At 56.4% G+C, this 68,484-nt stretch overlaps 3 protein-coding genes and 2 non-coding genes across 6 annotated transcripts; 1 reads left to right on the top strand and 4 right to left on the bottom strand.

Annotated features, from left to right (window-relative positions):
• The first annotated feature begins 8,922 nt into the window (after positions 1-8,922).
• On the top strand, positions 8,923-13,041 carry B3GNT7 (UDP-GlcNAc:betaGal beta-1,3-N-acetylglucosaminyltransferase 7). Its single transcript, XM_010225051.2, has 2 exons — positions 8,923-8,959; positions 11,837-13,041. The coding sequence occupies exons 1-2, from the start codon at positions 8,949-8,951 to the stop codon at positions 13,035-13,037; spliced, it is 1,212 nt and encodes a 403-aa protein (XP_010223353.2). The 5' UTR covers positions 8,923-8,948; the 3' UTR covers positions 13,038-13,041.
• A 3,804-nt stretch (positions 13,042-16,845) lies between these two features.
• NUCLEOLIN (nucleolin multifunctional protein) lies at positions 16,846-24,352 on the bottom strand. Of its 2 annotated transcripts, none has more exons than XM_088525515.1 (15): positions 24,250-24,352; positions 23,630-23,737; positions 22,477-22,771; positions 22,000-22,146; positions 21,649-21,834; positions 21,309-21,392; positions 20,897-21,032; positions 20,466-20,602; positions 19,872-19,998; positions 19,514-19,647; positions 19,039-19,171; positions 18,789-18,940; positions 18,166-18,292; positions 17,495-17,721; positions 16,846-17,330 (listed from the first exon to the last, which is right to left on the bottom strand). In XM_088525515.1, the coding sequence occupies exons 1-15, from the start codon at positions 24,265-24,267 to the stop codon at positions 17,251-17,253; spliced, it is 2,091 nt and encodes a 696-aa protein (XP_088381641.1). In that variant the 5' UTR covers positions 24,268-24,352; the 3' UTR covers positions 16,846-17,250. The 2 variants fall into 2 exon arrangements, with proteins under 2 accessions (XP_088381641.1, XP_088381642.1); XM_088525516.1 differs by having other exon boundaries at positions 19,039-19,168.
• On the bottom strand, positions 18,577-18,653 carry LOC148594567 (small nucleolar RNA SNORD20). The gene has a single exon (XR_015913424.1). It is a non-coding gene; the product is annotated as a small nucleolar RNA SNORD20 (small nucleolar RNA).
• Positions 21,107-21,176, bottom strand: LOC148594566 (small nucleolar RNA SNORD82). The gene has a single exon (XR_015913423.1). It is a non-coding gene; the product is annotated as a small nucleolar RNA SNORD82 (small nucleolar RNA).
• A 13,856-nt stretch (positions 24,353-38,208) lies between the features above and the next one.
• On the bottom strand, positions 38,209-41,049 carry NMUR1 (neuromedin U receptor 1). The gene is made up of 2 exons (XM_010225057.2): positions 40,155-41,049; positions 38,209-38,612 (listed from the first exon to the last, which is right to left on the bottom strand). The coding sequence occupies exons 1-2, from the start codon at positions 41,047-41,049 to the stop codon at positions 38,209-38,211; spliced, it is 1,299 nt and encodes a 432-aa protein (XP_010223359.2).
• Positions 41,050-68,484: the final 27,435 nt, after the last annotated feature.

Below are 68,484 nucleotides of genomic sequence, written 5' to 3'. Positions count from 1 at the left end.
CAAATATTGCTTTGTTGTGGCACTTTCAATGCAGATACACACTGAAGAGACACTTCCAGCTATTGCCGAAACCTGGCAAACCCCTGGAGGGAAGGGTGGCCGTGATGAACATCTCAGCCCTTCGGACACCAAATTCCTCAGGCAGAGATATCCAGATTTCTCCTTTCTTGTCCCTTTTGTTGAACAAAGAAACCCATGTCCTGTGAAGGATCATCTTGTTTTTCCCTGCAAATAAAGTTGCCTGAGAGAAAGCAGAGAACTGAGGCTTATCAGTGAGTGATTACAGACCCCAACCGTGGAGGCTGAGTGGGGACTCCAAGCCAGCCTTTCTGCTGTTGTGGTTATTTAAAGACAGGTTTGTAGGTTTTCCCTTTTTCTTGCAGACCTGTTCACTAGCCCAGGGCAGGGTTTGATGCGGGGCTGTTTGTAGATTCCTGCAGCGCTGGTGCCTGTTGTGCGAGGATCGGCCCTATCCTCTGCTCTCACTGTGCTGGGGAAGAGTTAATGTGACTTTTGTTTTTCAGGTCACTTGGGAATTTTGGCAAAATGAAAAGAAATTCATAGAGAAAAATATAGACTTTCTAGAGATAGCAAATACTCAGCCTTGTGCATGGGTTTTCCCCCGGGTTTGCATCTTGCTTTTTTTTTGCATGGTTGTCCGCATGGCGACACAGTGGGAAAAGGTTTATCTTTGGTTTGTGCCCATTGGGGTGCATATACCAGGCTGGAGAGGCCGTGACAGCCACACGGCCTGTGTGTTGGGCTGCAGCAGATGTGGAAAGCCCTGTTATGGGGTACCCCAGAGCCCCGTCTCTCCTGCAGTGCCACACGTGGACTTTCCCCTACTCCAGCGCTTTGCCTTGGGAGTCCCAGGAAGACAGGTGGGATCCAGGCCTGGCTGTTTGGGAGCTCCTGGTGCCCTTGGGAGATCAGGGCTTGGTGCTGGGGCCAAGGAAGGTGCTTTCCTTCCGTCAGCATGTCCATGTCCCCCTCTCCACATGGGCTCTCCTTCCACCAAGCTCTTTTCCAGCAGCTCCTCAGACGTAGCACGGGCAGCACATTTCAGTGTCTCGAGGTGAAGGGAAGTGTGTATGGGAAGTACCCACCCCTCCGGCAGCCGGGAGAGGGAACAGAAGAGTCCGTTCTTAATCCCCCTTCTCTTGAACCCTGGACAGAGCCCTGCTGTCTGGAAGGATCAGAGAAATCCTGGTGAAGGTAGCAGAGAGGAAAAGGACCCTGGCAGGTTGTATGTCTTGGAGCCAAGAATTGTCCCGTTAGGAGCTTGTGATCCTTTTTCTTTTCAAATCCATATATTTGTTTGTTTTGGACTCCTGGACTTTGCTCAAAGGGCCCTGGGCTGGGAGCTGGTGCCAGGCGATTGACGGCCCCGCATCTCGCGCCGGCCCCGCGCGCACCAGGAAGGGCTTTGAGGGCCCTGCTGTAAAAGCCACTCTCTTTGCAAAGGCGCTGGTGTCTCCTCTTGGCCAGGCTCCTGCGGAGGGCAGGGGCGGCGGGGGGAGTTGTCCTCCTGCCTGGGAAGAGGCGTCGGGGAGGGCTCGGCGCGAGCCGCGCGCCGTAATTCCCCGGGGTGTCTTAGCTGCGAAGACTGGGGCAGTGTTCGGGGGCGAGCGCTCCTGAAAGGGCTCAGTGTGCGCTCGGCATGAGTCACCCGCGCTGGAGCGGCAGCCGCGGCGCGGGAACGGAGCCGCGGCGCACGAGGAGTCGGTGCCCGGGGAGGCGGCCGCGAAATGAATATCATTAGTGTCGAGTGGAAGCAGGAAGGCCCTAGGAATGAGACCGAGAAGCCGCGTTTGCAGAGGTGGAGGGTGTTGAGGGGTCCTGGCTTTGGAACCGCATGCGTGTGGAGGAAATCGGATGGGAACAAAGGGGCTGGGGGGCTCTGGATCTGCCTGTTGTTGAGGGGGGTTGTTTAACCTTCACTGCTCTGTGCGTGAAGCCTGGACGTGCTTGGGGAAGGGCTGGGAGAGCCCCCCGAGCACTGTGGGGTGCCCGGCCCGGGGAGCTGTTCGTGCCGGCCTTCGCCGCCCCGGGAAGCGGCTTGCAGGGATGATGCCGGCGAAGGCACTGCGGCACCGGCTGTTTTTCTTGGGCTCTAAGTCAGACTCTCTTTGGCCGCGCGCTTCCCGCTCTGGCTGATGCTCGTCCAGGCTGCCGGCGGCCCTGCCAGCCGCTTGTGCATCCCCAGCGTCACCCCGGGGACTCCACCTGCTGGGCCAGGCCCTGGAGGTAGCCTGTTCTCTCCTGGAGCTGGGGTCACTGCTGTTGGCACCTGCCCCTGGAGGGAGCTTGGCTTCTTGGTGACATCCCAGCTCGGACCTGTAGGTTTGGGCATTCATGAGATGAACAGTGGGATGGGTTTTCCGGCTAAGCCCAAGCACAAGCATGGGGAGATCTGGGTCAATCTGAAGCACAGTGTTGGGCTGGAAATGAAAAGTTGTTTGGAAACAGCAAATGCTCAGGTGGCATGTGCTACGGGCCTGTTAGCTCCCAGCAATGGCCTCAGTCCCCCTGCTCGGGGCATCGAGTTTGTGCTCCTGCTTCACTCCCTAATACCAGGAAGCAGGAGAGGCAGGAGCTGGCGGGAGTTTGCAGGGAGGGAGCAGAGGGTGACAGCAAGAGCCTTGGGAAGGGAGGAATCAAAGATGTTGACCCTAAGCTGCAAAACCCAACAAGGTTTCTTGGCTTGACCTCATGCAAGCAGCCCTGATCCCAGAGGTTCCTCCTGACGTGCCTGTGGCGGAGCTGGTTCCCATCTGTCTTCCAGAGGTGCCAGGCTCTCCTTCCCGGAGCGACGTGCGCTCATGAGAGAAGCCAGTGTGTGCACAGGCACCATCCCCGTGAGACAAGAGAAGAGGACCCTGGGTTTTTGCTTGTCACTGTTCTCAGGTCTGTGGCATCTGGAGGTTGGGGCAGGTAGGAGACAGGGAACACCAAAAAGGAAGTGTGGGTGGAAAGTACTCACATGATTATTAATAAGGAAATATGTCCCAAGGGAATTTGCATTTTTATGGAGTTTTAGCTGACTGAACTGCAAAGAGGTCAACCTTTGCTGAAGATCCATGCTAAGGCATTTCCTTCTAGCATGAATAGCCCCTGCCCAAAAGCCCAGGGTCGGAGCAGCTGAGCGAAGGGGGAGTGTGCTTCACCTCTCTGGAGCGCTGGGCAGCCCAGCCTGTTCCTCCAGACCTGCAGAATAATCTTATCAGCTTATCGGCTGACCTCCTGGGGCCAGTTCTGCCACCACACCTCTGTTTCATTGATCCCTGGGGACAAACCCCTCAGGCCTGGTGTTGGCACTGCAACCTGCTGCTGCTGCCAGAGTGGGTGGCTGCCCCCTTGTCCCCAGGTCCCTGTGGCCGATGTGTTTTCCATGCGCCTTTTTCCCACTTCATTCCTCACCTCTTCCTGGTGGTGGTGATCTTCTAGGCTTTGGTCCCATAGGAGCAACTTCTCACAGTGGAGGTGCCATGTTCCTGACCTGTCCCCACCAGAAGCAGCCTGAGGACAATATGGGAGCCATTAAGTAGGTGCTTTGGGCAGCACAATTTGGTGATAAAGTGGGTGGGCAGGATACACGTGAGCCACCAGCTTGTCCTTTCACCAAGGGACAAAATCTTCCCTCTCCGAGGTGGTGATTAAACCTGCCCTGGTGCCAGGAGCCTCCCTGGACCAACATGCCTCATTGCTAGAAGTGCTGGAGCTGAGTCAGTGCAGCAACAGCAGAAATTTTAGTATGAGAGGAGAGGAGCTGTAGCCATGGCCTGACTGAATCAGGGAAGGAGCTGGATCCATGCATTAACTCAGTGGCCATCTCAGCCCACAGCATGACTTCACTGTCGGGTGAACATCCCACCATGGAAACGAAACCTCAGGAATGTGCCTGGGTGTGCCGTGCTGCTGCTCTCCTCTCCCCAAGGCTCTCGCACGGCTAAAGCGCTCCCAGCCTTGCAAACTGCCACCGCCACCTCTTCCACGCGCCACCCCTGCCCGCCAGCTCCTGAGCTGGTCCGGGGAGCTGTTCCCAGGCAAGGCCATCCCGTGGGACAGGCCTGTCCCCTGCTCCACGTGCGGGGATGGAGGGAGGCCCGTGTGCGGTGAGCGCTGCCCTTCGCTCTCTGCTCCCAGGGAGCAGGAGCTCTGCTGTGGCTTTACCCCAGCCAGGGAGAAGGGGGATTTTAGCGGTGGAAAAATATCCTGCTCTAAATGCCCTTTTTATTTTACCACTTTTGCCTTGCCCATCTATAGGTGGCCTCTGTCATGGCAGATCCCCCAGCGTCTCTAGGAGAGCCCAGATTTTGGCACAAAGCATGAAGTGCTTGGAAGCAACAGGAATAGAGATGATCAATGGAGAATGATCCCCCTGGGGCGGATGTCCGGGGTGTCTGATGCGCCTTGTGCCTCCCGTTTGGCCACGTGCGGGCAGCGGGAGCGCTCTGCACGGCGAGGAGCCGGCGGCGCGCGGGGTCCCGCCGCACCGCGCAGTGCTGGGCCCGTGTGTTTTTCCATTCCCGCTGGAGAGGGGCCGTGCGGGCAGCCGGCCCGTGGTGCTCAGGTGACTCCTGAGCCGCCCTTTCCATCCAGCTCGGGAGCAAAGCTGCAAGCGCTCCCTGCCCCGCGGAAAACACGTCTCCTCTCCGCTCCTGGGCTCAGCCGCGGAGCAGCGGCGCTTCCAGGGCCCTGAGCACCATCGCGGTGCTGCTGGGCCCGGAGCTGCACACGGCCATTCCCAGCCATTCCCAGGCCCTCCAGCCCCGTGTCAGGTTTTGGCCCAAAAGCCCGGGTTTCACAGGCCGCCACTCTAGCCGGGCTCCGCGGCGTCGGGCTCACCCTGCACCGTGGGGAGGGGAAATGTTTTCCCTTTCCCCTCCCTTCCCTGCCCGCCAGCGTGAGTCCCATTTCCTCCGTGCGCTGCCGCCAAGCAGCTCTGGAACCACTGGAAAATGCATAAAAGCGCAGGGTAAGGCGTGCGGCGAGGGTTACTCGCAGTCACAGCTGTATCCAGCTGCTGGCTTTAAAGCTACAGCGCAGCCCCAGCTGGCTCCCTGGGACAGCCGGGTATCCCGGGGCAAAATCCCTGCCCTGGGGTGGGAACACCCAGGGCTCTGTCGCTGCTGAACAGTGACCCTGCATTGGGAAGGGGGGACCAAGGAAAAGCCAGCGCAGGATGTGTTCCCAAAAGGGAAACTGAGGCAGGGAGCAGCATCTGGCCCTGGTGTTGCCCCGCGATGTGTTGGCATGGGCGCGATGTGTTGAGCTGTCCCCAGCCTGGTGGCGCAGCCCGGGCAGCGACGTAAAAGGCGCTCGAGGAGCCAATGCGTCAAGAGAACGGGCAGCTCCTCCTGCTATCTCATCCAGGATGTTTGCGCAGGGCCCGAGTGTGCTTTATCCTGACAAGCGAGTCCCGGTCGGTTCAACAGGTGGGACCTGTGCACGGGTGCAACAGTCCCCGCCGTGCCCAGGAGCAGCCGTCGGGAAGCAGCCCCCGCTTCCTCGGGGCGCTCACCCGCGGCTCCCGGCCTTAACGGCGCACGTTTAATGAGGAAAAGCCGGAGTGGCTTCTTAAATGACATAACCGCTGGAAAATATTGTGCGTTGGCCAGAGGCAGAGCGTGGTGAGCACATCGCGCCGTTTCCTCGGTCCCCAGCCCGCGCTGCCAGCGGCTCCCTTGGCTGCGGGAGCTCGCGGGGTGCCAGCGCGGCGCTGCCAGGCCTGAGCTGCCTCCTGCTGCCTGGGGGTGCCCAGCAGCTCGATTAGACACCCACCGAGCCCAGCTCGGGGCCGCGGGATGGGGCATTTCTCCCTGGGATGCCCCATCCTGCTCCCGGTGTCTCTTCCCCACTGGGCACTGCAGCGCCAGACTGGGAAACAGCAGCCAAGGCTGAGCCCTCAGGGCTGCTCAGGGTGCTCGAAAGTGACAAGGGAGGCGCTCGAAGGTGACAAGGGAGGCGCAGGGCAATGAGGCGCCTGCTCACATGGGGCACCAGGCCCAGGAGCGGATCAGGGTGGCCAGGAGGTGCCGAGGGCGGCGCGGCTGGAGGCACTGCGGGAGCGGGTGAGACTTTCCTTCTGCACATGTATAATTTGTATGATTTTTCAGAGCTGAAAAAGTCAGTAAATAGCAAAACTTAACAAAGAAACTGGGTCAGTTTTTCCCAGGGAGACAAAACCCAAACCATTGGTGGGAAAGCACTGGCTGGGTCAACCTGCCATGAGCCTGCCCTCTGGGACTACATAACCCGTGTAAAAAAAGAAAACCTCCCAAAACTTACTTTGTTCTTTCTTTTTTAGCATCTAAATTCAGGCTCAATTTTCAGTTTAAAATATCTTCTTGAAACAAGAAAAGCGTGTTGTGGTTTGCTTTGACAGTGTCTAAATGGGCCATTTTGGCCCTGTCATGGTCCTTTCCCTTTCTTTTTGCCTCAAATGATGCCCAGTATCTGGGTCAGGCCCTTGCTCTGGGGGCTCTTGTGCCCCCAGGTTGCTCACCCCAGTGGCCATGCCCGGGTGCTGCCAGGAGGGCTGCCCAAATCCCTCTGGGATGGGGCAGCCTGGGAAGGGTCTGGATGCGGGCAGGGAGCGGGGGCACCCGCTGCACTCTGAGTGTCCCTGGGAAGGTTCGTGGGGCCTCCCCACGCCGGCTCCCGACGCAATGAACAATAACGCGCGAGCCCCGGCGTTTGGGTCCCTGCCAGCTCCCCCAGGGCTCAGCTGGTGCCTGAGGCGATGGCAAATGCCCTGGGAGCAGCAGTGCGGGAGAGGAGGGCACCTCTGTGGAGCATGAGCACCCGGAGAGGCTGCTGTGGTCGCCTTCCTGGCGTGTGTCACTTCAAATCAGAGAAGGATGGGCCTGAAAACTTCCTCATGTCCCAAACATTTGTATATGATGGTGCAGTGAATGTGGAAAATGCTGTGGAAAGCTCAGCCCTGAAAGCAGGATTTGCCAGCGGCAGAAGTGCCCAGGACAGCACTCGTTTCTGGCGTTACTCACCCCAACGCTGACACTGCCTGTGCTTTACCTCGGGTTTGCCCCAAGGGCCGCGCGCCTCCCGGTCGTCGCAGACACGGGCTGCAGCGCTCGGAGCCGCGGACGGGCCCCGAGGCATCCACCTCATCCCGCCCTGCCCTCCGCACCCTCCGTCACCGCCGAGCGCCGCGGCTCCTGCCGCAGCCCCGGGGCCCTCGCGCTCCGAGCGGGGCGCTCCGGAGTGGCTCCCAGCACCCAACTCCCCCTGGCACCGCACTGGGTTTGCACAGGGCCTGCGTGACACAATGCAGCTCCCCATGGTGGCCTTTGCTTTCTTGTTTGCTGGCCACCAGCGGAGCAGCTTGGCTGCCTGGAGGGTCCCCCGTGTAGCATGGGAGCCCCCGGGGAGGCAGGAGCGGGGGGGCCTGGCTTCAGAGAAGGGGTTATTTGAGCCGCAACCTGATGCACTAGGTCAGAAGCATCCGGGAAGCCCCGGCGTTCTGCGAGGTGGCCGCTTTCCTGTGCGGAAGCAGCTGTCACCGCCACCGCCGTCTGACAGCATCACTTGCAAAACTTCCTGCTCGTGGTGCCGTAGCAGTGTCCTCCCCTGCGGCAACCACCGCTTCGCTCCTTCGTGGAGCAGGTCTGTCCGGCCCGCTGCTCCGTGGCCAGCACCTTGCAGGGAGCTGAAGATTTGGGATGCGGAGAACCCCCATCCCTGCCCAGTGGCTCATTGAGGGTTTTGCTGGTCCCTTTGTGCCTGTTTGCAAAATGAAGGGCTTCTCTGGTGGTGCCTCCTGGCCAGCACAAACCTTAGCAGTGTGTCTGAATTCCCAGGCCCATTCGTGCCCGTCGTCCCCCTGCTCAGAGCAGGGACAGGATGAGGCCTCCTTGCACCCCAGGATCTGCTCAAGCTGCGAAACAGCGGGGAAGCACCTGGAGATATCGCTACTGAGCAGGAAAGGAAACATCCCAAAGGATTTCCCGTGAGCTCCCCAGCCCGGCTCCGTGGCTGATGGGAGCAGCCCGGGGTTGGGAAGGTGACAGAAGGGAGACGTCAGAAGCACCGGGACTGATCTCGCGGCTGGGCTGCACCCTGGGGCGTCCCTGCAGCCTGTCCCTGGTGTGGGACGGTGCCCGGGGAGCTGCCCTCCCTGCCCGGGTTGCTGCGGTGCTGGCAGGACCCTGCGGCCAGGGGGGTCCTGGTGCCCTGTGGGTCTGGGATGAGCTGGGGATCTGGGAGAGGTGGGGGAGTCCGTTGCTCCAAGGAAGTCAGCTCCTGCTGGGGCATCGGAGACAACAGCTGGATCGCAGTAGCCCAATGCATGGTGAAAACAGGATTTTTGCCCTTTTTTTTTTGGGGGGGGGGGAGGGGGTTTGGTCACTGTTAAATGACCTGCTCTGCAGGATGGTGGTGCAGAAAAGCCCAAGATTGCTCTTCCAGGAATCAGACTGCCAAGGCTGCTCTCCTGGTGAGCACCGGGATCCTCCTCCCCATAAAGGGGATCACTTTGCAGTTAGCTATGGCCATGGCCAACGCACCCCATGTTGTCCCCTCGTTTCAGAAGACCCCCCCCAGGGGCTGCCAGGTGGGACCCCCCAATCACCAGCTCCCAGGGGGTGTCCCAGCAGCAGGGGTTCCCCCAGTGGGAAGGGCTGGGTGACACCCCTAAACTCTGGTGCCCCCTTTCCCTGCAGCACTTGGAGGTCCCTTCACGCACCGGCGAGGCTGGGAGCAGGGGGTGGAGGGGAAGGCAAAGAGTTAAAGCTACCTGCTTGTGCCATCCCTCTTGACTCCACCTCGGAGAGAGAGGGGAGGGAAAAGGGAAAAAGAAAAAAAAAAAAAAAAGAGGAAAAGGAAGAGGGCAGAGTGAAGTGCACTGGTCGCGGGGCAGGACCATCGAGCGGCGCCGCACGTCCCGGCAGGCAGAGCAGCGCGGCCGGCCCGTCCCAGCTCCCAGCATGTTCCAGTGGTGAGTGTTGGCTGGGAAAGCGGCGCCAGCCCGAGTCCCACGTCCATCCCGCTCCGGGTCCGGCTTTGCCAGCAGCTTTAGCCCAGAACAGGGTCCCGCTGCCCTGCTGGCCGCGCGCCTGGGAGAGCCCCTCGCCCCTGCCCAGCATCCCAGGGCAGCGGTGCCTTTTGCTCCATGCCCAGCCCTGAAGCAGGGAGCCCCGGGGTGGGGATCCCCATCCCACCCGTCTCCCTCCTCCCTGGTGTCCAGGGGCACAGGCTGAGGAAAGGGGCTTTTGCAGGGAGCAGGGACGAGGAGGGGTCCGTAGCTCCGCGTCTGCCCGTGCCAACACCCGGGCGATGCTCCCGCAGCCGGAGCCCCCCGTGCCGGGGAGGCTGCTCCGTCACCCCCGGTGCAGGCTGTGTGGGGAGGGGGTCCCTGCCGCCCCAGGCACGGGGCTGTGCCCCGCTCCAGCCTCGTCGCGTTTCGGGCTGCTCGGGGGAGGTTTCTGTGCTTTCCCGCCGGCGTTTGCATCTCGGCACCATCCCCGCGCCCCGGCCTTGGCACGGCCACAGAAGGGGCTCTGTGTTCGCGCGGCTTCACGGCTGGTTCCAGCTGCGGGGCTGGGAAAAGCCGAGTCCACCGATAGTCCTGGCCAATCCAAACGGGTTCTGTGTCCATCTGAAGCTGGTGGGAGCCTCTCCGGGGACTGGGGCTGGAGAGTCTGTGTCTCCCGGGGCCACCCTGTCCACAGCATCGCCACCCGAAAGGGAAACTGTCTGCACTGGGGGATGTGTTTAACAGCCCTGGGCAGTGCCGGCGGTGGCACAACTGCCTCCCTGGGAGGTGTTTGAGCTTTTCCTGATGGAGAAAAGAGAGGAGGAGGTGGTAGGAGTGGGCTAGGACCCCATTTCCAAGTGGTCTCAGCACCAGCTGTGGTGATTCTGGCCATGAGGTGCCCAGAACGACCCGGCAGTCCGAAAGGAGACCTGCTGTTATCATGTTATTCCTGTAAACTCCCTGGCTGGACCCAGGCATCACCTGTGGTTGTGGCTCGGGGTCCCCATGTCCCCGGTGAGGTGGGGAGGAGAAGACCCAGCTCCTCTCCCCTTGGAGCTGGCACCTCCCCAGTGCACCCCGATACATCCAGGCTATCCCACCCCGGCTCCGGCCATCTCCACATGGAAAGCGGAGAGCCCCGGTCCCTGGGGTCTCCTCGGGCAGTGTCTCCTGCCTCAGCCGGAGCAGCAGCAGTGGCTGCTCCAGGGCGCTCGGCCCGGCCGGGCTCCGTGTGGCGGCCCAGGGACCGGGCGCAGCCCTGACGGGGTTAAAGGGAAGGGCGAGATCGGATTGGGACGGCTCCCTCATCAGTCTCAGCTGAGTGGCCGCATATAAAACCTGTCAGAGAATATCCAGCCGTTCGCCTTTAATTGCTTATTTCCATGCTAGCGAGCGTGGTTTTCCCACGTAAATTTGGGACTGCAAAATCTTTGTGCTTGAGAGGCTGCAGCGCCCGGAGCTCCTGCTCCCTCTAGCTCAGGGCTCCAGCACTTTGGACCGTCCCATCGCGGCTGAGTGCGACACTGTCCCTGTCCTCAGGGACAGCTCCAGGGTGTCCCGGATTGCAGGGCCCACCAACCAAGGCTCTTCTCCCCACTGTGAAGCCTTATTTAATTCAGCAGCCATGGGTCTCAGGAGCCATCGGTTCTATCCAGCTCTCATTTCTCAGAGCGCTGAGGGAGAGAGAAAAACAGTGGGACAAAAACAACCTTCCTGCCCAAAAACTCACACACGACTGGCTCCCGCTGGTGCTGCGGGGGATCTTCTGCCCCATCTCTTGGGGTTCTGCAGCTTAACCCAAAGAACCCGTCTTTGGGCAAACCCCAAAGCTGCAAGCTGGTGCCAGGCTGCATCCAGCTACCTAGGGCCATGTGAGTTTGAAGGCTATATAGAGAGAGAAAGAGAGGGTGGGTTTTTTTGGCTATTTGAAAGTTACTTGGGCTAAATTGTTCAGACTGCAGCCCTGCTTGTTGACTCTGTATTTTCTGCAGCCCCAGGAGGATGCAGGAAGCCCCATGTCCCCCTGCGCCGAGCTCCTGTGCTCAGGGAACGCGGGGGCATCCCAGGGCTGCGCTCAGCACGCGCAGCCCCAGCTGCTCCTGCTTTGCCCGACGTGGATTTGCATGGGGAGATGGCCCGAGGCGGCCGGCGGGAGGAAATTAGTGCGGATGCAGGAGCCAGGGAGGGAGCCAGCGCTTGGGGCCCAAGCGGGAGGCTGACAGGCAGAGCAGGCAGCTCCTCTGCTCTGTGGGGGCATCAGCAAGGTGAAAACCCACCTTGCTTTGAACTGTCTGGGAGGCAGCAGGTTGGGGGCACGAGGGCTCCTTGGAAGCAAATCCACGACGGTCACTAGAGCAGCTCAATGGGTCACCCAAACCCCCCAGAAACGCCAGGTCATGTGTGTGGGATGTGCAGCTCTCGACTCTCCCCCATTGACACTTCAAGTGCATCTCGAATGGCAGATTTTTTTTATTCTGACCCGCTATTTGGAAATGACCCACCGATGCCTGTTTTGTGCTGCTTCCGACTTCCTTTCTTGGTGCTGTCCTGCCTGCGAGGCCAGCCAGGGCCACAGGAAGCCTGTCCATCTCTCAGAGCTAATGTTTCAGCAGAGAAAATGATTCTTTTGTGTGTGTGTGTGTTTGTTTCAAACGGAATTTTTCACTGAAAACACATGGGAGTGTCCCACAGCATCATCCACAAAGCTGTGGTGGGATCAAAAGGTGACGAGACACAGACGAGGAGCATCCCACAATCCCGCCAGAAGATGCTTTTGCAGGCAAGCCTTTTGCAGCCCATGGTTTTCTCCTCCTTAATCCACTCGTGTTGTCTCTTTAGGAAGAAGACCATCTACAAAACAGTTTGCCTGTCCTTCTTGCTGGTGATCACGGTGACGGTGCTGCAAAGAGGAATGGCCCCCAGCCAGTTCATGCAGGGCCAGCAGCAGAAAGACCCACTCCCGCCCGAGCCCCTGAAAACTCAGAAGAGAGACAGCACGTTCTCCATCACCAGCTCTTTCTGGAAGAGCAAGAAGGAGAAAGCTCCCATGGAGGCGGAGGGGGTGGCAGAGAAGCACTCAAAATCCTGGGACATCACCACTACCAACTGCTCGGCCAACCAGAACTTCAGCAAGGTGGACTGGTTCAAAGGGCTGGAGCCCAACTTCCAGCAGTTCCTGCTCTATCGGCACTGCCGCTACTTCCCCATGCTGATCAACCACCCCGAAAAATGCAGCGGGGACGTCTACCTGCTGATAGTCGTCAAGTCCATCATCACGCAGCACGACCGCCGCGAGGCCATTCGGAGAACCTGGGGCCAGGAGAAGGAGGTGGAGGGTAAGAGGATCAGGACGCTCTTCTTGCTGGGCACAGCCTCCAAGGAGGAGGAGAGAGCCAACTATCAGAAACTGCTGGATTATGAGAACCACATCTACGGGGACATCTTGCAGTGGGATTTCCTGGACAGCTTCTTCAACCTCACCCTCAAAGAGGTCCATTTCCTCAAGTGGCTGAACATCTACTGCGACAATGTCCGCTACATCTTCAAAGGCGACGACGATGTGTTTGTGAGTCCCAGCAACATCCTGGAGTTCCTGGAGGACAAGAAAGAGGGAGAGGACCTCTTTGTGGGGGATGTTCTCTACAAGGCCAAGCCGATCCGGAAGAAGGAGAACAAGTACTACATCCCCAGCGCCCTCTACAACAAAAACAACTACCCTCCCTATGCAGGGGGTGGGGGCTTCATCATGGATGGTTCCTTAGCCAAGAGGCTGCACAAGACCTCGGAGACACTGGAGTTGTACCCCATCGATGACGTCTTCTTAGGGATGTGCTTGGAGGTCCTCAAGGTATCGCCCATTGGGCATGAGGGCTTCAAAACTTTTGGCATCGTGAAGAATAAGAACAGCAAGATGAACAAGGAGCCGTGTTTTTTCCGGAGTATGCTGGTGGTTCATAAACTGCTGCCTCCAGACTTGCTCCAAATGTGGGACTTGGTCCACAGTAACTTGACGTGCTCGAGAAAACTCAACATCCTTTAGCTCAGCTTCTCTGGAGAGCTGGGACTGAAGGGGGCCGGGATGGCCGAGCCCTGCTCTGGGAAGGGCTGAGCTCTTCAGGGGCGGCCGTCTCGAGGATGAGGAGGGCAGGGAGCCCGCGCTCGTGGGCAGGGGTTGTGATAGTTTGTGTTCCTGTACTGTAATGTGGTTTGCTCATCTCCAGCTGGGTTGGGGGTTGCTGAAAAAGAAGAAGGAAAAAAAAAATCTAGCACAAAATGAAAAGAGAGAGAGAGAGAGAGAAAGAGAATGAGAACGCGCACGCGCGTGTGTGTGTGTGCGTGTGCAGGGGGAGAGGTTTGGTCTCCAACTTGGGTACTACACTCACCAGAGCATGGAGGACAGCATGGGACGTGGGAGGGCTGCAGCACGGGTGTTTTTTGGAGATCCTCTGGCTACCTGGGAAAGCTGCTCCTCGAAGGGCTGAGTGGTTTACAAGCATGTGAGCTCCTGCTGCTCAAAAGTCATGGGGAATTTTAGCTGCTGCCCCAATTTCTCCTCCCAGTTTTAATGGTGTGGCACCAGCCCGGCCCCGCGGAAGGGGTTCGGGAAAGGGGCTCTGCTCGAGGCTGCGGTTGCCCTGGCACCAGCGCCCCTCGGGTCCAAGTTTGCAAACCAGAGCTATGCCGGTGGCACCCGGCCACGCAGGGAGGACCGTGCTCAGCCAAAATCCCCCAGGGATTTGTTCCTTCTCTCACAGGGAAGGGGAATAGGCGAGTCAGGCTAGCCCATCTCTGAAGCGTCGAGCAGGAACAGCTGCGGGTGTCCCGGGAGCATTGGTGCTTCTGTGGTGTGCAGAGCCGGGCCTGGGTCGTCTGCATCCAGTTTGCTCCTTTCCCAGTGGTTGTAACATTTGCTCCCTGAGGATGTGGCCAAGGACCAAGCTGGGGAACGGGAGATGCTGCCCTTTCCCCTCCTCAAAGGGACATGTGAGATGTCCCCTGGCCAGCTGTCCCTGACAGCAAAGTGCTCAAAACCAGCGTGGGCACTGGCGCCCTCGGGTGCTGGGCCTGCACCCCAAGGCCTCCCGCACACGGGGGACCTTCCCGGCCCTCTACCCGGACACGCGTGGAGACTGTGTGTGTGTGTGTGTGTGTGTGTGTGTGTGTGTGTGTGCGCCCTCCTGCTGCTCTCCCTCTCTCGCTCTCTCTGGTGCCAGGCATTGAAGGAAAAAAAAAAAAAATACTACCTCAAAGGTCCCCTGTGCAGTGCCTTTTTCTTTCTTTTTTTTTTCTTTCTTTTTTTCCTTTTCTTAATGTGTTTTGGAAACGTGCCAGTTTTCAGCTGCTCCGCGCCTACATGTTCCCCAGGTTGGAAAACAAACAAGGGCACAAAACGGCCAAAAAAAGGCCAGTCCAGTGCCAAGCCGCCCCACAGCTCCTTGGCTAGTGCCCCTGGCCACTCCAACGGGCTACGGATTCCAAGAGGAGGAAGAGAAGGAGCCTTTGGTGCCACCGGGCGCTGGGGGTGCTCTGATGGGCTGCAGCGGAGCCAGGCCCAGCCCGGCGGCCTTTTCGGCACCTTCCCAACCTTCCCTCTCGTTCAGGAGCGTGTTCCAAAACGAAGCCTCTGTCGTTGTTGTCAGGTACAGTAAATGCGGCTTCGTCCCGCTCCTGTCCACCGGGCGCACTCGGAGCTCCGCGGGAAGGCGCCGGGCTGCGCACGCAAACCTTTCCGTGCTGCTTTCCACCTGGCGGGACCTGGACAGAGAAACCTTGTAGATTTGGTGAATATCTTAGTTTCTAAATAAAGGTTAAAACAAAAACAAAGCAAATTAAAACAAAATAGAAGGGAGAAGAAAACTCAAACTCTCACCTCGGTTGTTGCTCAGGGAAACTGAGGCACAGGATGGGGAAACGTGATGCCCAAGACTGTCTTAGTGGTAAAGGCCGTGGGTGGCCTTGTAGCAGTGTCCCCCCCATCACACCGAGCCTTGGGAAATGAACCTGTCTGGGGTCCCAGAGATGCTGTCCTGGTATCTAGTCACCCCTGGATGTTTTTTTTGGTCTGGCAGCTCCATTCTGGATCGGGTGAATTTCGATGTCCCCAGCGTCCTGCAGAACCTTGGCCACATCAGCTCTGGGGGTCTCATGGGGTGAAGAGCCCTGCAGGAGCCCCCAGGTCCTGCCTCGAGCCTGGCATCGCTAACCTGGAGCAGAGGAGCAGCTTTCTGGGCTGCACGTCGGGAGCCTGGAGCGGGAGGCAGGGATGAGCCAGCAGCTCCTCCCTGGCCAGGCCTGTTGGAGCCGCCTGCCCCGAGGCTTTGTCAGCCACGCCAGGGTCACACCAGAGCCCCCGGCCAGCTTCTCTGAGCACCCCCAAACTCGCCACACGCAGCAGTGGCAGCACAGCAGCGTCACCGGGCGGGCACACGAAGCCCGTGTGGGCTCAGGGAGGCGGCAGGTAGGCAGCCCCGGCAGGACAGCACCGTGGGGATGGCACAGGGCGCAGGCGCAGCACCCAGCCCAGCAGTGAGGGACACGGCAGGCAACAAGGGAAGGTCCTTTCCCTTCCCTGCTGCGCTTGCCGTAAACCCACCTTGGAGCCTGGCACCCTCTGGAACAGCTGGACTCGCTGCCAGGACTCACATCCCGCAAATCTGGGGGCACATCCATTTGTTCTCCCCATCCCGGGGCTTTTAAGCAACCAAGCCTTGCGGAAGGGCTCGCGAGGCCGAGCCAAGCCCGCTCCATCTCCCGCCTCTCCCAGAGGCCCGGGAGCAGCATCCAGGCCGGCAGCAGCAGGGACACAGGCCGCGCGGCCGGGCAGCGGCTGCCACCTAGCGCCACGCCGCGCTCCGACCATTTGCCGGTGGCTGGGGCGCAGGCTCTAAAATGGCTGATGCCAAACGGTAGTTCCAAAGGCAGGAGCAGGGGCAGCTCATCTGGCAACATCAGCACTGTAAGGAATCTTCTCCCACCCCACCCCTGCCTCAATTTTGAGGCTCAGGATGAAAGGGAGAACCCGGCTGCGTGCTCCCCTTCACTCCTCCCCATCCCCGCACTAGAGTCCTGGGATGGAGCCATCACACACTCGTAAGGATCTCAGCAGACACTTAGGGTCATGGGCCGCTGCCTGGCAAGCAGTCCAGTGGGGCAGGAGTCAGGCCACACAAGGGCAGGAGGCTGCAGCTCGCTGGCATCAGCCCAGGTTTTTAATAGCACAGAAACTTGACCAAGAGGGTAGCTGCTAGAGCCGGATTTCCCACACGCTTTTCTGCACCCTTGCCTTAAGGTGCAAGGAAGGGCTTTGTAACAGCCACCCCAGCAGCAGCCCTGCCCCTTCCAGGGGAGCAGTCACAACTGTCCCCAAGAAGCCCCCAAGCCCTTAACTTCTTTGGCCCTGTCCCAGCCTAACTCTGGCCCCACAGGCCTGTGTCTGGCAGGCTAAGCTGCAGGGGGCGAGGGAGGTGAGGGGCAGTAGGGCTGGTGCTACAAATGAGCTAAAGCCTTTAGAGACGGTAGATAGAAGCCCCAGGAGCTTGGTGTAAGAACAGAATTTAGTTTTAAGGGGAAGAAGAAAAAAAAAAAAAGTTGCAGAGAGGTGTAATGGCAAGAGTAGAGCTGCACATTCTACTCACTCTTCCAAGAAACAGGGTACGTGAGACTAGTGGTAAGAGGCTAACACCCCTTCCTCCTCTTTCCCTGCCTCCTCAGGCACTACATCTAGCACCAGAAGGCTGGCTTGGTTAAGCTTGGCCTGAAGCCTGTGAAAGTGAAGACCTTGGAGAGTGAAGACTCCCAGCCGAAGGCTCCCAGCCCTCCTTTGGTTAGTGGCGCAGAAGTAACACGAACCAGTTTAGGTCCTTTAATCTGTCCAAGACAGGGTGCTGAAGCACAAATGATAAAACATTCTGCATTTTTACAGCAAAAAATGCTACAGAAGTTTATAGGAAAAAAATATTTTTGTACATGGGTAAAACATTATAAATTCAAGACAACTCACAGACAAGGGGTAAATTCCCACATATCTATCACTCATTTCTTTTAAAAAGTTCATTTGAATAAGCAAGCAGGCAAAAGGGCTTGCTATCTCTTCCTTGAAATGAAAATTGTTTCTTCCAAGTGGCTCACAGTACTGCTTCGCATCTTGGAATGTCCTCCGAAGGCTCCGCCAAGATAAAAGGAGAATAAAAACCCCCGGAGTCCTTTCAGATAGTCTCAGAGAGCAGAAGAAGGGGAAGGAAAGGGAGAAAAGTTTATTCAAACTTTATCTTCTTTCCTTGGGGTTTGTGATCTCCACCTCCTCCTCTGCCTCCTCGGAAGCCACCTCCTCTACCTAAAAAGAAAATCAGGTCGAGAAGCAAGTTACATGTTATTGCTAAACAGACAGGACTGCCCTTCAAACTCACTCTGGCACAGAACAGAATAGCACACCAAGTGTCCTGCAGGACACCGCCACATTCCTACCCATGGGAAGAGAAGGCTTCTGCATTTTCTTACCTCCAAATCCTCTGCCACCACCTCTGCCACCAAATCCACCTCTTCCTCCTCTGCCGCCTCTGCCGCCACGACCACCAAATCCACCTCCAAAGCCGCCGCCACGTTGAAATTCACCCTTGGGCTTGGCAAAATCAAGGATCACTTTGTTTCCATCTATCTCTCCATCCTCCATGGCTTCTTTAGCTGCTTTGGCATCTTCTGGGGAGCTGAAGTCCACAAATCCAAACCTACACAGCAAGGTAAGAGACAGTCAGCTTCCAAAGGATCCACAAGCCACAGGTTCACCTGCAAGTACTTGATAATAATCTCTTATGCAATCCTGCTGCAATCCTGCAATCATCACACCAGTGATCAGGAACATATTACTTGTTGAACAGCAATGGCGAAACACAACTGATGGAGCCACAGTGTGAGTTTGCCAATACTGAACAGTTTAATATTCTTCTCGTGCGAATCCATAGGCTGCCATGGATTTGTCGGCAGGAAGGAGCTCATAGAGAAGACAAGCACACGCAATCCACTAACAACTGAATCTATGTTTTAAGCTTGTTCTCTACTTCCATGCACCTTCCTGGTTTCAGAGAATCACCTGCATAAACATTAGAGACACCCTGAACTACAATTAAAGTGAATTAAATAACAGAAAGTTGCCCACAGGAGGTCTAACATACCCTTTAGATGATCCAGTGTCTCTGTCTGTGACTATTCTAGCACTTATAGAGCCTTCAAACGATTCTTTTAAGGTCTCTTCTGTTGTATCCTCAGAAAGGCCTCTGACAAACAATGTTTTGCTTTGTTCTGTGAAGAGAGAATCCATTTAGGGAAAGTCTGAGCAAATAATCTATTGATCACTTATTACCAATTTACATCACAGACTGTCAAAAGAACTTATGGTGCTGTTAAAGGGTTTGATTTATGTTTTAAAGGCAGCCCAGAACAGCTAATGCTCTGAAGAAAGTTTTTGAACTTTTGAGGGACTGCAATTAGAACCTTATATGAAAAACACCCTCACAGACCAACTCCAGACTGTCAAAATAATTCCCTTTTTTAAAAATAGATATTAAGAGGACAAAAAAAGTCTGCTGGATCAGCACTTGACTATCTAGAGGACTTTGCAAATAGTTTCATCAGCATTTCAGATAATCAATCATCATGTCCAGCACTAGCATTTTTAAAGCAACTCTTCCACTCCATAGGCATGCCAGCCCTGATTTCAAGCAGATTTAGGTTTGCATGGATTAAGCCCAAATCACGGCTGTCTCAAGACCAAGTGATCAACCGGGGAAACACTTACGATTAAAACCTCCTCTCGCATTCGTGTTCCCTTTCTGCCATGCTGGTGAACTGAACTCCAGTCTGATTGCTCTGCCTTCAATTTCTGTGTTATTACACGAGTTTAAAGCCTCTTTGGCATCTTCAGCTGTGGGAAATTCTACAAATGCATACCTATTTGAAGGGGAAGATTTCAGTTAGGCTGGGAGCACAGAAAAAAAAAATCAGAGCATCATGCCAACTGCAGGACATGGTACAGATGCAGAACATACCCTTTAGGCCTGCCCTGGTTGTTCTGTGGCATCCTGATGGCAGTGGCCTTTTTGAACAGTTCTTGAAGAGTCTCTTCTGAGGCAGAGTATGACAGGTTGTTTACAATTAAAGTCTTTGTCTCTCGATCTCCTCCTCCTAGGAAGGAAACACAGTATTAGAAGTGCAAGTCTAGAAAGGGACGGGTTTCTCTCTCACTGCAAAAGACCCTAGAGTAAATGTTGCCCTTCCCACCTCCCTTGGGCACAAAGAAGGCTAAACAGCACTGGTTTATTCACCTGGACTAGTTTTCCTCCTCCAATGGACGAAACATGCAGCACAAACATGAAAGGCATGAGCACAAAACAGGTGCTTCACTGTTGCCTTAGTTTTCCAGCAACGCTTCAAAAATAGTTCTATCCCTATCCAGCTTCTAAAACCAAGTGGAATTAAATCTTAAGCACCATCCACATCCTCGTTACAGATATAGAAAAATACCTTTCTGACTTTCTTGTTGGCTCTTTTCACCAGTGTAGTCAATAACCATGGCACGACCATCAACCTCTGTGCCTTGCTTCTCCTCCAAAGCTTTCTCTGCTTCAGCTTCTGTTTTGAATTCAACATAGGCCATCCTAGAGCACAGGAAAAACAAATAAATGTAATTCTGCCTGAAAAGAGGCACTTGCTTATGAACAGGTTTATGTGAAAGTGCTTTCCACTGGCATTGGCACATCACATTCAACTCGCACATCTAAGCCTGGAGGTGTCTCAGGACAGGTAAAGGAACAGGAGTTTATCAGAACACATTAAGTGTTTTAGAAACAAAAAATGGCCAACAATCCTCTCAGCTACATACCCTTTGCTGGCTCCCTCCTTGCTAAATACTAGCCGGACTTCTAGTGCGTTTTCAAACACGTTTTTCATCTCTTCTTCAGTTACACGGTAGGGCAGATTCTTCACAAAAAGTGTTCTAGCATCTCTCTCTACAAAGAAAAATAAGCACAAAGTTAGTTTCATACTACCATTTAGCCAAAATCTTCTCTCATATACTGCTGGTTTATTAATAAAAACAGAGCAAATTCATCACCAAGAGGCAGACACAGGGGAAATTTGCATTTCAGAACCTAAAAAGGCAATTATTATGACAAACAAATAGGCTGCCATTATTTCTCTTCCTCAAGAGCATCAAGCCAGAATGCAGTTCCTATAGCTGAGGACAGAACCACATTTCCTCATCACATTCCTAGTATGCGTTATTTCTTAAAATGATTTTTTCAGACATTCCAGTCAGAGCTGGCATATCTATATGTTAACATACATACAAACTGCTAAGAAACAGTTTATGTCAAAGAGCTCAAGTTGTAGCCATGCCCTAAGCTAAGTGTTAACCACTACTAATTATTACAGCTTCCTTCCCTATCACCTACAGGTATTCAGTGTTGTGTTGTACCTTTCTTATTTTCTTTAAGGCTTTCCTTGCTCTTTGCTTTTTCCAGTTTGATCTCCAAGCCCATGAGCTTCTTTCCATTCAGCTGAAGAGCTTTATCCAGATCTTCAGCAGATGAGAAGTCTACGTAGCCAAATCGTCTGAAAGAGGAATACATTTATTATCTGGTCTGAAAGGCCCTAGTATCAGAACACAAACTCAGAAGGGCCTGGTCAAATTAAACTGTTAATGAAATAAAGGCTAAATGCCCCAGAAAGGCAAAGCAATTGTACAGAATGCAATAGCTCTGTAGTTCAGTGGCAGCTTTACTTTTTTGGGATATACTGTCCGAAGTGGCTGGTGGACAGACAAACATTATATCCTATCAGTACTGCACATGTCCTGCACTGCTTCCAGAGGCACATGCAAGCATCCCAGCATTTTGAGGAACTTACTTAGAAGAACCAATTCTAACTTCTGTAACTTGGAGATTCTTCTTGCCAAAAAACTCCTTGATAGCAGTCCTCAGTTCTTCATACTCCTTGGTTGGTGTCAAATTTTTCATGAAGAGAGAGAAAGCTGAAGCAGACCCTTTAAATAAAGAAGTAGGTTTGAGACTCTTTATGGCAACTAGATCAACTGGAAAGCAACTGCAGACAGCTTTAGCACATCAGTTTCTGCTTAAAAGTAACATCATGCTTCAGTATTAAGTCCCTTAAAATCATCACTTGTGCTAGCAAAAACACACTGAACATCTTAAGCGTTTCACTTATGTCTCTTCTCACCCAGCAGCCCAGTATAAAATAGAGATGCCTTAAAAATATACAAATACTGTGGACATCATTTGATGACCCTACACCAACCTACCTTCTGTTTTCTTTTTCTTGGCCTCTGGTGCACTTTTATTGGCCATTTCTTTCTTCCTCTTTCCAGGTGCTTCCTTGACAGGTTCTGTGTTGGAGAAGAAATAAAAGACAACTGGATTCAAAGTGCAAAACAAGCAAACAAAAAAAAATCCCCAAACCACAGCTCTTCTATGGTGGATCAGCACACAAGTATCTTTATGTAGATACACAAAACTTTCCTGTGTCATTATGGCAACTACTCCTTATTTCCCACTTCAAAGACCAAAACTAGACAAAAATTACATTCAGGGATCCTTCCCATTATTATGAACAGCTATGCTCACCAAAACATTTAAACTCACTTTCATCCTCACTTTCCTCCTCATCCTCTTCATCTTCCTCATCCTCCTCTTCATCTTCCTCATCTTCATCATCATCATCTTCATCCTCATCTTCAGACTCTGCCTTGGCTTTAGCTGGAGTAGCCTTTGCTGGAGTAGCTTTCTTTACTGGAACAGGTGTTGTGTCCATGGCCTCATCTTCAGACTCTGAAATGAGTTCAGCATAAAACTTTGAGCATGTTCAAGATTAAGGCATTTTTAAAATCAGGCATCTCTGCATAAATTTACATGATCTCAAGAAAGTATTTTTATCTTTATAGTGCTTAAAAATTGCAGTTTTAGGAATTAGGCCAAGCTTTCTCTTATACATACCATCATCTTCCTCCTCCTCCTCCTCCTCTTCATCCTCCTCATCCTCAGATTCTTGCTTTGCTGGCACAGCTACAGGTTTTTTGGCTGGGACAGCTGCAGGCTTTTTGGCTGCAGGCTTCACTGGCAGTGCTGCCTCCTCCTCCTCATCTGCAAGACAGAGCAGCAAGTGTTCACCCAGAGCACTCAACCTCCAAACTCAGCCAAGCACTCTGCCAAAACCCAGCTAAACAGAAGTACAGAGAACAATAAGAAAACTAGAACATGCTTCACACCCTGAACGACCCTGCACCCCACGCTCCACCACGATCCAGGTGGAGTCCAAGAAACTCCCCAGCAAACCTCACTAACTCTTCACTTTTCCTTAACCAAACTCTCTCTCGAGCACGAAAACATGCTTGTTGTTAACTTATCCAGCCACCAGGCTGAACAAACTGGAGTCAGCTTTTAAAATGGACACACACTCTAGAAGTAGCTTACCAGACTCATCTTCCTCATCCTCATCATCCTCATCATCTTCCTCATCCTCATCATCATCTTCATCTTCTTCCTCACTCTCTTCCTTCTTGGCATTCTTTCCATTTTTTGCTCCTTTGGCTACAACAGCAGCCTTTTTAGGTGATGGAGCAACGGCCTTCTTAGCAGGAGTAGCCACAGCCTTCTTGGCTGGGGTGACTGCCTTTTTTGCAGGGGTAGCAGCCTTCTTGGCAGGGGTAGCCACAGCCTTCTTGGCTGGTGTAACTGCTGCTTTCTGTTGTTTCTTCTGAGGAACCATCTGAAAGACATCAAATCAGTGCAGAACCTTTAAAATGCAGCTCCTTTGAAGGGTTTTCAGACTTAAGAGTGACACTAAAGTGACATTATGTCTTGACAGTCAGTGAGAGCTATGCAGCCACACTCCTGATAATGTGGCACTATAGGGAATTCAGCAAAGAAATGGCTCTCCCCAAACACCCAGTAAATCACACACTTGCTTTCTCTGGACACCTGTACTTTTTCTTGTATATCTTTCCATCTATGTCTTGGTATTGCTACTCGAATGTTGCAGCCTTGCAAGTATATAGCAACTGTAATCTAGCAAGTACCCTTCCAAGAGACTTACTTGACTTACTTTGCTGCTTAATTGAAATCACTGTTAGCTTGGTAAAGCTCAAAAGCATCTTTGCCATGGCTTTGACAACTTCTGGAACCGCCAAGTATCTTTTAATTTCCTACTACTGAAATAACATCTGTAATTTTTTCTGGTAGCACATTAGAGCCTCAAGCTTTTAGTCTTATATATTACTTTTATGCAATTATATGTGTTAGAAAATTAGCACAATTTTTTAGTTATCACATAAAATGGATGAGGACCAGCAGAGCTGCTGAGGTCCTACCAAATGTGTTATCGCTCACTTGCTCATCAGTATGAGAAGGAGCTGTAAGACCCAAGCAGTCCTTTCAAGTCTAGAGGTACAGAGGGTAACCAGTTTAACCACTTTTCTTACTTTTCTCTTAGGAAGTCACAGTTATTCTTCAGCTCAAGTTAATGGATATACGAAATAGCCGGTACCGTTCCTAGCCCCATGTGCCTCCCCAAACCTGGCAATTCTGTCTCCCCTGTCCCGGCTCGGCTGCATCCCAGGCCCCTCACCTCTTCCCCGCTGCTTTCTTCCAGCTCGGAGGACTCTTCTTCCTCGCTCTCCTCCACCTTCTTGGGAGGAGGCGCCATTTTTTTCTGCTTCATCTGGTTTTTGGGAGTCTGGAAGAGACGGGGGGGGGGTCAGAGGCGGCGGTGCCCGCGACGGGGGCGGCTCTTTGCGGGGACCCCCCGAGCACGTGGCCGCGGGGCGCTCCCGGGCCGCGCTCCCACGTGCTCGCTCTCCCCAGGACACCACGTGGCCGCGCGCCGCCGCCGTAGCCCCGCCCTGCGCGCGCGCTCCCGCGCGGCCGCGCGCCCCGCTCCCCCCGCCCCCCCACCGAGCAGCGCGCGCGCCCCGGGCCCCCCCTAGAGCGGCGCGCGCCCGCGGCCTCGTGCGCGCGCGCGGCAACATGGAGGAAAAGGGGGGGGGGGCTTGAAACCGCTCCCTGCGGCGCGCCCCTCCTCCCGCCGCCATATTCGCGGGCGGCCTGGAAACCGCCGTGGGAGCGCGCGACAGCGGGAGCGCGCGGCGCGCGACCTGGCCTGCCCCCGTCCCCCATCCGATCCCCCCACCCCCCGCTCCTTCACCCCCCCGCCCTCCTCCTCGTCCCGGCGCCGCGCGCCGCCCTCACCTTGGCGAGCTTCACCATGATGGCGGCGGGGCCTGGCGACGCAAAGGGCGGCGGCCGGGGGTGCTTCCGGGAGAAAGGCCGCGTCCAGCGGGGGGGCGGGCGCAGCGCGAGGGGTCCCGGGTGGGAAGCGGGAGCGGCCGCGAGGCGCTGGCGACCGCGGCAGGCACCGAAACGAAAGAGCGAGCGCAGGCCCCTTCCGTCCGCTTGCCTAGCCCTCCGCCGAGCCCCGCCCCCGCCGCCCCCGCCTCGGCCAATCGCCGCGCGCGCGGGCCCACCCGGCCAATCGCCGTCCCCGCCCCTCGTGCTCCTCGGCCAATCGCTGGCGCTCAGCGATCAGCCAACGGGGGAGCGCGTTACAAGCGGAGGCTGCCGGGCGCGCGTGCGCCGCGGGAGGGGGCCGAGAGGAGCGCAGCCCGCCCGCCCGCGGGGCAGCGGCGCGACCAATGAGAGAGCGGCAGCTCGGCGCCTGCGCGCTGATTGGACGGCGGGGCTCGGCGGCGCGGGGGCGTGGCTGGGCCGCAGCCGAGCACGTGGCGAGCGGGCGGCCACGTGGTGCCACCGGCCCCGGCGCGGGGGGCGTCCGGGCGGGGGCGCGGGGTCGGGAGCGGAACCGGAACGGGGAGGAGGGTGGGCGGAGGGGCCCAAGGGCGGGGGATGTGGCGGGATCGGGGAGCCAGCGGGAGTCCCGGGGGGAGGTGGGGGGCAAGAGCCATGGGAGACTAAAGGGAGGGGCCTCATGGAAGGGGAGTTCCCAGAACCGGAGGGGTCCGGGAGCCGAGGCGGGTCCCTGGGGGCTGTAGCCAGAGCCCTTCAGGGCAGCCCAGTGCTGCTGATCGGCTCCAGGGTAAAACTTGGGCTTTGCTTTTTCTGTGGAGGACAAAAGCTTGCAGAGGGAGTGGGGGTTTTATACCATTCGCAGTTTCTGCTGCTCTTTCCCCTTCTCCCCTTGTGCCCCTTTTACCTCTCTCTTCCCTTGCTGACTTGCTCAGATCTCAGTGCGCCCCCAGGCTCTTACCTTCAGCTGCTAAACTCGAAAGTCTCTTGAGTTCAAAAGGCCCAGGAGCTTGCAGGCTTGCAGATACCAGCACTGCGCTTGACACAGCAAATGACCTGCAGCACAGTGGGAAAAGGCAGGACAGCGCGGCTGCTGGGAGCAGCACCGCTGCCTCATGGGGCCGAGGAAAGGCCCTGAGCTGTAGGAAAGTTGTGCTTCCTTAATGACTGGTGAAAGACAGATCCGCCCTCTTCCCACGGGATCATACCCCAGTGGCTCTGAACTTCATGGTGTTGCAGCCCTGTTTACCTGGCAGGGTCCTGGTTGTGCTGCTTTGCGTCCTGCCCGGCCCGGCCTTCCCTGCCCTGAGTAGCCGAGGGCTGAGCGCGTCTGCTGCTCCGCCTGACGGTGCCACAGCAAACAGGGACGGGCCTGGGCTCTCCTGCCTGTGACTGTGCCAGCGGTTTCACCCTCCCCAGCACCTGCTTGAGAGAAGGCCCTGATGTTGGGAACAAAAGAACCTTCAAGATTTAGATAATAATAATAAAAATAATAATAAAAAGCAGGCACCAGGTGGATGCGGGCTGGGAGGGGATGCCCCTGGGGTGCTCAATGCTACCTGCAAGCAAGGGAGAGCAGTTTAGCTGCCCCCTCAGCCACCTCCTGCCCCCTCCTCTGCTGGATGAAGAGAAGAGGTTCCCAGGAGGTAGAACCAGGGCCAAGGAAAAGCCCCTGTGCAGGAGCAGCGCCTGGCTCGGTGCAGCATGTCCCGCCACACGCTGCAGGAGCCAGTAACACAAACCCAGGGCTGCCTGCTGGGATGCAGGGTGTCTTGGTGCCACCCCCAGAGACACAGGCCCCGGGGGAATATTCACTGCGCTAAGCAGGAGCTGATTGCTCCCTCCTTACTGCATGTGCCCGTGGTGTAACGAGATCCCTTCTTATCACTGCTCTTCCAGCTGTGCTGCTAGAGCCGGGGCTGGCCCCACGTCCCTTCTGCAGAAGGGCTTTTCCTCATAGAAAAGGCAGCGGTTGATCGATTTTGGTAACCAGAGCACCAAAGGGAATCCAGGAAGAGCACAGGAGGGCTTTCCCAGGATACTTGGATTACGGCACAGCGGGCTTGGCCTCGGGAGCAGCAGGGCATCGCGCATGGCTGAGGGTGCACTGGGCCACTAGTGAGCAGGGCAGACACAGCACCCCGGAGCCAGGTCCTGCAGCCCTGAACTACCCGATGACCCCCCAGCCCGGCCCGAGGAACAGAAAACAGCCCTAAAAGGGGCGTCCAGAGGGGCTGGGCAAATGGGTGCAAACTGGGATACCAGGAAGGGATGGGTGCTGCTGTGCATTGGGTTAACCCTGCAGAGGGCAAGGTGGGTGCCCAGCCAGGACACCCCATAGGGACCCCAGTGGGGCAGTGTCCTCCCGTGTGCCCATCCACTCACGCCTGGCAGCGGCTGGACATTTCCGCTAGATGGTGACAAAAGGCTGTGTCTGCCTGCTTGGTTTCTGGGGGATGTCAGCACAAAAGGGCATCACCTCAGTCCTGCACTGGTGGCTGGAGGGACTGGAGAAGGGACAAGTCTGGGCCCTGACCACGACCAGGGCGAGAGGGGACAAGAGGGGACCAGGGTTGGGATGGCCTAAGCAAGGCCCATGCAATCGCTCCAGTGCTGCTCCCCTGCTTCCCCTCACTGTGGGATGAGGCTGTGAGTACCAAAAAAAAAAAAAAAAAAAGAAAAGAAAAAACACCTGATGACTCGCTCACAAATCTCCTGTGCATCGCCACGGGACCCTCTAGGATCCATTCACACAAATCCCCCCAGCACCATGCTGAGAATAAGGGTTTTGCTAATGCAGCATGAGTCCGATTCCTGCAGGACAGGCTGTTATAGCCCAGGTCCTTCCCTGGGCATCCCCTGCCCACAGCTCACGACAGAAGCTATGGGATGATTAGGCTGGAGGGAGCTTTGGAGCTTCCTCTTCTCTCCTGCAGCACAGAGAAAAGCCATGAGCTGGAAGCAGGGAAGGAGCTGGCACATACAAATGCTTTTATAATTTAAGAGGGAATCAACCTGTGGAAGAATTGCAGCAGCTGCTAAATGCTCTGATCCCAGCCCAGCGTTTCCGAGCCTTGTGTTCAGCTTCCAGCCTGGGGCCATAGGGAATGGGAGCCAGAGAAATCATGGGTCCCTGGGTGGGTTTGCATCTTGAGAGCAGCTCACATCAAGAAATTCAGATGAGCTCCCTTGTCACTTGCAGCAGCTCCCTGCAAAGGATGAACTGCACAAAACACGAAGCCCAAGTGTGGTTGGCCTGGAAAAGCCCATGCTTCTCACAGGCCACGTACCACTCCGTCCCACGCACACCTCCTGCCCCAGCGGAGCAGCTCCAAAGCAAAAACCCACGGCTGCTCTGCAGGCTGGATGCTGAAGATTTTGAGTTCACCCAGACTGCGACAGGGAGGTCATTTTAGAATAAAACCTCTGTGAACTGTTCGTCTCTCAGCAAAGCTGCCCTTGGGCAAAGGCTGACAGAGCAGTGCCCCGTGGCTTTGCCCCGATGACTCACGTTTTACCTGCTGGAACCTCCCACTGCTCACGGACGTTTGGCACTTGGCTGTCCTCACTTCCACACCAGCTCCCAGGCATGGGGCCAGCAGCAGGCAGACACTCCACTTGGAACGGGTCAGAGCAGCTCGGCCTCAAAGGAAGAGATATACGTACATACATGTTTCCTTCTCAGAGTAAAGACTCAAACTTGGTTGAGTCTCAGATTAGAAAGGCGGGAGTCTCCCTCCACTGCCTGTTTTATGGGGCATGTGCAGACACACGGATGCACGGACAACTCCCCAGTTTGATGAGCACCGGCCTCACCAGTTGGATCCTCCAGCACTTCCCTGCTGCAGGAAGCTGGCAGGTCCCAGGCAACAAACTGCTTTGGCAGCAGAGCCAGGTCCAATCCAGCCTAGATAACAACCTGAGGTTGGGACAGATTCCTTATCTCCGTGGGAAACGCTCCTCTGCTTTCCCTGGAAGCTGCCCAGCTGCACTGTCTTCGTAAAAATCACCCCAAAAGCCATGAGGTTTGCAGAAACCTGGGTGCTGAGCTGCTTTCCAAGTGTTTTTCCAAGCGTCATTTTCCAAGCGATGCAGAGGAAGGGACTGGGCAGTCCTGAGGACTTCAGGGCTTGCTCAGAAAGTACCCAGGTGGAAGCAGCTGGACCCAGAGCTGCTCTGGGCACCCCAGTGCCAGCTGTTTTGGGCAGTTTCATTTGTCAGCTCTTGGCATGGAAATTTTCCCAGTGGGGTGTGAATTAAAAGCTGCACTTTCAAACTTTATTTTCTTTTCTCTTCTGTTTTCAGCAGCTATTAAAAAAAGACCCCGAAAAACAGTTTTGCTCTGATCAGTGTTGTCAGACTTGAAGCCAGGTCCTCACCACCCCGGTGAGTCCCATTAAGCCAAGTAAGGGCATTACCACCACTCTTGCATCTCGAGGGAGGCTTTCCTTGGGAAAAGCCCTTTCCCTCCCATCCCTCACAAACTATCAGCTCATCTCAGGAGACCCAAATGACAGGGGAAGTTTAACGAAGGCTGAAAATTACCCTGCATCCTTCCTGCAGGTTTTTAATTGCAGAGCAAACAAAGCACCACATCGATTCACTCCGCTGGGTAATTAAATGCTTAATGCTATCAACTGTAAAGACATTACAGTTCAGCAGCCCAACACTAATGCACTAATAATCACTTATAACATGGCAAGGAAGGGGCATGAGCTGCTCCATGGGATCAGCACAGCTCCATGGAATGAGAGCTCGCAGCTAAAAGCTTTCGGATGGGAATTAGTGGCCTGGTGACCTGCAGGAGCTGAAGCTCCTGCCAGCTTGAGCCCAGGGCTGCAGGAGGGGGATGTCCAGGGAAACCCCCTGATTGTGAGGGTCAGGATGCAGCACTGGGAGAGCTGGGCTCTGAGTGCCCTCCTACCTGGGATGCGGCTAGCAATGTGGGTACAGACCTCAGGCAAGCAGTCGTTTTAAGATCGGGCACCAGAACGGCACGACCAGGCCTGTTTCACAGATGGGAAGTCTTCAGGATAATGCTGAAGCAGAGGAAAGAACCCAAAGGTTCAAGTCCTTGGCACAGGAGGACAGACCTACAGCCCCTTCCTGCTCTGAACCTAAAGCTGTCCAGGAGTCTTTGCTCTAGACAGGGTGTCCTTCGAGAGCACCACCTCCTCAAGGTGAAAAACTGCTGGGTTTGATCTCATATCTTCTTGAAAGAAGTTGCTCCAGTTCAGGAAGAAATGTTTGGCCTGAACACGAAGCCCATGGCAGACCAGGGGGCCAGTGGACATGAGCTTCACCAGCCAGTTGGTGCTGGGCACAGCAACCCCCTTACCTTAAATCAACTGCAGCTGCTCTGAGGAGAGAGTGGAGCAGCCCCCAAAAGCCTCCAAGATGCTGTTTCCATCCATGTCGAATCTGTCCAATAAAAGGCTCGTTAATATCGTTTGCACCTAGTTGCCACTTGGTCTTATCCAGGAGAGCAGGTTCACAAGCTCCCTAGGTACACCTAGGGGTCCAGCTGCTTCCAACACTTGGAAAGCAAATAAATAAGCTTGTCTGAGCTGGATAAATAACCTTCTGCCTCTGCATATTGCCTGATTTAGCTTCATGACATTATATGTCTCCCAAAGATTGGATTCATGGCTGGAAATCAAGTCACGTGTAAATAAATATATTTTATAGCATCTTTAAAAGAAAAAAGAAAAAGAAGAAAAGATTAGAAAGAGGTCCAAGGGAACGAGTCTTCCTCTGCACTTCCTGGGAGGCAGGAGAAGGTGCCTGCAGTTCTTTGGGAAGAAGCTTGGAGGCTGCTCCTGGCTCCAGCAGTCTGTCCAGCGATGTCCCTGTGCAGGGACAGGCTAGAGCAGCTGGCCAGTGCCCAGAGGGGGCAGATCGGGACAGGTCTTGAGGAGGGAGGACAGTTTCCTGCCCCATGCTGAGGTGGCCTCTGCCACCACATCCTCCTCTTTGAGCTCACAGCGGTGTCCAGTGTTTCTGCAAAAAAAAAAAAAAAAAAAAAAAAAAAATGCTCGGAAAATTGTTCCATCTTGTTTCCCAGCCTTGACACATCCCTGACTCACTTTCAATGCTGACGGCCTGGGTTTGGCTCCTGCTTCTGCTCCCTGCCCTCAAGCTCTCCCTCCCCCTTGGCAGCCTTTGCTTTCACCCAGGATTTAACTTTCTCCTCCAGATGCTCAGCAGGCGGGAGCTCGGCCCCAGATTAACTGGAGTTGGCACCTTTGCTGGGATCTTGCTAAAAAATAGAATAAAATTTTTAAAAGCCTTGCTAAAAGTTTTTTGAAGCACTTAAGAGCCAAGCATCTCCCCTGACGAGGCTTTTCAGGCACGGACGGTGCGCTGCTCGAGCTGGGTGTCTCCCACTCTGCTCCCATGCTTTGGGCCGGGAAGCGGCCAAAACATTCCCGTGTCCCAGGTGCACCGTGGAGCAGCGCTGCTCACTGCGCACCAGCATTCGGAGCGGGATGAGTCACCAGGCGCCCGGGTGCCGCTGCCGGGTTGAGCCCGGACTCGCCTGCCGCAGCCAGGCAGGACCGAACGCGCTGCCGGCGGAAGAGCAGGAGGTGGGAGCAGGACCGGGGTTCTCCCCGGAGCAGCCACCGGAGCCCTGTGGCTGCTCCATCCCCAGCAAAGCAAGGACAAGGAGCACCCCTTGGGAAAGAGCGGCTCCAGGAGCCATCGTGATGTTAGACCAGAAGCTTGAGTTGCATGAGAAGTGCAAGCAGAAGCAGAGACCTCACTGTGGCTGGTGTCCCAGCAAGGGAGCAGACAGAAGCTCGTGACTGACACGTCAGACGAACCTGAGCTCTGAGGAGCAGTGGTTTGCTGGAGAAACTGGCAGTTTCTGGTCTAAGGTTGCACTCATCACATCTCCTGGTTACCTCCGCACAGGAGCGACCAGCTAAGAAGGCACGAGTCCCCCTTCCAGGGGGAAAGGCCCTAGAACAGTTTGATTTCTGCACTGAGCCATCCCAAAGGAACACAAACAGATGATTTGCAGCCACATTATTAACATCTACTATATTTTATCTCTTCCCTCCCCCTCCCCAATATATTTAATTCATCCACCAGGACAAAACTGGCAGGAATATTCTCAGTGTGAAAGACCTGCACTCACGCATGGTCCTCCTTGGGCTAGGCATTGAAATAGTACTTGCTCTGAGCCAAGCAGTCCCTCTGGGGACACCCACATTCCTGGTGCCTCTCCCAGGTCCTTCTGCCCTCATGTTTCCCACTCTGCCAGATGGGCTGCTGCCTGCAAGCCAGGACCATCTTGGAAAGATAGAAACCCAACGCAGCTCAGCCAGCTTGAAGCATTTGCTTTTCCATCTGTGCAAGCCGGTTGTTTAAATCAGCCTCCTTGGAGAGTTCTGGAGCTGGGTTCTGGATTAGCTGGGACGACGGAAGAGCTGGAGGGAGACATGGATCTCCCTCCAAGCAGCCCAAGCACCGGGAAGAACAAATCACTCTTAAACAAGGAGGCCTGGAGGACTCAGACGCACAGGAGCAGAAAAGCAATGCAAGGACTACAGTGCCAGCAAGAGACGGCTCCCAGGGAAAGGCAGCCTGAGGCCAGGATTATTAAAAGGATCACAAAGAAAAGAGCTGCAGGACTCCCAGCTTTCAGTCTCACCTGCAGGAAGGATGTGGAGGGCTGAGTTCAGACCCCCTGCCTTACCCCTGCCTGCTTCCCTTGGTAACTGTAGCACTGCAGGGCCTCAGTTTCCCTGGGAGCAGGACTGGATGAGGATAGCTCAGCTGTGAGCACCAGAATGGTGCAAATTCTCCTGCTATCATAAACCCCAAGGGGCCTCTTCCATATCACTTATTAATGTGCTGGGAGGGCTTGATTAGTCTCCTAAATTTCAGTGATGCCCTTGTTGTTGACTTGATTTCTTGCTGGTGACTGCAACAGTGAATTAGACCCAGCTGTTCTGCACTGAGCATGAGAAATTAAAATGAATTAAAGTAACCTGAGTGTTGTAGGGCTTGACTTGCCTGGAGTGGGAGCAGGAGAGGAGGGTTTTGTCCCTGGGGACTACAGCAGTGTGAGCTGCAGGGGCGTCTCAGCCTTGGTCCCAGCACCGTGTTGATGTGAGATGATGGCTACCTGCTTAGCAAAGATAACAGAAAAGATCCACTCTGCCTCCAGATGATTTTCCAGCAGCTTTTGCCAATGTGGCGCATTAAATAGTTCAGAGCTGAGAAGACAAACTCTCCCCGGCTGCTGTGATAAACACAAAGAACAATAAAACCCTGGTAATTAAAGTCTGCCACTGTAATAATGTTACAACAGGGACAGCTGGGGTCTAGCCTTGAGCGTGGTTTCCAAGCCTCCGGTTTTGATCTGTTTTCATTTTGAGCTCGTTTTGGGGGGCATTAGCTCAGGTACCACGAAATGAAACCTTCTGCATTTGCGTTTGCTAGAGATGGTGCATGGCACTGCCCCCTTGGCCCCCGATTAGGGCTCCTGCCCTGAGCCTGTGCTGTGGGGCAGCGCTTTGCAAAGAGACCGTGTCCCTCCTGGCCACCCTCTGGAGCGGCCACTTGCACTCACCTCCCGCACAGGGACCCTGATTTGGAGTCCAGCACGTTTTGGGGACAGAGGGGCCAAGCCAGCCGCCCTGGGTCCCACCAGCACCCATAGCTGGTGGAGAAGGAGCCCTGCTTCTCGCAGCGCTCGATCACCCTGCCAGCGCTTAAGCCCTTTGGCGCTGCGCTAATTAAGTGTCACTTTCATTGCTTAATCGAAGTATCCCTGTGGACCAAAGGAAGTGCCATGCGGCTCCACTAATGCCACTGCTGTCATCTTCATTAACCAAACTTAAGTTTTCACGTCACAGCTGCAAAAGACACAGGGTAACCAGAGTGTCTGTTGCTTTTAACCCATCACGGTTGGGTCTTTCAACAGGTCATTTCTGCTGCGGTGTCCAGTGGCTTTGCCAGCCACTTGTCCCCTGGGGCCGTCCCTGCACATCGCTGCCATGCGGAGGGTGAAAGCCCCTGCCTGGGCAGCACCAGCCCCTCTCCCAGGGCTCATGACATCCATTGCTGGGCAAGGGGTCCTGGTCGCCTGCAACCCACCAGACTTGCTTGCAGGACCCCAAAGAATCAGGCCAGAAAAGACCTGGTGGGCTCGAGCTTCCTAAGTCACCCAACATGACTCAAAATGTTGAGTTCATTGGTGTCCCAGCATCAAATCCTAAATATATTTCTTACATCTGCCTGTTTCTCCTGTCTGCCCGCGTGCTGCCCGCCAGCAGAACCTAGAAGCACTAGGGAATTTCTTTTTTGCCTCTACTAATATCCTGGAGTGGGAGGAATGACTGCAATGTGGCTAAAAAAAACAGAACACAGCCTAAACCTTAGTGCAAATCTGGAATCGAGCACATTGCCGCGGTCTCAGTACATGTGCAATCGCCTGTGCAGGTGTGAAGTTTCAGCTCCGGAGGGCAAGGCAGCAGCTCGGGCACCCTGAACTGCCCCGAACCCGCTGGTGCTGTGCAAAGGAAGCAAAAAAAGAGCCTTTTCACTGGCCTTTGAGGACGGGCGGTGGAGATCCTGCTGGTCTCCTCTGGAGCCATCTATCACTGCTCTGAGTACACAAGGCAATCGCAGGGAAACTCAGTTTGGCTCCACGGAGGAGAAAAAAAAGAAAGAGGATGCCTGTAGCAAACAACCACAGTAAAAAAAAATCCTTACAAGGCTGGGGCGGCCTTGCAGATTGATTGCTTTTTAATCCCAATGCTAAGGTGATAAATCTTCTTATTGGAAGCTCCGTGGATACTGTATCATTCGCAGCATTTGGCAGCACAGGGAGGGAAGGCAGCGTCCTGAGCTGCTTGGAGGGAGGCTCTGGAGAGCGGGATGGGGAGCTGGACACACACGGACGGGCTGGCGGGGACAAGGGATGGGCATTTGCTGGGGTTGGCACCGGCGCTGAGCCCTGTGGTGCAGGGTGCAAGGTTTGGGTGCCTGGAAATGCCTCTTGGGTGCCGTGAGGCCGGGAGGAGGCCACCCCTTCGGGCGAGCTCGCTGATTTATGGTGCAATCTTGGATGGATTTATAGACCAGGATCTCCTCTGCTCTGCCTCTGCACTCTGTGCACTTGGCTCCTTCCCTGGCTTGCTCCCAGGTGGCCAGGGCAATGACAGGACATCGTCCCTGTCCCATGCACGAGACCCTGCATGCCCACGATGCTGGAGATGTCAGTCCTAGGCAAGTGTTTTTTCTCCCCATGACCTGCATCATCAGGAAGCTGTGAGAGGAGAAGGCAATGAGGCAGCCAAGAGTGCCAAGCTTTGACTTTTTTGTTTGTTTTCCTTTTTATTTTTTATTTTTTATTTTTTTTTCCTAAACCAACTGCTGGAAAAGAGGCAGAGGCATGAAAACAAAAGCCACCTCTTTTCCTGGCAAGGATAAGCATCTGGATTTCCTCTCCTGTGGGATCAGAGCACCCACAGTGCCCTGAGGCCCCCTGCAAGCGTGGGGGAATGAAGAGGGTCTCTCCCGTCTCTCCCCCTTGCAGCCCAGGCCACCTGGCTGCTCCACTCTGGGACTTTGGGGTATTACAGGGGGATCTGGGCTTTCCACCCATGCAGTTGGTCTCCGTGTGGGATGTGTCAGCCCCATCCTGGACGGGTCAGTGCCTTCCCTGGGATCTCTCGTCCTCCCCATCCCAAACTGCTTTGGTGCCCCTCTCCAGCTCAGCATTACTCCAAGATGGGGCACAGCAGCATTCACTCCTAAGCCTTCCCAAAGCCAGCGATAGCGTTTGGGAAGTGCAAAACTACCCAGTCTCTATGTTCTGTCCTGCCTGTCCTGCTCCTATCCCTGCCACAGCCTCTGAAACAGCAGCAGGTCAGTCTTTTGGTCCATAAAGTCCTGCCTGCCCCTGTTTACCATGAGCCAACAGATAATATTGCTGCAGCTTTTCCCTTTCCACGGGAGGTCTGTAAGCATTCATGCTCCCGGCACGCAGCCCAGGAGGCATCTCGGGGCCTGGGGCAGCTGGTTCAGCTCCAGACCTGTCCAGCAGCCTCTTGCCAGCTCTTTTCTGCGACCTGCAGGACTCCCGGCCTTGTTATCTTTCCCTCGAAGTCTGTCCCTCCCTGGAGGCCCTCGTGATTTGGCAGCGGGACAGAGGGACACCCGGGTTCAGATGATGCTGCCAGCGGTGGCTGGCGCCTCGCGGCTCCCTGGTGGCTGCTGGGCAGCTCTGTGGTCTCTGCTCTCCCGCAGACTGCAGGGCCGAGGCTGCTGATGTCCCCTGGGAGCGAATAACTCCGCATTTGCTGGAGGAACGCAGGGACGGGATGTTGCTTGCCCAGGGAGACTTGTCAGGGTCACAGCACATCAAGGAGAGAGAAAAATAGAGGTTCCCACAACTCTCTTAGGAGTATCTCAGGATAAGGGAGACAGCTAAGTGCAAAATACTCTGCAGTGCTCAGAGCTGTGTCCAAAGGATGCTTGAGCACGGGGAGAAAACACAGCAGGGAAATGTGGCCCTGGCTGGCGTCTTGCTGCTGCCCTTTGCCCACTCGGTGCTGCTCAGGGAGTTGCTATCCTGAGACCTTTGCAAACTCACTGCCCCCATGACCTGCTCTCCTGCAGGGAGAGAGCATGGAGAAATAACCTGCTTTGGGGTGCTTCCCAGACTGGGGATTACTCAATTCTATTTCCTGGGATTAATATGTAGGTGCCTCCCACCTTTTCCAAGCCTACTCCTGTCTGGTTCCCACAGCACACAGGTCTGCTGAGTCCCACCTCATTGAGGAGGTCACTGAAGCCATTGAAGAGTTCGAGGACACTTGAGACCCCTTTACACACACACAGCCTATGCTCAGGATGCCAGGGCCAAGGTCTGGATAGGGAGCTGGGGGATTCCAGAGCTCAGAGGAGCCGGCATCCTCTCCTCTCTGGCCTCAGCCTTGTGCTTGCACATCCCTGCTGCCCATGGGCAGACCTGGTTCACGGTGCTACAGCCCTACAACTTTACGGAGGCAGCTGTTGCTGCATAATAAAACAGTATCGACTGCCTATTAAAAAGCCATTCCCTTGAGGTTTGCAGCTGGGATGGTGTCTGTGCGAAATGAAATGGGGCAATTAGAGCCATCAAGGAGGCATCAGTCACCCTCACCATTGGCAGCCCCTAGGAGGAAGAGAGAGATATAGGTCTGAGAAAGCCCGGCCCCACATTGCTGCCAGGGCTCCGGCCCCTCACAGGGATGGTGAGCGATGGGAGGCGAGGAGAGAAGGAACCAGATCTGTATTGATGTGCTCTGCCGCGTTCACATCCTCTGGAGCGAGGCTGTAAGCGAGGGAAAGGCACCGCAGTGCAAAGAGGATGCGAAGGGAAGGACTTTGCCCATGGCAGATCCTGCTCTGGGAGCTGAGGTGCTCCAGGAGGAAGGGGAGCTCAAGGTGGGAGCGGGCTGTGCTCAGCAGGGCTCTCACCAACTCTATGCTTGGCCTTTCTTCTGCTTTTTCTGCTCAAGATCCCGTGAGAGCCCCTCTGACACATGCAAACTGCTACTTGAAGCCTCTCCAAGCTGGCCAGAGGGCAGCTGGGATGGGAAAAGTCACGTTTGATGACAGCTCAGGCTGCTCTGACAGCCCCTGGGGGGCATTTGGGAGCCGGAGCAGCCAGTGCTGCGGAAGGGCTGGGGAAGCAGCAGCATCGATCCCGGCAGCAGATCGATGGGCTCTGCCAGCTGAGGGAGCCCCCCCAGCCAGCCCACCCTCTGTGGCATTTTCGTGACATTTCCCAAGTCTGGGATTGATCGCGGTGCTCTGGAGGCGCTGGCCAGAGTGCAGACATGAGCCACCCTGCCCTGTGCAGCAGCCCAGGGCTGACACAAAGCACTGGGGCCTCCTGTTCAGCGCGTGGCACAGGGCATAGGAGCAGGGGTGTCACCAGCTCTCCCAGCTCGCCCCTTCCCTTGGGCCCTGACATTCCCCAGAAGATCATCCAGGTTCAGCGCTGCATGAGGAGGAGAGACGAATCCCTGGGGACACAATCAGAGCACAGCTCACAGGAAGGATTTTGATGTTTAATTCTCGAGTGCTGATGAGCTGTTGCACACCGGAGATGGAGGAGGCTCCCTGTTTCCTCACCGTGCTTGGTGAGGAAGAGGAGGGAGCCAGCACCACGCAGCGTCAGCCGCACCATGGTGTCCCCAGCCGCAGCTCCCGCGCTTGGCAGGGTGCGAGGGGCTGCAGGACGGGCTCTGCGGCACCGCCGAGCCGGGCGAAATGAGGCACAAACCAGCCCCGCCGCTGGACACCGAGAGGCAGGAGCGGCCTGTGCTTTGCAGCCAAGATCTGTGTTCCTCCTGTGCAGCAAGGCCAAAAGGACATGCAAGAAAATCACATCAGTGCAAGGGCCCAGGCAAAGTACTGAGGGCAGAAAGCACCCCAAAGTTTTTTTTTTTTTTTTTTTTTTTTTTTTCTCCTCCCTGCTTCATTGGGCGCGCACCTCTTCCAGCCCAGCAATCTGGGTGCAAGCACCCCTTTGGGTGCCATTCCAGGGTGACACCCTGCTCATGCTGCTGGGGCAGGGGATGCTGGGGTAGTTTGGGGACATTGCTGGCAAATCCCTGATGAGGGAGGCAGCCACCCAGTGTCCTGAGAGCTGCCCACCCTTCGCAGTGCCCAGAGCAGAAGATGCAACATAACCATCAAGGCAGAGCCAGCACCACCAGGCCAAGGAGACCAACCCAGCAGCTGTCATATCCCACTGAGATGGCATGGAGAGACAGGGGCTCTCCATAGCTCCCACTTGTCCCTGTCCTCCCTCTGCCTAGCCATGGTGGTGCCGACCAGGTGCAGATGCTGGTGATGGGCAAAGCCGGTCCTGGTCCCTCCGCGTCCTCCCAGCCTTCAGCAGAGGGATGCTTTATGGGCGCCAGCCTCACCCCGCTCCACCTCCTCCATCTCGAACTCCTCGGCGTCGGAGAGGGGCAGGCCGTTGGCGCCGGGGATGTGCTCGCACTCGGTGCTGCGCGTGGTGGCACGGGTGACGCTGGGCGAATATTTCCGGGAGCCGGGTGCGCGGTGGCCAGGGGGACACATCACCTCCTTGAACATCTCCCGGAAGCGGGTGGACATCAGGTTGTAGAGGATGGGGTTGGCTGCTGAGCTCAGGTAGAAGAAGACGCCCGAGATGATGTGGACGTACTGGAACATGAAGAGCATGTGGCTGGTCCAGTTGGAGATGAAGCTCCAGACGAGGCGGTCGGTGTGGAAGGGCGCCCAGCAGATCCCGAACACCACCACAAGCACAACTGTGGGGAGCCAAGGGACTGGGGTTATGGGGCTGCTCTCCCCCAGGGCTGGCCCTGCAGGCCCAAACACTGGTCCCACCCCTCCTCAGGACCCAGCACAGGGTTATGAGCTTCAGCCATGTCTCAGGCCTTGGCTTTTTGTCCAAGGGATTTGTGGGGAAGGTGTGGATAGACAGGAGGGTGCTGGGGAATACAGCTGTTCCTGGGATGAAGCAAGGACCCATGTTAGAGACCCATGTTAGCCCAAAGACACTAGCCCTGGTCCCCTCTCAAAGAGAAGATGCCCCAGGTGTTGTACTGCCCAGTCTCAGCCTTGGCCACAGCAATGGACACCCAAAAGGCATGGGAGAGAGGTAGGAAGAGTCAAGGGACCCCCGGCTGATGCCTCTTCCAGCTTGATGAGGTGCTGCCAAGGCCTGGGGCTGGCAGAGGGGCAATGATGTCTGGGTGGGATATCTCTATGCACCTCCTGCCAGTGCTGCTCCAGGCACTGCTCTGCCATGGCCTCGGCCAATGGTCAGGGCTGGCATTAGCAGGGGGAGCCCATGGGTGCAGAGCCCTGGGGCTGCCTGCATGGGGAGCGATGCCCTGTGTGGGCACAGGAACCAGCCCCAGAACCACTTGCCACTGATCAGGTAACCATCATCCTGGCCCAGGAATGGCTCCGAGGGATCGCTGATGAGACAGTCCACCTAGCAAGAACTATCTGAGCCCTCTCCTTGGGTTCCAGCACAGGGATGTGGGTGCATGTGTAGTCCAGGGGCTGGGGTCCCTTGTCATACCCATCCCGTTCCATGTCCCTTGGAGGAAAGGTCCCGCTTTGCCCCCCTCCTAGCCCTGGCACCAAGGGAGGCCAGAGGGAGGTTTATGCCTGTCTGAGACATGGCCGAGAAGCAGCCCTGGCCCCACCGAAGGCCGGTCTGGGCACCCCGCCACCGCTGTGCCGTCACGGGGGCTGGGAGCACGCGGAGGTCAGCGTGCCGAGGAAAAGCGAAGACCCAGGGGCAGCCAGCTCCCGCTGCTGGGAAAGGGGCCAGAGGCTGCTGGAGACCATGGAGTGAGGGATGAGCAAGGGAGCAGGGAGGTGAGGAGAGATGCTCCTTCCTAGCCTTGGGTCACTGCATAATGCCCAGAGTTGGTCATGGCAGCTGTAGGTCTGGGTAGGAATTGGCCCCCTTGCTGGGCCATGCACCTCATACACATCACAGCACATGCCAGGACTCTGGTGCGGCCGGGGAGAGGGGGGTAGGATCCCTCCCGCTCGCCCTGCGCCTTCCCTTTGCTCCCAGGCTCTCATCCAGCACGTTCCTGGAGGAGGAGATATCTGGCAGCTGGGGGAACTGTCACGAGCCAGCCCTATTGCTGGGCTGGAGCCATCAGACCTGCCTTTACTCCTACATCCTGCACACCAGCCCCATTCCCGCCCAGCAGGCCCATCTGCAGTAGCTCCAGACCGGCTGCACCTCAGGTCCCCCTCATCATCCTCCCAAGGCAGCTTTGGGAGACACCCGCCAGCTCTCCCATCCCCAGCCTGGGACTCACACAGCATCTTCGTGACCTGCCTCCTCTTGACTTTCTTCTGCCCCTCGCTGTTGCGATAGTTGCAACTGCCCTCCGACTTGGCTTGCAAGGTCTGGAGCATCCTTTCCTTCTTGAGCTGCAGGCCAATGAGCAGGTACAGGATGCTGATAGTCCCCATGGGCAAGAAGAAGAAGAGAATGGTGGTGATCTGGATGATGAGGTTGTAAATCAAGCGTGGCTTCACCAAGGTGCAGATCTCCGAATCGGGCACATGCCCCCGGCCCGGCACACAGAGAGGCTGCAGCCCATGGAGGCTGGTATTGGGGATGGAGCAGATGACCGACATGACCCAGATGGTGATGATGACCCTCTTGGCATGGTTCCTAGTCACTACATATTTGGCCTTGAGTGGATGAACCACAGCGATGTAGCGCTCCACGCTTAGGGCTGTGACATTGAGGATGGAGGCGAAGCAGACGGCCTCGAAGAGCAGCGTCTTGAAATAGCAGCCGCTGGCGCCCAGGAGGAAAGGGTAGTTGCTCCACATGTCGTAGAGCTCCAGCGGCATCCCCAGCAGCAGGACGAGCAGGTCGGACACAGCCAGGCTGAACAGGTAGTAGTTGGTGGGTGTCCTCATGAACCTGTGCCGGAGGATGACGATGCAGGTGAGGGTGTTGCCCATGGCCCCCACCACGAAGATCAGCAGGTAGATGGCACAGACGGGGACGAAGAAGCTGGAGCGCTGAGGCCCCAGGTACTTGTGTCGCAACTGCTCCTCGGTCAGGTTGGCATCCCTGGGGTCGAACAAGGCCCCCGGGTGAGTCCTGTTGCAGACATCGGGGCTGATGGGCTCCGTGGGGAAGTCTTGCTGGGACAGGGAGAACTCGGGGTTGGAGCAGTTGCTGTAGGGATTCATGGCTGCAGAGAGATGGGGCAGGGTGATGGGGGGCTTTCCTAGTCCCTCTGCTGCAACCGAGCCTTCTGCCCCTCTCCCCTTTGATGCAGGGCGCTCTCAACTGCCTTCTGGGCAGTGGGTCATCGCAAGGCTCCAGCCCAGCCTTTCTTTTAGGAGAGTCCCTCAAAGGCTCCCCAATGTTTCTCTCCAGGCTCCCAAGCTCCCAGCCTGGTCCTGCACCTCCTCCATGCACCTCTGCTATCCCACCCTGAAGAGGGGGAGACCTTGGTAGGACATCCCCCTCTCGAAGCAAGACAGGACACAGCCCAAAGCTTCAAGCTGTGCAGCACGATCGAGCCCTGCTCCAACACTGCCAGCCATACGGAGGGGCCAACAGGGCAGCTGTGAAACAGCAGTGGGGAAAATTGATGCTCCTCCCCGAGAAGGACTTGTTGGGAGGCTCCAGGCAAAGTCCTGTCACTCCAGTGCTCCCCTGCTGGATGGGGTCAGGATGGGAGGGAATGAGTGAGGGAGGCTCTGCTATGTTAGCAGGATAAATCCTGCCTCCGCTCTCCCCTTGGAGCTGGTCTGAGAAACCGCCTGCCCCATCCACTGTCTCCCCTTCATCCTCCAAGAGAGGAGCTGCTCCAAGGTGAGCGAGAAGAGTCTTGGGGGCTTCCTCTCCCACCCTTGGAGAAGCAGGCAAGGAAAAGGTGGTGCTGAGACCCTACCTCTGCCAGAGGCTGGCTCCTCGCTCCGAAAGCAGCGCTGCTGAAAAGGTGCTCCTCGGAGAGGGAGAGAGAGAGGAAATACATTAAAGTAATAAACTCCATTGACTCGTGGAGAGTCCCGGGGGAGGGCAGCGTCCGCCTTCCCATCAGCAGCCTTTACAACGCAGAGATTTGCCATTTACGTGGCCTCCGTGGTGAATAAACCATCGATCAGCCCCGCTGCTGTTCTGACAGCCGCTCCAGCTGCAGCTCCTCCTGCCCAAAACATGCGTTTTACCACTCGCAGCCCAACTCCAAGCTGGAGAAGCAGGTGGGCTCCCGCTCGCGGCTCCCATACACGGCAGCTTCCCCAGCCGTCTCTGCCGGCACATCCCCGGCACGTCCCGCACCGCACTCCCTGGCTCCATCCCTCCTCCCCGCGTCCTGGCGGCCAATGCAGTGAGTGCTGCTGCTCCTGCCCGGCCACGCTTGGGTCCCCTGGGCTTTCCTCCTTGGAAGAACTAAGGACGGAGGGTTGGTTGCAAGGCAGCGACTCACCTTGCTCTGCAAGGGCTGGGGTCCTCCAGCCCTCCCCAGCCTTCTCTAGGAGTTGGGGAGGAGACGGCGGAGGGGAGGCAGCCGGGGCCGCGGCTCCATCGCTGCGAGTGCTGGAGAGGGAGCCGGAGCCGGCAGGGAGGTGCCGAAGGGAACACACATGGGTGAGCAGGCAGAGCCGGGCTGGCAAGGGGGGCCGGGGGAGGAGGCTGGGTGCCGCGCTGCCGGTCCCCGTGACGCAAGAGGGCACTGCGAGCCCGCCGTGCCGTGCTCCCCATTCACACCTGTGCGCACCCCACGGCTCCGGATTCACACCCATGTGCACCCCACAGCTCCGGATTCACACCTGTGCACAGCTGTGCACCCCACGGCTCCGGATTCACACCCATGCACAACCCACAGCTCCGGATTCACACCCGTGCACAGCTGTGCACCCCGTGGCTCCGGATTCACACCCATGTGCACCCCACAGCTCCGGATTCACACCTGTGCACAGCTGCGGATTCACACCTGTGCACAGCTGCACACCCCGCAGCTCCGGATTCACACCCGTGCACAGCTGTGCACCCCGTGGCTCCGGATTCACACCCATGTGCACCCCACAGCTCCAGATTCACACCCGTGTGCACCCTACAGCTCTGGATTCACACCTGTGCACACCCCGCAGCTCCGGATTCACACCCGTGCACAACTGCGCACCCCGCAGTTCCGGATTCACACCCATGCGCACCCCATAGCTCCAGATTCACACCTGCAGCTCCATGTGGTTGCAGGACCGAGAGGGCTGTTGGCACCTGGCTCAGGTGATGCAGCAGCAACAGGCTGTGCCACCCCAGCAATGCTTCTCAGGTGCGCTGATCCTGGTGGATTTGGGCAGGATGGAGCTGAACTGAAGCAGAACTTGGTGGGATGGGACAAGACTCTTGGAGAAGGGGCAGGGAGAGCTGCATCCTTTATGGATGATAGATGCGGGCACAGCTGCCTCGCTCCTGTGCTCATACCCAGGCTCACCTCACTGCCCAGTGCAGCCTGGATGCAGGGATCTCCAGCCACGAGAGTCCTGCACCCCCAAACACCCTTGCAACATCAGGGCACTTGGTGGCACCTCTCACCCATCTCCTCTTGCCCCATGGGGAAACCGAGGCATGGAGCTCTCTCACCCATGGCAGGACATCAAGCTGAGCTCACCACTGGAGCAAGGGGCCAAGCGCAGCCCGCAATGAGTCCTCTCTTTCCAGGGAGGCTCTGACACCAGCACTGTGGGCAGCGAGGATGCTGTGAGGAGCAGTGATGCCTCGCACCCCTCCTGCAAAGGTGCCTGGCCCTTCAGAGCTCAGCCCTGCTGCCAAGAAAGCAAACAGAGCCCTTTTTAAGAGGAGTAAATATTTGCCTGAGGTTTCTGCAGCAGTTAAGTGGGGACACGGGTGACTGGCGGCAGCTTGGAGGGCAGAGCTGAGCGGGTCCAGGTGGGAGCAGCCGCAGTTTTTGGCTTGTTGGACGCTATGTCTGGGCTTGGCCTGGGAGTGACGTCTGGCAACGCAAACATTCTGGTCCCGATGCCACCAGGCACTGCCCAGCACTGGATAGGAGCCCCTGCACAGGAGCCACCATGTGTCCCAGCACATTTGAAGGGGGCAGAGGACCCCCCTTTTGCTGCTGCCTAGTGCAATAAAGCCCAGGGACAACAGCAGAGGACAGAGGTGGCACTTGTGTCAGTCCATGAGAGGGGTGCACACACCATGGGGGTCAATGCCTCAAAACTCTGGAGGCTTTTTCCCCTCTCCTGGTATCCACTAAAGAGCTTGAAAGGATTGAAAGCCCCTGGGTTGGGCTCTGTGGGCCATGGCCCTCCAGAGGGACCCTCAGTGCCCAGCTCTGTCGCAGCCCAGTGATGATTCTCAGGGGAGAAAGGCTGCACTGTGGCCAGCAGAGCTGTCCCTGCCATCAGTGGCACCACACACCGGTGCCAGCCTCTAAGGGCTACATGGCAGCATGCCCAGGTCAGGGCAGAGCATTGCGATTTAGCCTAAAGAAAGTTTGGAGCAGGCACGGTGGCCTGAAGCTGGTCCTGCCTGCACTTCTGGTGACAGATAAGGGACTGTAAACAGCAGGGAATTAGCAGAGCAAACTCAGAAATGCCCCGCGCCGCCCTGAGAAGTGGCTTTTCCTGAGAAATAGTCTCTCTCAGCAGAGAAGAGGAACTACTGAAGCTGAAAGAATAGGAGAGTAATTGGGTGTAAGGAACACATTACACAGGGAAAGAAAACAAGCTGGAAATAGCATCCGAGAGAGGTGCCACATACTTGCACAGGATTTAAAAGGTAAAGAAAACTCCCTCTCGAGCAGGAAAGAGGACGGGGAGTTATGGACAGTGCCGTGACAGCAGGGACACAGGGACCTTCTCTCACCCTCCTGTGCTCAGAAACACTCTAGTTTCCCAGCACCAAAACATTGATTTTTATGTTTCAGAGCCAACAATATGAGGCCAAACGGGATTTCTGCCACCCTGCAGAGAGCATCTCCGGCTGCCAGATCCCTGGGCAAGGACCGTGGTGCCTGCGGGGCCCTTGGAGCCCAGTGGTGCCTTTGGGATGCAGGAGGTGCTGCACTCCTGTGCCAGCAGAACCTGCTCTGCACAAGGGAATCCCTGCAGATCCCTGCCAGCCCTGTAACTGCTCCTCTATGTTGGGTGACACCTAAATGACAGGCCTGACCGCAGCTGTGACACCCAGCCTGAGTTGCTTTCTCAGAGGCCACAGTTTCTTCCAAATCTGAGCAGGCAGAGAGCAAGCAGGAAAGCATCCGCTCTGGACCCAGCCCACAGGCTGAACTGCCGTACTTGGCCAGCAGGATTTTCCTTGGCTGCAGAGCTCCATACTTTCTCTCCCCTCTCCATCCCTCACATGCCTCCGGTTTTCTGGCATCCCTGATGAGCAGACGTACATGCAGCATGGCAGCACACGCTCATGGCACGGCCCCCAGGTGCTTCCCCATCCTTTTCCTCTTGCCCTGCCAGGCGGTGCCAGCTTCACTGCAGGAATGGGCATCCATCCATGCCAGTGAAGCAACGCGGAGCACTCGTCTGCCAAAGGATGCAGCCCAGCAAACTCACTCTGCATGCCAGGGCTGCACACCCTGAAGGACAGCCCCGTGGGAGCCAACTGAGCTCTGCTCCTACATCCCCTGTCCTGCTGGGCACAAAGCCTCAAGATGGGTCAATGAGGGGATGTCTCTGGGGACAAGACTGTTTAGAGGCTGTCTGGGTTGAAGTAGTTCAGAGGAAATGCTACTGAGCTCTAGCTGAAATGACTTTCTTAATCATCTGGTTCCTCTCAGTCTCTTTTTCTAGCCAAACACAGCAAACGCAACACATGGCAAGTGCAGACGGAGCTGGCTTGGCTCACGGCTGAACCGTGGGACTGTCCCTCTCTCCAGGTCACCAGATCCTGCTGCTGGTGCTGACAAAACCCTCTGCCCGCTCACCCAGGGTCCAGCTCCCAGCCCCAGCTTTGCCAGGGAACCAGAACCATGAGAGCTCAACCTGCCCAACCCTGCTCACACCATGTCCCTTTTTCCTTCATCTGCTGTAACAGCCCCCTGTAACTGGAGGCAAAACGCCTGCTCCCACCTTACCCACCCTCAGGTCTCTCTGGGAAAGGATTGGCGGTTGCCCAGGAACTGCACATAACTTCCCAGGGACTTCACATCGCTTCCCATTTTGCTCCCCCAGCATCTATTTCTTGCTCTGTTGCTGCAAGGTGGGAATCTCTCCCGTTCTCCTCCCCCTACCCTTTCACGTACCCATCCCTGCGAGCCAGCCCCACGGAGCACGGGACAACGTGAGATTATTCCTCCTGGCGTCCTCATCCCTAGACATGCTTGTTGAGGCCAGCTTTGTCTGCAGCATCATCATCAGAAGAATTAAGATGCCAAAACAAAGGACAAACATTGGCTTTGAAGATGAGAGCTGCAGCCCTAATAACCACCCGCAGCCTCTGCCGGCTCTTTTCAAGGGTGCATCACTCAGGGAAATTGCAGGACAGATCCAGACAGCCTTTTATGGCCCTGTCTGCACCCCAGCCCACTCCCACTTCTTCCCTTGCCTGCACAGGGCTTTGCAGTTTAATTAACATGAGCTGCTCCTGAGCACTGGAAGGCTGAAACTGCAGTGCCAGAGAGGGAAACCGAGGCAAGGCTGGTGCCTCCAGTGCTCTGCATCACGAAGTCACCTCAAGTGGACACCCTAGGGCAAGTCCTCATCCCCACAGAAGCAGTGGGACCAGCAGCCTATCTGCAGGCTATTGCCACAGCAAACTGTCAGGCAAAACCTTCACTGCAGAGATGTCACTGGGTCTCACCAGACCACAACCAGAGGCTTGTGCCCCTTCTTGAGATGGAGTGTATCCTAGCAAAGAGCAGGGTCATTTAGTGCAGCAGCCTGTGGCCCTCTGCATCGTTTCCCAGCTCCCTTCTAACTCACTTTTGCCCTGCCACAACATGTGTTCAGTCAGTTTTGTTTTTCCTCCAACTTATGGATTCAGCAGGAGCAGCACATCAGGTGCAGGAAGGTCTGTGTCCAGGTATGACAACTCCTGCCCCTGGAAAGCTGCTATTTAGCAGCTTCCATAAAATATTCTGTTTGCCCCAGTGTCATCAGCAGGTGTTCAGACCAAAAAGCCACATATAGAGCTGCTCATCAGCTGCCCAGAGGAACCAGGCCCCAGCAATGCCCCAAAATCCCCCCGCTTTGCCTCTGCCTGGAGGAGCAAGAAGAGAGGGGAGAGCAGGGTCATCCCAGCCCTGCAGCCCTGCACAGCTGCCCACACAGAGCTACCCCAGCAGCTTCAGAGATAACTGGAGCTGCTGGGATGTGTTTATACAGCCAGATCATTTTAGATCTGGTGCCCAAAAAGCAGCTCTAGTGCATCGCTGGACAACAGCCACAAGGATGAAAGAAAACTGTGGCCAAGATGACTTAGGCTGACTGAATCAGTGCCCTCAGGGAAAATTATATGTGTATATAATCTCCTTTGCCTGAGTTTTCTCTGGTGATTTCCTCTAGGTGCTAAGGAGCCTCCTTCCCTCCTGGCAGAGCAGAGCCAAAGCAGGATGCAATTTGCACCTAGGAGTCTACAGGGGAATTTTGCAAGGGGAGATGTCCCTGCCCAGGGACAGCCTCACGGCACACCAGCAGCACCAGGCTCACAGGGCTCCCTGGGCAGTGTTTCCCCAGACCCTGCTACCACTCCAAGGTGTTTTCCAGGGTTACCCATATCCTATCCCATGAGCGCAGCAGGAGGGAATCTCCAAGAGCTGCCATCAGCAGGCAACACATCTCCACTTCTCACAGGAGCAGAAGCTCTTTCTAGATCTCCAAGGATTTTTTTTCCTGAGCCTGCCATAATTTGCCAGCACTCTTTCCAGGGCTCAAATGCCCAGCAAAGGAGACAGCCAGGAGCATCTCCATTGCTAATGGACACAGTTATCCTGGGAGGATGAAGGCAGTATGTCTAACCACAACCTTGTGCTGCACAGGGATCCAGGCTGGTATCCCGGGATGCTCTGAGTGTGGATGCACACAGAGGATCACTGCTCACAGTGGCTGCTCTGCAGACCCTTCTGAGCCTAAATCCCATCTCATAGGGAGAAAGAAACATCTTTTCTTCCAAATAGGGCTGAGAGGAGAAATGGAAAAATAAAAGGATCATTGTGATGTTCAGCAAGATGAATCCAATCATCCTGCCTGGGAACAGCAAAATTGGTCTCCACAGCACCGCATGTCTCCTCCAGGCCTGCTCCAGGGCCAGGGGGAGGCAGGCTCTCTCCGAGCAGGTATTCGGCCTCCATGGCAACCATAATTTCACTAATCAGGGCCAGCACAGACACGAAGCACTTTTCCACCTGGCAGGAGCGCTGCTACTTTTCAGAGGTCTCCGTGAGACTGGAATGGCTGGAGGTGCTTTCTCGGCTGTGCCATCCCCTTTGGTGACAGAGTGGGGAAAAGCCAGGCTCGTGGCCAGGAGAAGCTGCTGGCTCAGGGCTGGAGACCATGTCACTTCACCGAGGCTGGGCTGAATCACAAGGGATCAAGGAAGCACCAGGTTATTTCTCTGGGCACACGAAGCTGCCTGTCGCCTGTGCTAATAGCGCTCAGCTTTCCCGGACTTCGTCTCAGCTCGCCGCCTCCTTCAGCTCCTGTCTGGCACCAGCCTGACGCAATGCACAGGGTCAGCACAGGCATCTCAAGCAAACCAGCTGCATCTGAGACTCCTGCCTGCATTTCCCCCAGCTCTGTCCTGATGCTGGCTCCCAGTCCAAGGCAGAGGGATGGAGCTCATGCTGGCAAAGCATTTGACTTCTTTGATCTGCTTCAGCTCCCTCAAACTGAGACTTTTGGACCCCTTCTCCTTGTGCCAAGCTGGATGCTGGAGCTCATGGAGGCCAGGCATCCTCACCAGGCTGGAAGAGGTGCAGCTGCAAGGGGCAGCAGAGGCAGCTGCCTACTTGCACACCTCGATCAGCAGGGAAATTGCTGCCTGGAGAGGTGGGAAAAAGACCCCTAACACGAGAGTCTCCACTGCAACAAGTGGCAAAGAGACCATGAAGGAAATTCCTCATTCTGCATTCTGGCTTAAAAATCAGTGCTATGACAAGAATGGCAGCACATTCCACTCCTGTTTGGTGAGCAAGGATGATTCCTTAGCTTGGCAAAGCCCATCTTGCCCTCTCTCAGCGGCACAGCCAACACAGCACTTGTTGCAGAAATCTTTAACCCACAGGAAGTTTCCTGCCCAGCCAGTGATGAGCCTGGGATCATCTCCAGAGCATCTCTGGAGCTTGTTTTAACAGAGCACGGCATCTACGGTTCATCAAGGAGCCACTTTATGGGATCTATCTATTTATATCTGTTTATTCTCTGTCCTTTCCAAACTGCCTCTCTTATGACTCATCAGAATAGACCCATAAATGACTGCATGGAGCCAGCTCTTTCCCAGGCCACCACTTCCAAACTGCTTCGCATTCACAAGTTGACTGAAGGTGATTCCCAGTCTCCTACCCAGAAAGGCCCACAGTAAATATCCAACCTCTCCCTGCGCGTTGCCTCCTGGCACCTAATTCATAAGCTTTTAAATGGCATCAAGAAGAGGTTTTCTGAGGGGAAAGTTAAAAGCAGCTGCTAGAGCGCTGCAAAACCTCATTTGCAAAGAGCACAGGGTGAGGAAACTATACAGCCATGATCGAGTCCCATCCACCACGTAACAACTCACAGGCTGAGTTGAGATCAAACCTACCAGCTGTAAAAACAACCAGCTACAGCAGCATCCCAAAGAAACATGGACATGGCAGCAAACACAAGCTAGAGAAGCACACCAAGGGGTTCGCTGCTCTGCTTGGCTCACTAATGAGCATCTCCTCATGTACTCGGGCATCATGGCCCGAGCAGGGCTGAGGGTCACAGCAGGAACAGATGCTTTTACAAGCAGTGAGCTCCTTGCTCAGCACGAGGAGTACAATCCCAGAGAGTGGTTTAACCATCCCATTAATGATATTGAAATTTCAGCTATCACTTCCTCCCTGCCACTTTCTGGTGCGACAAGTTCCTGAGATGCCTGGGAGTAGTTTGCATAAGTTGCTGAATCCTCCCTTGCTTCCTGTGAGGAAAGAGTTAGTGGCAGAGAGGATTACTCCTTGGGCCTGAAAGAGGCAAAATCTGAAGCATCCTCAATGAGGGCACATCTCCCTACCTATTCTGGAAGCAAAAAGCACCTCATTCAGCTCCAGGTAAGAGGACAGGTTTTTATTCTAAGCCCTACTTTTCACTCACTGATAAACCTCCGGACTGAACATTTCCGGTCTTGCTCTGCATTCAAGAGATAAACATAACTGGGGAAAAAAAGAAAAAGTGGAAAGAGATATAGACGCATTTTTCTTCCCCCCAGTAGGAGACTTTTGTATTTCAGCTCAAAAGTCAAAACTCAAAGAGCACCATAAAGGCCTCAGGGATGCCCATAGGGCAACTTCAGCCTGAAACATGGACTGAGTCTGAAGGTAGGAGGAAAAAAAAATAAAGACCACAATGCCATCAAAACACAAGCAGGAGAGCAGTAACACCTCTGAGAGGCAGTCTGAAATACCTCTACCCACTGAGAAGAAATCTAGCAAATTGGGAGAGCTGGCAGAGTTCAGCTCTGAGCCCAGGTAACAAACAGCATCTCCGTTTGTGAGCAGGCAGCCAGCAGAGCCACATGATCATGAGCAGCAGCAGGGAGGACTCGGCCGGACAGGAGAGCTGATCCAGCTGCTCCTAAACCAAGAGTGTTGTTGTGCCTGCAGGTGAGAGCAGGGTTTGAGGTGAGCTCCCTGGGAAGATGCCAGCTCATTCATGCAATAGCCCCCCAGCTCACCCCTCAGGGCATCAAGCACCAAATCTGGGGAGGATCAACTAGTGATGCTTCATACAGGGAGAAAATACTAGGCAGAAGGCATTAGTGGGGCTTAAAACATCTAGAAAAGTTCCTGTTTTATCACTGGGATAGACCAGAAGCATTGTGACAGGGCAGACAAGTGGCAGAAATGGAAGAAATGCCCCAGCCTGCATTGCTCAGGGGGCTGATCTGCATTTGCCAAGGCCAGTGGTAGCACGAAGTGAAGGTACCATCACCCTACTCCTCCCTATCCCAAAATGCAGCCTCCCACAGCCCTTCCCTGGCTCTGCACATGCAGCCCTCATTGTCCCCATTTTGACTGCATTTACACATGTTACCAGGGGAGGATCTACACCCACTATAGAACACAGTAATTGTGGCAAACCTGCTAATTCAGAATGGCAGAGGAGGGGTTAAAGAGGAACAGGGAAGGGAACGTCCCTTTGGAGGCACAACAGAGAGGATGTGAAAGCGTCAATCTGTTCCTGGAGAGGTGGCAGCACTTCAGAAACCTCCTGGCACATGGGAGCCAGGACTGGGCCGCTGCCAGCCCCAGGAAAACCTGCCCACAAGGCAACCAGCTGCACAAGGGCCTTGGGCACAGAAAACTCTGGAGACATAACTGCTCCCGCCAAAGCCCCTTGTCTCTTCTGGGAGAAAGTCAGAGAGATTTTCCGAGAAATTCAAGAAGAAAGAGGGAATGAGAGTACATGGGCAGCTGAAGCCACACCAGCTTAGTTGTAACATGATATGTAAAGCACTTAAATGAGTAGTAGGGGCTTAATTCTAACAGGTTAAAAAAAAGGGGTGAGTGGAAGTCAGCAGGGTTTAATGAAACCTACCCAGGAGCACCAAAGGAAAGAGCCAAATCACCTCCCAGTCATTAACAAATGCCTTTGGGATGCCTGGGGGATAGAGGAAGTCCCAGGGATGGGTGAGGATTGCTAGTAATCATCATATTTAAGTGCAGAAATGGAGAGGATCTGAGAGATAACAGACTCTCAGCCTGATTTCTGTACTCCCAAAGAAGCCAGAATGAATAATTAAGCATCCCACCTGCAAGTGCTGAGGATAACACCTCCAAGCCCGATCCTCCAGAAGTACATCAGATCAAGCCATCAAGGCTTCTCCTCCAACAGGATGGCTCATCAGCAACAAGAAAGCTGTCAAGTTAGCTTCACTGTAGGAAAACTCTGACACAGAAAAACCAGGGAACAGGCTGCAAGGTGACAGCACAGCTGATTAAAAAGCATCTCCCTGGGGTGTCACCATCATTTGCAGGCTGGGAGGACTGTCTTGAGCACACTAGTTCTTCATGGCATCATTGCCATTGCACATGATGGATTAGTCCCCATGCCTGTAGAAGCTGAAGCAAGTCCTGAGTAGGGACAGAAACATTTGGAGGGACAAGTACAGAAATCACAGCCTTTGTCACCTGGAGAAACCCATCCAAAAATACCTCCCACATCAGTACAATCTGCTCCTTCACCCATGTACATACCAAAGACAGCAGCAGCAAAGCAGCAGCATGGCAGTAGGAGCAAGGATCCGAGCTGAATGAGTCAACAGCCAGAGAAAGGCAAATCTCATCTGGAACTGAATGAACCGGAGTCCCACAGTAGATACCCAGCAGGGAAATCACTTTTCTCAGCTCCAAATTCCTGGGACCTCAGTGGGGATCTAGGACAGGTTCAGCAAAAATACAGACAGATGGGCCCCCAGCCCCTTTATAGCTCCAACACCCAGCACAGCTGGGCCAGGGAGGGCAGCACCTGGGCTAAAGGATAGGCTGGGCTTAACCCTCTACTTGCCAGTCACGAGCCTTTCCCTACCCTCACCATCAGCATCAGGAGGTGAGGGTTGGAGACATCCATGAATCGGTGTATTTGGCACACACATTCCTCTGGTCACATCAGTGCACTCTGCTATACCCTCTGTACACCTGCCCACTGCTGCAGTTCTAAGGAAATTCTTGTTTTCTCCTTTGTTCCCTCCTTGATGTGATTTGGCCTGCGGAAGGTACCAGGTTTTAGGAGAGACCCACCACAAGCTTTGGGGCATGTACAGCCCCTTCCAGCATCATTAGAAAGGGTCTGGAGGGCAAAATCAGACCCTCAAGGGGCTTTCTTCTTGTCTGGAGGGAGCAATGCCCTCCTGCTGGCCCCACAGCTCTCCTATGGGGCCTCAGTAGTCTCCCCAGAGTGTCCTGGCCTCTAGTTGCTTCCTGTGCTCAAGTCCCTAGGAGACGGACATTTCTAGCCTCTCTACTGGGAAGACGGGATGAAACACTGAAGTTGGCTGGGATTTTCCTTCCCTCTGGCTGTGCCAGGTTGCTCTGGCATCAGCCCTGAGCAGCAGCCTGGGGCTGCATTGCCTGGATTTGGCCAATACCCCATTTTCCACCGTCCTTGGCCCAAGGTCTTTCTCCTGCTAAGGGATGAGGCAGCAGCCTTCCACGTGCAGCTCAAGCCTCTCATGGGCCATACCATGCTGCAGGACACAGCTTTTCCTTGCTCTCCCTTGCCATGTGAGGCCAAACACTCTCAGGCTCTGCCAAAAAGCATCAGTTTTGGGGTAGGCAAGCTGGGATTTCTAGAGTGCATCAGTGGATTAGCCGCATCTCCAAGATAAGACCTGATTTGCTCAGGACTGTTCCAAACCTCATCCCACGTGGCTGCTACTAATGAGTCTTTAAATAAACAAGCAAATTGTGCAAATGTGAGAGATTTTCCTATGGCACCATGTGGTATTTGCCTGTGATATTTCTTCTCTGACTTTCCCTTCACCCACCTCCCATTCCATCTGGCAGGAGATTTCCATCCTGTTCCATTTTCCTCACAGATATGTCCAATGCCACTCAAAAGCTGGGAACTGCAGTGCATGAACAGGAAATATCTTTAGGTGAGATGCCACGAGCTGCTTTTCCAGGAGACCTAGCAGCACCATGTGAACCCTCCGTTTCTAGTGGGCCTTTATGTCTGCAGCGTAATTACATCTGCATTAAGGGACTTTTTTTTTTTTTTTTTTCTTCCAGCCCTGGTTTTGGAAGGGCTGCTGTGTGGTGGGTCCCAGCCTGTGGATTGGACTTGAAGAAACTCAGTTATGAAAATAAGCTGCTCTGGGTCTGCTCCAAGGCCCTAAGAAACCTTCCTTCCCGCAGTGGCTGCTCTTCCTGGAAGCCTCAAGCCACCGAATGCTGCTCTAGTCTCCTGCATAAGTGCACGCAGATGGGGCACGGCTGCTCCAAGAGGCTCTGGCAGCTCCTGGCAGGGATGGAGCCCCTGGCCAGCTTGCAGCAGGGTGCACACACAGGGTTCCCTTCCCAGCAGCTGGAAGGGGGGTCCTGACGCATGGAAGGTCGCGGTGCCCGTTTGGCTCCTCGCGGCCGCAGCGCCGCCCGACGCCCCGACACCGCCGCGATGGGCGCCCTGGCCGCGCCGCCGTCCCCGTTCGTGGCCTTTGCGCTCCCTCTGGTGGAAAGACGTGGGAGCTCCAGCGTGTCCCGCGGCCACTGGCCACCACGGGCCACTCGCAGCCCCATAGCCCCAGTTCCCATGTGGTTGCCTGGCCATGCAGCCACGGGACAGGACCACAAACCGCCCCGAAGAGCGGTAGATACTGCCTGATCCGGGCAAGAGCGCAGGGCGGTGTGGAGGACAGCCTGGAAGCAGGGATGCCCCAAAAGGCATGGGGTACCCCCATGGCAGCCCCCATGGTGGCTGGAGAGGCTCAGGAGGGGCAGGGATGGCAGAGAGTGGGCACAGCTGGTGATGGTGGCACCCTGGGGACATGTTGGTGTGGTGGTGCCCTCAGGAAAAGGAGGTCCGGTGCTGCAGAGAAAGGCCTGAGCTCATAGACAGGTGAGTGTACGAGGATGTTGATGGAGTTGAGAACAAAACTTAGGAAGAAATTTTGCACCCAGGGAAGAGCTGGTCCAGGGACCTCCTGGCCCCATCACATCCTCCATGTCTGGCCATCTGTGTTTGTTTGCTGTCCTCCTTTCCGGCCCCCTTGCACAGACCGTATCAGCAGGGCTGTCGTCTCTCTCTGGTGACTCTTCAGGCCACCACTGGTGTCACTGGTCTTAGCTGCCCCTTCTCTCTCTAGTTATTAGCACCCAGATGAGCCAACTAGAGCCTCATTGGGGTGCAACTGGGTTTTACCAGCCCCATGGACAGGGGGTGGGCTGAAGGAGCCCCACAGCCATGGCCCAGGGCCATATTTCACTCAGGGAAAAATGGGGAAAATGCCTGTATGTCCTGTCCAATGCACCTACATCGACTGGTGCAGTACTATTCGATCAGGATGCTGTCACCACCTATGTCCTCCTTCTTCACTGCAAAGTCTTCTCCAAGAGCGCTTTGTTCAGGCCATACCCAGGAAGGGTCCCTCTCCCAGGGCATGGGGTCCACAGTGACTCCATGGAGCATGGGGCAGTTTGTGCAGTGTCTGGCTGGGCCTTCTCAACTGCCTGTGAACTGAGCTTGGATCTGAGGAGATCTTAGCCAGATCAGCGAGGTTGTGAGCCCTCAGTACAGCCACTGTTTGCAGAAGACCAGGTGCCGATGGTGGTACTGGAACAGTGGTAATGGTGTGGGAAGGAGGACCACAGCACCAGTAGCTACGAGGGACAAAGCAGACAGAGAACAGGGTCTGGGGGATACTGACCTGATGGCAGGGGACATAAATGCCCTCAGCAACCAGGGCAGCCTGGGAAAGCAGCATTCACAAAGTCCCATCCCTCTGGTTGCGGAAGGCTGCGAAGTGCAGGGACAGTGACAAGGAGCTGTGGAAGTGTCATGTGTCCACACGATGGCACCAGATCCAGAGCAGTGCCACCCGCCACGGATGTCATGGCAGGACTCGGCTGCCAAGCCTGCACAGATGGGTCCTGGGGACAGTCTGGCCGAACAGAGGTCAACAGTGTCCACACTGAGCCACCCTGGCACCCAGCTGTGCAGATAAACCCACAGATCCAACCAATCTGAGAACAAGAGAAGGAGCTGGAGCGAGCGGCAGCGGGAGGCAGAGGAAACAGAGTGAGGACCAGCGGAGCAGATGCAGCTTTATCCTTGAGCACCCTGCAAGGCAAAAGGGGGTGTTAGGCAGGGACCAGGATTTGTTGCTCTGGGACTGGCTTTGATCATTCTGTCTTGTCCCGCAATATCCAGTGCCGGGGTTGTAGCACTACTGGAGAAAAAGATCATGTTAGAGACTGTTATGTCCCAACAGTTGTGGCACCCTGGACTCCTGGGATTTTCCGATACTTGCTGCTTGCACAACCTTGGCTGCACGTCTGCCTGGTACCTCCATTGCCATCTGTAAAAGCAGGTTTAATCTCGCACATCAAGGAGCAGCAGGAACCCGAATGCTGGGGTTTCTGCAGAAGCAGTGAGGGTGCGAGCATTGCTGTGGGCTGCGGTCAGTGGAGCTGGGGGGTCAGGGTGGGGAGAAGGGTCCAGGCCAGCCCTTGAACCCATCCTGCACATTCCCACTACCACAGAGCTCAGCTCAGGGAGCACAACCGCAGCCTCCAGGCAGCCGCAAGCAGCAAAAGGCTGTGATCATGGCCTTCCTACACATCACCCGGGCCCTGGTCAAACCAAGCAGGGAGGGAGGGATTTCTGCTTCCCACTCTGAAATAACATGTTTCTGTTTTGAATTCCTTGGTGTGCTGGGGAAGAATGAACAGGAGCTGGGCTAGGTGTATGTGTTACAGCCACTGTGCTAGGGTCCCAGAAAGAGTCTCTGTCCCCCGCTCCATCCCGCAGCCTGGGCCATGGTGCACACCTCCAGGCAGACCCCTCCTCTCAGCCCTTTTTTTTTTAGCAAACAATCCCTTTCTCCTCACCCCGGCTGCCCACACACTGGGGTGACCCTGGAATTCCCGGTCCCCGGCCCCGCAGCATCCCCACAACCCCAATAAGCAGAGCAGCTGTTTAGCCAGCAGCGAGCCAAGATCCCATCACAGCAAATGTCTCCGTGCACCCTCACGCTCCGCCGCCTGTCTGGGTCCATCTGCTGTCTCTTGTCCTACATCTCCCCGCCAAGCTCGCTGCGAGCAGGGTCTGCCTTTTCCTCATCCCTCCCTCCCGTCTCCCAGCCTGAGCAGAACAGAGATTTGGCTCAAAGATGTCTAAAGGGCTTTGGAAACAGTGTTCTCCACTGTGTGCTCTGTCACATCAGGGAATCCCAGCTAGTTCACTGCGGGAAACAGCTCCCTTGAGTTTCCCTAGGCTCCCTCCACCAGCAGAGCTGTTCTCCCATGGGCTGAGCATGGAGACCTGTCATGTGCCTCTGTTCCAGCCTGTGAACTAGAGGGGGGCTCCAATTTGAAGAGCAGAACCAGGACCGTTGGTTCCATACTGCTTGCTCCTCAGGAAGCTCCTCCATGGGATCAAGTCATTGGAGAGAACTGGAGCTTTGCATGGAGCATTGGAGACTTGGAGACTGCCACCGAAGTAGACGGGAGGATGTTGGTCTGGGTGCGGTAGGAATTGGACTCTCCCCCACCAAGCCCACTCTTTTATTTAATCCTGACTGAACCAAGGCCATCTGCTAACAGGGAAGAACTGGCAATGAAGCCACGAGCTTGCGGGTGTCTCTGGAGGAAAGGAAGTCATTGCCTGACACCTGGTATGGCCTAACCTGGACCCAGGGTTCAAACAAGAGATTTTGAGCTATTAACCCTGTGCAACTCTAAGCCCTAACCCACTCAGCACCCTAGGAGATTTCAGCCGCAGATCCTGGCTTTCCCTGTCTCTGTCTATTCAAGGAAGCTGGCCCCTGCCCTCCATGGGCAGCTCTCACTAAGTAGCTTTGGCTAAATACTCTGCTGGAGGGTGCTGCTAATCCCCATGTCTTTGTGGCCAGAGAGATCACTGGATGAGCTGGGACAGCCGACAGGCTGGAGATGGCATCGCGGAGAGGGGAAGGGTGGCAGAGAAAGGAGTAGAGAGCAGATGAGCTCACAGGCAATGTGCTACCTCCAGCCTGGTGCTGCAAAGTCCCCTGGCTCGCAGGGTCTGATGCTGTTATGCTCCTCACAGTCCGCCTGGGCTGGGATACCAAAGTCACTCCCAAAAAGGGAGCAGGGATTGATGTTTCGGTGCTGTTCGATCTCTTTCCATGAACCACATGTCAGGGCTCAGGAGTAAATCACCGCCAGGAAGAATGCAAGCTGGGGGAAATGTAAAAACAACAACTTCCCAGCAGTGACCAGCACAGGAGTAGAAATTAGGCTGCAGCTCGAACTTAAGTGCGTGCCCAGGGCAATGTGCCAGGGCCAGAGTCGCTCCACCTTGGCCTCCACCCCAGGCGGCTCCCCTTGCCCACCCATCCCGTGCTCCCCACAGAACTCAGCCCACGCCCTCTGCTGTTGTGTTTTAGTTGTTGTTGTGTTTTTTTCTTTCCACAAGGAAGTGCAATTCCGCAGAAATTAAAGGATGTTGCAAAACAGGGCAGCTTTTCCATTAGGATTTCTAAAAATAATAATTCAGACCATGCCAAAAAAATCTGTTTTTTGTTTTTTTAATGAGAAGTTTTGGCTTTCCCCCTCAGAGGGACTCCCCTTTCTGTGCAAGACAGAAGGGAAGCACTGTGCTGTGCTCAGCCCGGGAGCAAGGCCAGCCCTTTCCCCACAGAGCGTCCCCAGCCCTGGGGATTTCCTTCGTGCTCCCCTCGAGGCCTCTCTGCCAGGCTCCGGAGCATCCCTCGCGCACGCCATGCTGCAGCTTCCCGGCATGCCACGTCATGCAAATTCTCTCTCCCTGTCTGAGAGCGTGGCTACTCCTGGGATGCTTCCTAGTGAATGCTAGGCAGATATGCCAGGGCTAGCCTCCTGCCCACAATACTCCACTGCTTCTAGCTGTCCCAGCACCATGAAACCCTGCAGGGCTCGGCACCAATCTGACACCTTGAGCACCGATCTGAGATCTCCGGCACTTGTCTGAGACTGTGCATCTAAGAGCCTGGGCACCTATCCGCCACCTCAGACACTTCTCTGAAACTTTGGGCACACCTAACACCCACCTGAGACCTTGGGCACTCATCTGAGAGCCTGAATGGCCACCTGAGACCTTGGCACTTGTCTGAGAACCCGAATGACCACCTGAGACCTTGGGCACTTGTCTGAGAGCTTGGCCAGACTTTTGGAACCCATCTTAAGATCTTGGAATCCGTCTAAGAGCTCAGGCATCCATCTGAGAGCTCAGGCAGCCTTCTGACACCTTGGATATCCTCAAAGCATCGGTGTTTGGCCTCACTGATGGTGCTGGTCCCTCTGGTTGCCCTGCGGTGACACCTGCTTTGTCGTTCCATCCTCATGCAGTCCTCCAGATGAGCTAGAGGTTACAGCCCCAGCAGGGCACCATCCCCATGGACCTGCTGGAGCGGGCGGTGGAGGAGCTAGGAGGGCCCCTCGGCGGGCGGCCGTCATCCCGCCATCACCCGCCTGGGCCCAGCCCCGTCGCCATGGCAATAGTGACCTCACGCTGGGACAGGGGAGCCAGGACGGTCGCCGTAGCAACCGTCGGGTGACATCAAAAGCCCAGCTCCGGTTCCCACAGCAACCCCGGGGCAGGCTGGGCAGGGAGGGGGAGAAGGCTCCGTGCGCAGCACCCTGCGCCTGCCGTGGTGGCAGCTTGGCCTGCTGCTCTCTGCCCCCGGCCACCCCCGGCAAGGACAGGGTCCCTGAACGCCCCCCTAAGCCCCCGGCCAGGCCCCATGTCCCCTCTGGCCTTAGTTGTCCCCACATCGCCGGGAGCGCTCATGGAGCCCCTCTCCGGGTGCCCTCACTGCCTGCTGCAAGCCCGGAAAGGGTTAAGACAGCATAAATTAGCCTAGTTCAGTGACGTCCCTGTGGGGCTTCACTCCAGCCAGCCCGGGGAGGCTCTGGTGAGGTAAGGCACCTCGTGCAGTGCCCCGCTGAGGGCCTCGGGTAGGGGGACAAGAGGCATTGCCTCCTATATCCTCCATGCCAAGGCACTCGGCCAGAGCATGGACACACATGTCCTTCTGGTGCAGACAAGGCTACCCAGAGCCACGGGAAGCATTAGCTGGCACCACAGCAAGCATCTGGCGTGAGGTCCTAGCAAATGTGCCTCCTCCAGCCCACCTGATGTGTGCACTTGTTATCCGAGCAAATGTTCCGCCTTCATCCCACCTAGAGAGTGCACCCTTCATCCTAGCAAATGTGCTGCCTTCATCCCACCTAATGTGTGCACCCTTCATCTTAGCAAACGTGCTATCTTCGTCCCACCTAACATGTGCATTCCTCACCCTAGCAAACACGTGCATCCTTCATCCTACCTAACATGCACATCCTTCATCCCAGAAAACATGTGCTGCCAGGCAAGGACTCCCATGGCTCAGTCCTTGGTGTCCCTCAAGCCTTCAGTGAAGCCAGAGAGAAAGCAGATTTAGCACCCTAGAGGACTTGAACTATGGGCAAACTTCTCACCACTTTGGGGACATCAGTCCTTAAATTGGGATTGTAAAGTCAAGAAGGTCAAGAGGTGATCAGTGCCACCAGAGGACGTTGCAGAAGTTAATTCCTAGCATTGCTTGCATCTCAAGTGGGACTAGCCACTAGATAGCACTATTGCTTTAAATACAGGCGAGGGAGCTGGCAGGTATTTGGCAACAAGGAGACTGGATTTTAAAGGAAGCCTGTTCACCCAAGCGCTACCCACCACGCAAGACAGGATTGCAAACGGGGTGTGCTGCAGCAGCTGGGAGACAGCCAGATCCTCCATCCCCACAGCAAGCCAAAAATAACAATTGCAGGGTGACTTTCAGCCGCAAAGTGATCTGCAAAGTTATACGGGTGGGATGTAGTGTGCTGAAATGCAACCGCCTCTGGGGTGGAACGTGGTAACTTGTCAACCCCTTGGTCTAGGGGGAGCAAGCATTAGGGGATGCTTCTGGTGCTGGGAGAGGGCAAGATCTTTAGTTTGCCATTCACCTGAGTGCAACACAAACAGTAGAATAAATCTCTTCATAAGGCAACAAGCTCTGAGGGAGAGTACCCATGCACGGGCTGCTCGCCCTTGGTAGAAGAGGCCGAGCGAGCGGGGCAGCTGCTTGGCCTGTGCTCATCTCCATGACCCAGCACTCTGCGCAAATTCCCCTGATGCATTTATTTCCCTCTCCGTCGCTGTGACTCATGCTCTCCGGCTGCATGTTTACAGGCTGTTTTCCCAAGGCCCCTGTGGAGGCAATGACCCATCGAGAGGAACTCAACTGTTTGCTCACGTTCTCTAGGGAAACCCCCTGAAGGCCTGGGGGATGGAGGGAAGGGGCATGGCTCAGATGCCTGCACGCCAGGACAGCCCTAAAGGGACAGGGGCCACCTCAAGTTGTAGAGAACTGCAATTCCCCGGAGCCCAGCGTGATGTCAGAGCTGGCACAGCCAACCTGCCTGGCACTGCCCTCATAGCAGAGGTGTCTCCAAAGCAGAGCTGGGCACCACCCTCATGGCTTCATCTCCAGCACATCTCCGAAAGGTCAAGCAACCTGGAAATAGTCCTGTTGTCGCCTCCCTTCATCTTCCATCAGCAGGAGCTGGGCATGCAAAGCACCCTTGGGCTGAAAATGGGGATGGGGAAAGACCCCACAGGGTGACAAAGGGAGGAAGGCGGAGGGAGCTCCAAGAGCTGCTGGGTCGCCCTCAGGATAGCCTCAGAGAAAGGTGTCCAGCGGGTGCCTCCTGGCCCTGCCTCCGTGGGGATGCAGAGGAGATGAGGAGGGGGGAGCTGGCGATGGGGAGGAAGGCCACGCTTTGTGGTTTCATGGTGCATCTGTGCCCTTTGAGTCCCCAAGTGGATGTGGAGGTGGTAAAATGTCACCAGCTGGGCCACAGGGAGGGGGCGAAGGCCCGACAAAGAGCGGCCATTGTGTGGGGAGAGGCGCCGCGAGGGCCGGCGAGGGAGCCCGGGGGGGCCCGGCCTGCCCCTGCGCCGCCCCCGGCCCCCGCCGCGCCGCAGCTCAGGTGCCCAAATGAAAAGGCCGCTTTATCCCCCCCGAGAGCCATGTGGGAAGGAATGCAGATCCCCGGCGGCCCTGGGCGACTGGGAGCCGCACGGCACGCTCCCAAAATGTCTCCGGTGGAGGATGGGGAAGGCGGAGGGGAACAGGGTGGTCACAGCCCTTTGCTCCCAGAGCTCACGAAGGACTGCAGGGCCGTTCTCCTTCATTCCCAGTTCCCCGCAAGCGCTGAGTCGCATAGGGATGCAGGACGAGCCCCGCTTGGGCATGAGGAGCAGGTCCCAGTGCGGGTGTCTCTGTTTCAGGGCCTTTTATGGCCATCAGCTCTGGCAAGGCGGCAGCCGGCGGGGCCTGCATTGCTTCCCGGCCGGCACGTGGTCCCCTGCCAGGCTGGGGGAAGGGACACTGGATGTGGCACCCAGGATGCCCTGATGCGACTTGCCCTCCACCTGGTGCCCTGGGTATCAGGGCCTGCCATGTAACGGCAGCATTTGGGAGGGATCGTCCAAAACACACAACCAAGGCACTGCTAACTCCGGAGGGTGCCTTTCCCGAGGCCTCGCCTCCATCACTGCGCTGACGGGCTCCGGCGCTCCACTCTGGAGCGGACTGCATGCCACAGAGGCAAAGCAGTCCTGGAGCACCGGCATGAAAGGCGCTCCTGCAAACACCGCCTGTAATTTCCTACTCCGTTGCGGGAGCCATGGAACAGGTTCTTCAGCCACCCCTGGGCACGGTGACAGGGTGGGGAGAGGCCAGGAAAGGCGCCAGGCGGGATTTGGCAGCGCCAGGCAGCACCGCCCCGGCGCGCAGCAGGGAGGGAGGCCCCGCATGGCGGCCGCGCTGCCGTCCCGCAAGCGGCTCTGCCTCCTGCAGCTGCCGTGTCCTGCTTCTCACCCCAGCGCCAGGGCTGGCCAGGGCCTGGGGAAGCCGCGTGGAAACTCCCCGGCACCTGCACTTCCCCCTGAGCAGGGGTCTCAGCAGGGCAGCGTCGCTCTCACCTCCCCCAGTGTGCAGGAACACATGGAGCCAAGCTCAGGGGAGAGGAACCCCGGAGTAGCCTGGGCACTGCGAGGTGCCCAGTGGGCTAGAAACTTTGGCTGAATCCCCCTGCAAGCTCCCAGCAAGGAAAAACTTGGTGAATTTAGTAAGCTTCTTGGGTTGGGATGCAAATCTATCCACCGGATCCAGCAGCTCCAGCAGTTCCAGCAGGTGCATGGACAGAGGTGCGCCAGGCTGCTGAGCAAGGAGGTCATGGGTGCGGGACATAAGTCAGGTTGCATCCTGCCTCGCTAGGGTTGGCAGTTGATCTCCTCCAGCCCCAGGGTCCTAAATGAGAACAGACCCCGTCCCCATTCCCTGGGCCGGGGACTGCTCCTGGGACAGACAGGCCGGTGGCTCGATAGCACATGTATCCCAGTGGGAGCCGAAGTGTGGGAGTTGACGGGGCTTTGACGCAGGAGACGTGTGACAGGAGAATTGTTGCCAGGCTCAGAGAGGGATCCAATCGCACCGGGGTGCTCTTAGCAGATTAGGGATTGGAAGGCTCTGGTAATTACTTTGCAGTATAAAAATAGGCCTGGCTTTATCCCTCGTCCTGATCTCCTCTCCCACTCCCGACTCACCCTGCTCCACTCCTCCCCCCACCCAAAGGCTCGCAGATGCCACCCACTCCGTAGCCACGGGAGGAGGCCGGAAAACAGCCGCCACGGCAGGGCCCGGCACTGGCTTTGCAGATGGGGTAAAAAAGAGGGGGAGGGGGGCAGAGATGCGGTGGTTACTGCTACATGGCAACAGCATCTGGCTTCTGCAGCCACACCACATGGATCAGGGGCCTGGAGAGCAGCTTGGGCTGGGATAGAGGCATCTCCATGCTCACCACGGGCACCGTGCCAGGGGATGGAATTGCCCAGGGACACCAACAGTGCAGATGTGGGATGGGAAGGTCAGGAGGGGACAGTGACTGCAGGACCATCAACCACAGAGAGGACGGCTCTGGCTCCTGCCATCCCGCAAGCACCGGTGGCTCCGCATGCTCGCCCTGGTGTGAAGCTTGTCCCTATCGCTGCAAGACACAGCGTGAGGAGCTGACTCGGGGCAGTGCCCAGATCTCCCTTTTCCTGCTGCTGGCCCCTGTGGACATGTGGTGTTTGGAGTCACAGGAAAAAAGTGTGTGGCAAACTCCCGTGACACACGGTCCAGCCTGTATTCCTGTCTCCTCCCACGCTCTGGAAGAGCCCAAAACAACCTGCATCTGGCAGCAAAGCCAAAGTGTGGCCTTTCCCCTCTGCCTCACTGTGCACCATCCGTCCTCCAGCTGCCAGAGGCTGCCCGGATTAGGCCAGAAGGAAAACTGCTCGCAGTGTCTCCTGTGCCAACACGAGGGCTTGCAAGAGCCGCAGCGCCCAGCACGCACGGAGCAGAGCACGCCGGGACCTGTAGTCTGGCATGAAGCCACGGCGTGTTGCATGAGACCCATTTAACCCTGCAGGCTCCGTCCAGGGAATTGGCTTCATGGTGTGAAGAGGCCTCTGGGTAGCAAGGCAAGAGCTGCCAGCTCTGTTCCGGGCTGTGCAAACCTCCGGCTAGCAGAGCAGCACTAGAAATATCTCCTTTGCGAGAGGCAGATGGTCACGCGGCTGAGATGAGTGCAGGGGAATGTGCAAGTCCTCTGCGGGCGTTGTTGCCTGCGTGTTGCAGGCTGTTCTCCTGGAGTTCCCCCATGTGCGGTTCCCAAGGAGGGCAGTGGGGCGCAGAGCACAGAGGTGACAAGCAGCCCTCCTCCCCAGGGGTGCTGGGGGCTCGCACGTGCTGCTGCACACCAGCGCGGGGGGCAATGCCGGTCCCATGCACCCCCTCCTGTGCCCATGCTCCCCACAGCGCCCTTCTCCCCATAGCTACCCCTGCCTTTCTCTGCAAGTAGAGCCCCCCTAGACCACCCCATACAGAGCCACAAAGGCACTGCATAACCCCCTCTCCCCCCATGCCTCACCCATCTCATTCCCCCCTGACTTGCTGCGAGTCTCTTGCACCCCCATCCCCACATGCAGCCTCTGGCCCCACAGCAGCACGGCTGGGGGGCAGCGCCCCTCGCCCCCACCCAGCAGCACGGATAGGGCTCTGGGCCCAGCACGGCATCGAGCACCCCCCTATCCAGCTGTGGGGTCCGGGCAGGGTGCCCTCATCCTCCTCAAAGCCCCAGATGGTTCCCAGTCCCCCAGGTTGCAGCCGTACAACGCTCCTGCCGCGGTTTTTCCATCCCCACCACGCCGGGTCCTTTGTCCCTCTCCTGCCCTGGATCCGTGCCCGGGGGTGCGTGCACCCCCGCCCGCCCCCCGCTCCGGCACGTCCCGCCGCTGCCCCGGGGCCCGGAGCGGCGGCGGGGCCGGGGGCGCCGGGGGCAGCCTGAGCCCCGGCCCGGCGCCCCCCCGCTTGCCTGGCTGCGCCCGCCGCCTCCTCGCCGGGGTGCGGAGCCGCCGGGTGCCGGAGCCTCCGCGGGGCCGGAGCCTCCGGGATATCGGGACCGGCAGAGCCGCCGCGTTGCCAGAGCCGCCAGGATGCCGGGACTGCCCGGGCCGCCGCGGGATCGGAGCCGCCGCGGTGCGGAGCCGCGGAGCCGCCGGCTGCCCGGACTGCGGGAGCCGCCGGAGCCGCCGCCGGCCCCGCCGCGCTCCGCTCCTCCCCGCCGCGCGCCGCTGCCTCCCGCTCGCCCGGGCCGCCGCGGCGGGGCCCGGCCGGGGGGGCTGCTCCCCGCCCCGCTGCCGGGGGAAGGGGATGGGGATGGGACCGGCCCCCCCAGTTCCCTCTGCTGTGGGGAATGGGGTCTCATCCCCCACCCTGACCCCAACCCTTTGCTCCTACCAGGTCTGTCTTCCACCCCCTCTGCCTTTTCTCCCATGGGTGCTGTCTCCTATATCCCTGGTCTCCACATTCCAGCAGCCCCCTCCCTCCGCAGATTTCCGTAGCTCTGGTCTTACCATTTCCTTTTGCCTGCTCTGAACTCTCTGTTCACGGAGGTGCTGCGGGCAGAGTCCCCCCAGCCTCCCTGCCATGGGGAGGATCCCCCCGTCACAGATTCCCCTTCATCAGCACCGCAGAGAGGGGTCCCCTCAGCCTCCCGCCGGGCAGGGGTCTCCTCCTTTCCTCTTGTAATGGGGCTGAGCCCCAGTGCCTATCCATGCAACAGGGAGAGGATGCTCTGCTGCAGGCTCTGCCTCTTGCAGGGCATCTGGAGTGTCCCAAGCTCCGGGCACCATGAGAGCACGGGAGTCACCACTTGGGCAAACCAGTGGGGTGGTCTGTCTGGTGCACAGAAGGGACATGTGGACATTGCCCCATGGTCAGGTGGCAGCCCCCGATAGATGACCAGGCCCTCCTGCTTGGTCTTGGGCAGGTTCACAGAATCCCAGGATGGTTGAGGTTGGAAGGGACCTCTAGAGATCATGTAGCCCAAGCCTCCCCTGCTGAGCAGGGACACCTAGAGCACATGGCAGAGCGTCACACCCAGGCGGGTTTTGAATATCTCCAAAGAAGGAGACTCCACAACCTCTCTGGGCAGCCTGTTCCAGGACTCTGTCGCCCTCACAGTTAAGAAGTTCTTCCTCATATGGAGATAAAACTTCCTGTGCCTATTTGTACCTATTACCCCTTGTCCTGTCACTGGCCACCACCGAGAAGAGTTTGGCCCAATAGGTTTCAGTCGCCACCCCACAGTGAGAGTAATTCCCTGGAGCAGAGGAAAATTCTGTCTGCATTATTGGTAGGGATACGGACAGATTATGGGGTGGCAGTAGAAGCAGGGCTGGTAGCAGCCAGGTTCATGGCTGGTCGTGCCATGAAACCCAGGATCGCTGCCCACACGGCTGTGCCCACCTTGCCCTGCAAGGAGTCCAGGGCAGCCCAGAGTCCGCAGGGCAGCCCTGTCCTGATCCATCCATCCCTCTCAACGAGGCCAGCGGGTGAGTGCGGGTCACTGCTCTCATCCTGTCTGGCGCCAGAACCACAGTGGATAACCTGCTGCCGTGTGCTCTCTTCCCATGATGTTGCAGAACAAGTTGCTCTGCAGCAGGACAGAAAGCCAAGCCACTTTGGCAGGGAAAAGCGAGGTTAAAGCTCCCATCCTCCCTGTCTTGGTGAGGAAATCGCAAATACAGTGCAATTTGGAGCTATCCTGGAGCTTGAGGGCTGTGGGTGAAGCCGGCTCCTGACAGAGTCCACAAAGTCTGGCACAAAGTCTGGCAGGGTCTCCATGGCACGGACCAGCTCGTCACATCCCTCTCCAGCTGCCTAGACTACATTGGAGCTACCTGGAATGGCTTCCATAGGAGGGAAACTGAGGCATGGAGACAGTCGGGACTTTGCCCAGGACACAGATCGGGGAAAAGCGCTGGCAGGAGAGGTCGGTCTCTGTGTGACTCTCTGGTGGGCAGCGCCCAGGTGGGACGGGCAGAGCGTTTCCCAGGAGGGCGTCACAGCCAGTGGCAGCGGAGATAACGCTAAAAATACGCCAGCCGCTTTGTTGCTGGTGACAATGGGCTGCGGTATTTTCAGCCGTTGCGTCGCTACCAGCGCAGCGCCCTCGCCCGTCCTGCTCGCCCATGCCGGCCGCCTGCTCCGCAGGCCCCCTGCCACCGTTCCCAAGGGCTCCGGGCTGCTTCCCCGGTGCTGTGGAAACGGTAACGTTAGAAACTAAACACAAACACCTCGGCGCCTGCCCCCTCCTCCTGGCTGCCACCCCCAGCTGAGTCACAGCCGTTCCCGCTCCCCTCTCTGGAGCCTCCCCCGGCCCTTCGGCGCGTTCCCGCTCTCCCATCCGCAGCCCCCAACATGGCAGTGGGGCTCCCCAGAGCCAGGGCAGCTCCTGCGCATGCAGCATCGCCTGGGCTGCGTTCAGGACAGGCTCAGGCTTCCCTTTCCCCCACCTCGGGACCCTGGGAGATGGGGATTCACCAGGCAGCCCCGGAGAGGCAGCAGCCCCTTGGCACTATCCCAGGCCCATGCAGGGGACGTCAAAATGCCCCTCGCTCCCCGCAGACCCCATGCGGTGCTGAGCAGCGTCGTCCTCACGGGCTGGACCAGCGGCGGGAGCGCAGCCAGCCCTGGCGCAGCCTCCTCGCCGTCCCCAGCCCGCTGCCAAGGAAAGGCAGGGATAAAAATAGCTGGGCAGGAGCAGGAAAAGACGGAAGGCAGCTCCGGGCCCCACCAATAGCTCCCTCTTAAAGGGCACACAGTGGAGAGCACCCGATGGGGATGCTCCGTCCTGGTGTCCCCTGGCCCATCAGCCCCCCATGCCACCAAAGCAGGAGAGGGCGTCTGAGCAGGGGCAGGTGTTTAGGGGCAATGGCAGCAGACATGGGACATGGGGCAAGGAGGCACCTCTGCTCTGCCTTGGAAGGGGCTGCTGTGAGGCCCAGCACGCTGCATATCTGGGGCCAAGAGCTCATCCCCTTTCGATGGTGGCAACAACTCTCTAGAGCCCCACTGTACCCCGCAGGGGCTAGAGGGGTAAGTGGGACGCTCTGCCACCTCACAGGAGTGTCCCACAGCAGAGGACACCAGCACCCACACTGCTGCAGGGCCAGCGGTGCCCAAACACTGCTTTTTTTGCTGCTTCCACTGCGTTTTCAAGGTGGTTTGGGGGAACGAGGACCTGCAGCCCCACAATCGGAGCCCAAGGCCCATAGCCAGCCCCGCTCTCCCAAGGCTTTAGGAGGGAGCCGTGCCGGGCCAGGGCGGCTCCACTCCCTCCACCACCCACAGCCCAAATGTCGGAGCCCTGC

Source organism: Tinamus guttatus, unplaced genomic scaffold, assembly GCF_059628265.1.
Source record: "Tinamus guttatus ecotype Peru unplaced genomic scaffold, ASM5962826v1 Tinamus_guttatus_pri_ptg000227l, whole genome shotgun sequence".
Classification (NCBI taxonomy): domain Eukaryota; kingdom Metazoa; phylum Chordata; class Aves; order Tinamiformes; family Tinamidae; genus Tinamus; species Tinamus guttatus.
Note: the sequence above shows the minus strand (reverse complement) of the source record. Positions and strands in the feature narration are given on the sequence as shown.

Coding starts and splice junctions, on each gene's coding strand:
- NMUR1 (XM_010225057.2), bottom strand. CDS start 41,049: ATGAATCCCTACAGCAACTGCTCCAACCCCGAGTTCTCCCTGTCCCAG. Junction 38,613..40,154: donor GCAGGTCACGAAGATGCTGT/GTGAGTCCCAGG, acceptor GGCTCCCCACAG/TTGTGCTTGTGGTGGTGTTC.
- NUCLEOLIN (XM_088525515.1), bottom strand. Junction 22,147..22,476: donor GGATGAGGAAGATGAGTCTG/GTAAGCTACTTC, acceptor TCTGTCTTGCAG/ATGAGGAGGAGGAGGCAGCA. Junction 19,648..19,871: donor AAGGAGGGAGCCAGCAAAGG/GTATGTAGCTGA, acceptor CCTGTGCTCTAG/GATGGCCTATGTTGAATTCA.